Source organism: Lampetra fluviatilis, chromosome 29 (genome assembly GCF_964198595.1).
Source record: "Lampetra fluviatilis chromosome 29, kcLamFluv1.1, whole genome shotgun sequence".
Classification (NCBI taxonomy): Eukaryota; Metazoa; Chordata; class Hyperoartia; order Petromyzontiformes; family Petromyzontidae; genus Lampetra; species Lampetra fluviatilis.
This window is the reverse complement of record NC_136303.1, coordinates 12,911,899-12,982,255: the sequence shown is the minus strand read 5'-3', so window position 1 is coordinate 12,982,255 and position 70,357 is coordinate 12,911,899. Positions and strand designations below refer to the sequence as shown.

At 58.7% G+C, this 70,357-nt stretch overlaps 1 protein-coding gene across 1 annotated transcript; it reads left to right on the top strand.

The window, feature by feature from the left end:
• The first annotated feature begins 23,579 nt into the window (after positions 1-23,579).
• Positions 23,580-68,333, top strand: LOC144943077 (transmembrane protein 237-like). Its single transcript, XM_078870241.1, has 13 exons — positions 23,580-23,709; positions 24,812-24,843; positions 26,230-26,243; positions 26,779-26,841; positions 26,938-27,036; positions 27,758-27,851; positions 43,036-43,202; positions 63,425-63,557; positions 64,515-64,691; positions 65,081-65,154; positions 66,863-66,935; positions 67,655-67,764; positions 67,997-68,333. Exons 1-13 carry the CDS (start codon positions 23,590-23,592, stop codon positions 68,062-68,064), a joined length of 1,224 nt encoding a protein of 407 aa, XP_078726367.1. The 5' UTR covers positions 23,580-23,589; the 3' UTR covers positions 68,065-68,333.
• Positions 68,334-70,357: the final 2,024 nt, after the last annotated feature.

Below are 70,357 nucleotides of genomic sequence, written 5' to 3'. Positions count from 1 at the left end.
TGGTTTTAGAGACGAGGCTGTTGGTGGGGTCTCTTTTTATTTTTGTATAGCTGCCATCGTTGAGTAGTTCTTGAATTTTGTTGTTGTATTCTATTTTGTCCATGATGACAGTGGCATTGCCTTTGTCGGCTGAGAGGATGACAATGTCATCCCTCTTTTTTAATTGAGCTAATTCAAAACGCTCATCTTTGCTGATGTTGCTAGCTGGCATCTTAGCGTTTTTGAGGGTTGCAGAGATTTCAGATCTTGCTACGTCTACAGCGATGTGACTCAGGCCCTTGACCTGGATGACTAGAAATCCTGCCCCTGAAAGTGTGTTTGCAGGCAGTCCACTGCAGTTGCAGGCATAGCAAATGTGAGACTGGAAGATGTTCCTGTATGTCTGCAAGACTGTCTTGTATTGATTTATGTCGGTGCCAAAATTGTGCAAATGTTTCACAGGAAACAGAAGAAAGACCTACATGGGATGATAGCTCTGATAGTGACAGGGATGATACCGATGAGTAAATATGCGCTGTGTTATAATTTAAGGTGATTTTGAGCTGTAAAGAATCTGTTGTAGAATTGTAATTTTTTTTGGCAGCATTCAAAAATAAGGGGAAAGTGTAGCATTTCGAGTCATTTCAGCCAACTTGGGCCAAAGTGTGCTTATATCTGTATCTTTCTGTGATTACACAGTACCTACTGAAAATTTTAATGTATAAAACATCACAGTTTTGCTAAATTAAAAATGTTTATGTTTAATTGTGGTTAGTGCTAATCCGTGAAGTTGAAGCATATTTTCTACAAATGTGCCATATTTCATGGTCTACATTCACACTTAAGTATATAATGCACCAAAATCTGTCTCAAGTGTTTAGGTACATGTGTAGGGGTGTTAGAGAGAGAGCCGTTATGCATGGCAGCTTATGGGAAACAAACACAGTGGGCGGGGCTACGTGAGTGCACGGGGGGGGGGTGCTCTCAACGACGTCTGCACCAGGCAGCCCGGGGCCCCACCCCTCAGCGGGGGTGGAGTATAAAGGGGGATGTGTCAGAGGGCTCGGGGCAGAATGTTAAAGCTAAACCAGTGAAGACTGAAGATCGTCTAGCTAGAGCCCTGGACTCCCCTGGGACGCCGCCCTTGTCAGGGCCGCGCAGGACCGAGCCAGCGGCGTGGTCCCGAGAACCAGAGCTAGTGCTCTGGGACTCCGGGTACCGTAGCCCGACTTACCAGTGTCGGGCCAGACAGCCTCCCCTAGCCCGTTAGTGGAGGACTAGGAGGTAGGTCAGAGATAGCTAGCAGTGTATTCCCAGCTAGCCGGGTGAGGGGGCCGATACCCCCTCTAGTATTGTATGTCCACAGTTGTGACTACTTGTACGGAATAAATACGTGTGCCTCACCAACGGTGTCCAAGAGTCATCAACGGTACTTCATCTGGTGTCAGAACAACTATGAACATGGACACGCGCCGGACAGCTCGAGCCGGAGTACCGCAGGTGGAGGACACCGCTGAAATTGTCGAGCCCGAGACGGCTCAACAAGACATCGTGCAGCCGGGGCCGGACGCATTCTTACCGGGGCATCAGGATGAAGAGGAGCCGCCATCAGAAGGGCTGAGGCTGGCTCACGCAAGGCTGGCGGAGCTGCTTTACGCCGCTGCCGCCACACTCGAACACATCACGCGGCTGGGGGCTGGTGGACCACCACGGGGCGAGGAGAACCGACGTCCGATGCGCCTTCCCGCCATCTCAACGGATTCAAACTTTGAATCTTTCGCCATCGCCGCAGCAGCTGCTGAGGGCGTGGCCGGCCTGAACCTCGGGTCCAACATCGCTCTCGCTGGGGCTGCCGCGTCACCGCCAGCGGAGGGAGCGTCATCACGGCTGCGACAGGCGATATCTGCCGTTCGCGCCGAAGCGCAGCCGAGTTACGGGGACAGCAGCCTGCGAGCTTCCATGGCGACCGCTGCGCTGCACCAACGGCTGCCTCCGCTCAAAGAGTTTGTTGGCGCGGAGGGCGACTGGGGCGGCTTCCAGCGACGCTTCCTCGCCCACCAAGAAATGGCACGGTGGTCGGATGCTGAGGCTCTCTGCGCGCTGCCGGCGCTCCTCGACAGCGACGCACTCGCCGCCCTTACATCGGCGCCAAGGGAGAAGCGCTCCACGCTACAGATGGCGCTGCAGTTGCTGGCCGGGGTCTACGGACCTTCAGCGGAATGCAGGCAGCAGTTTTACGATCGCCAGCGGGGTGCAAAGGAGTCGCTCCTGGCGTACAGGACGAGTCTCCTGGCACTGACGAAGACGGCCTTCCCTCGAATGGACGACGACGGCGTGGACGCCATGGTCACAGAAAAAATCCTCCTGCTGGCAGACGACCTGGACATCACCGTCGTTGCACAGGAGGACACGGAGATGAGTTCCCTCCAGGCTGCGCGGCTCCTCCACGCCAACCTGCTGTCACAGCGTTGGAAAGCCAGCAGGGCAGCGGCCGGGCGTGCGGTGGCTGCAGCCACCCTCCCGGCGGAGGAGGTTTACGCCGTCGACCGTCGACGGCAGCAGGGGACGGGAGCACGGTCGGGGCGGGATGGTTCGAGCCGCTTCGACCGTCCGTCATCGCCGCTGGCGCTCCCGCGTTGCTTCAACTGCGGCGTCCGGGGCCATGTCGCCTCGGGGTGCCGCTCTCCTCGGCAGCGCGGGACGACGCCTCGACAGGACGCCGGCCCTCCTCCTCCCAAGCTCCATCAACATAATCCGGCGAGTCGCGGCACCCCTCATGTTTGGCCCAAGCACACACTCGTTACATACTCGCACACCGCAACGAACGGGGGGCCGACATTGCGCTGCGACGGGCCAACACACACCACTATGGGGACTCAAATCGAACCCAGGCAGTGGTCCATGTTGGCCCATCGCGTTGTGGCCGCGTCGTCGGGGTCGTCGGCCGTGGTGGGACACATTGACGGGGTGGAGGTACGCATCCTGGTCGATACGGGGGCATCGGCGACCATCATTTCCGAACTCATTTACAATATTCTACCTGTCCAGAGCCGTCCTTTACTGCCGGTTAACGTCCCATTCTATGCTGCTAACGGGAGCTCTCTTGGCATCATTGGACAGATTCGAGCGCAAATTTGTATCGGGGATATCAAATTGTCGGGCCCGATTTTTGTTTCCTCCTCGCTGGCGGTTCCGTGCCTGCTGGGGACGGACTTCTTGGGCAAAATGCCGATTCGTATTATAATAGACCAGGGATGCATTGAGCTCCCGTCGGGACGATGCATGGCGTTCCTGCCTTCCCCTACTGTGGCTCGGACGCCGTTCGTAACAGTACCAGCGTTCGTCGTTAAAACAGTTTGTGTGCCGCCGGGAGCTCAAATGTTGGTGCCTCTAAAACTTCGTCGGCCCTTCGCTGAGGGCATTGGGGACCAGGGAATTCTGCTGGGACCATCTAGGGCCGGGGTTAGTGGACCTCATTTGATTCCGGCCCAGACCGTCGTAAGAGGGGACGGGGACCCTTTCATCGCGGTCCTCAATGTGGGGTCGCAGACAGTGGTAGTTCCTCAAGGGACGGTGCTTGCTCACGCGACGCCGGTGCCCTGCGAGGAACCTGTTGCGAATCACGTCGGCACTGCTCCCCGGCCGCACCCACATTCGGACAGCGATGGAGGGTGGCTCGATGCGCTTTGTGCGGGATCGACGGACCTGTCAAATTCAGAGCGCCAACAGCTTAGAACGCTACTGCAGGAATTTTCCGACGTTTTCAGTCGGGACAAATACGATTTGGGTTGCACTCATCTGCTGCGTCACCATATTGACACGGGTGACAGCGCGCCAATACGCCAGAATCCGTTTCGGTTAAGTCCCGCCGAAAAGGACCATGTCAAATCGGCTATTGATGACATGTTAGCCGCCGACATCATTTCTCCTTCCACCAGCCCTTGGGGAGCGCCGATCGTCCTGGTTAAAAAGCAGGATGGCTCGTTGCGGTTTTGCGTTGATTTTCGGCGCCTTAACAAAATTTCGGTTGCCGACGCATACCCGCTCCCACGGATGGACGAATCGCTGGACGCCTTGGCGGGAGCGCGATTCTTCTCCACACTGGATTTACTTTCGGGATTCTGGCAGCTTCCTCTGGACGATGATTCAAAGCCTAAAACTGCTTTCCGTACACCGCACGGCCTGTTCCAATTCAACCGGTTGCCGATGGGCTTACACTCAGCGCCGGCAACTTTCCAGCGTTTGATGGAATTGGTTTTGGCTGGATTGCAATGGGAGTTGTGCCTGATTTATTTGGATGACGTTATCGTCTTTAGTAAAACTTTTGACGAACATCTCCAGAGGTTGCGGGCGGTTTTCCTAAAGATGCGGACTGCTAATTTGAAATTCAAACCCCAAAAATGTCATTTGTTACGCGATTCGGTGCGTTATTTGGGGCACATCGTGGGGCGCTCAAGTATTGCTACCGATCCCGCCAAAACGCAGTGTGTCAGCTCCTGGCCGACTCCCACCTCGGTGGGAGAGGTCAGGAGTTTCATTGGCTTCGCGTCGTATTACCGACGGTTCGTCGCTGATTTTGCGACGATTGCCAAACCCCTACACGCTTTAACATCAAAAGGGGTTCGGTTCCACTGGGGTCAGGAGGAGGAGGCTGCTTTCTGCACCCTTCGGGACGCCCTGGTAAAAGCTCCTCCCTTGATTTACCCCGATTTTTCGGAACCATTTTTGCTCGACACCGATGCGAGCAACACGGGTATTGGGGGCATGCTTTCCCAGGTGGTTGACGGCGTGGAACGGGTGGTTGCGTACGGCGGTCGGGTGTTGTCTCCAGCGGAGCAAAGATATTGTGTCACCCGTAGGGAACTGTTGGCAATTGTCTATTTCATCCAACAGTATCGCCCATATCTGTACGGTCGGCATTTCACCGTTCACACAGATCATGCGGCACTGCAGTACGCCCTGCGAGTTCAACAGCCATCGGGACAATTGTCCCGATGGTTGGAGATCCTCCAAGATTTTGATTTCGAAACCACCTACCGTAAGGGCGTTCGCCACACCAACGCGGACGCTCTGTCGCGCATGCCAACCACCTCCGAATGTGCATGCCTCCTGGGGTCGGGACGTTGCAAGCCAGCAGGGGACATGCCGGTTCCGGTCCTGGTGGCCGCCGCCGACGACGAAACATTGCTTCCAAATTCTATCGCACAACAGGGAAAAGATTCCCTGCTGGGTTTGCCTGTTAATGAATAGGGGCGCCTCCAGATGGAGGATACCTCCCTCCTCGCGTCGCGTCGTCGCGCCGGGGAGGCGGGGCGGGGGACGGGTGATGCCGACGCATGGGAAATGCACGCGGGGTTGCTGATGCATTGGGACGGGAAATCCCATTGACACCGGCTGGTGGTCCCTTCTGGGTTACGGGGTAGGGTGGTGTGGGCTGCTCATGAGCGCCTCCTCCACCTGGGTACCCAAAAGACCCTCGCCTTGCTCCAGCTTGATTTTTTTTGGCCAGGCATGACGAGGGATGTCGCAGATCTGTTGGCATCATGCCCTTGGTGTGCGCAGCGAAAACCACCAGCACGGGAGTCAAACCCGCCTTTGCAGTCTATCAGAGTCTCCAGAGTGAACGAACTTGTCGCGCTGGATATTCTGGGGCCATTTCCCGCCACCCCTAGGGGCAATAGATATTTGTTGACCGGGGTGGAATACTTTACGCGCTGGCCTATGGCCTGGCCCCTGGCCAACCAGTCGGCAGCAGCCATCGTGGAGGCCTTTGTCCAAGGTTACGTCATGGACAAAGGTGCTCCGGAGCGGCTGCTGACCGACCAGGGAAAACATTTTTCCGGCAAACTCCTCCAACAGGTCTGTGAGCTCCTGGGAACGAAAAAAATTCGTACCTCTCCCTATCACCCGCAAACTGACGGGATGGTCGAGCGTCTGCATCGAACCATCACGTCTATGTTGTCGCAGCAGGTTTCGGACTCACAGACCGATTGGGACTTGCAAATTCAAGGGGTCCTGGCAGCATACAGATTGGCCCCCCATGCTGCGACGGGATTTTCACCCTTCTTCCTCATGTATGGCCGCGAACCTGACCCACCTGTTCGGGCACAGCTGCAGATCCCCGCGCCACTGGGAAAAACTAAATTGGCCGACCATGTTAAATTTAACCTTGCGAAATTGACTGAGGCACGGGATGCTGCCATGCTAAATTCCGACAGGCGTCAGAAAGCGAATGAGCGCCTCAGACTGGGTCGCGCGCACGTGCTACAGTGGAAGCCGGGGGACAGGGCATGGCTGCACTGTCCCCAGGTACCACTCGCGACCTCCTCAAAACTGGTGCGGCCGTGGCGGGGCCCCATCGAGGTGGTCGAGGTTTTGCGGCCTCAGTGCGTTCGCATCAAATGGGGAAAGCGCCGGTGGTTTGTGCACCCCTCTAGGCTGAAACCCTTCGTTGCGGTGCGAGGCCCCACTCCACACACGCGTGGCCAAACATGTGGGGGGTCGGCCGACTCAAAGGGTCCGTCTCTGCTGCTCTCGCCTGACGTGTTGCCGGCTGTCCCGCCCCCAGGTGCACCAGGAATGACGGGCTCCCGCCCAACAACCCCTATGGGGGATGCCGAGGGAACGGGAGCGAGGTGGGTGGGAGCGGGAGCGAGGCGGGTGGGAGGGGGAATGAGGCGGGTGGGAGTGGGAGCGAGGCGGGTGGGAGGGGGAACGAGGCGGGTGGGTGGGGGAGCGAGGCGGGTGGGAGGGGGAGCGAGGCGGGTGGGAGCGGGAGCGAGGAGGGTGGGAGCGGGAGCGAGGCGGGTGGGAGGGGGAGCGAGGCGGGTGGGAGGGGGAGCGAGGCGGGTGGGAGGGGGCGCGAGGCGGGTGGGTGGGGGAGCAAGGCGGGTGGGAGGGGGAGCGAAGTGGGTGGGAGGGGGAGCGAGGCGGGTGGGTGGGAGGGGGAGCGAGGCGGGTGGGTGGGAGGGGGAGCGAGGCGGGTGGGTGGGAGGGGGAGCGAGGCGGGTGGGTGGGAGGGGGAGCGAGGCGGGTGGGTGGGGGAGCGAGGAAGGTGGGTGGGAGGGGGAGCGAGGCGGGTGGGTGGGAGGGGGAGCGAGGCGGGTGGGTGGGAGGGGGAGCGAGGCGGGTGGGTGGGAGGGGGAGCGAGGCGGGTGGGTGGGAGGGGGAGCGAGGCGGGTGGGTGGGAGGGGGAGCGAGGCGGGTGGGTGGGAGGGGGAGCGAGGCGGGTGGGTGGGAGGGGGAGCGAGGCGGGTGGGTGGGAGGGGGAGCGAGGCGGGTGGGTGGGAGGGGGAGCGAGGCGGGTGGGTGGGAGGGGGAGCGAGGCGGGTGGGAGGGGGAGCGAGGCGGGTGGGAGGGGGAGCGAGGCGGGTGGGAGGGGGAGCGAGGCGGGTGGGAGGGGGAGCGAGGCGGGTGGGAGGGGGAGCGAGGCGGTTGGGAGCGGGGGCGAGGCGGGTGGGAGCGGGGGCGAGGCGGGTGGGAGGGGGGGCGAGGCGGGTGGGAGGGGGGGGTGAGGCGGGTGGGAGAGGGGGCGAGGCGGGTGGGAGGGGGGGCGAGGCGGGTCGGAGGGGGGTCGAGGCGGGTGGGAGGGGGGGCGAGGCGGGTGGGATGGCGGGCGAGGCGGGTGGGATGGCGGGCGAGGCGGGTGGGATGGCGGGCGAGGCGGGTGGGAGGGAGGGAGGGAGGGGGAGCGAGGCGGGTGGGAGGGGGAGCGAGGCGGGTGGGAGGGAGGGGGTGCGAGGCGGTTGGGAGCGGGAGCGAGGCGGGTGGGAGGGGGAGCGAGGCAGGTGTGAGGGGGAGCGAGGCGGGTGGGAGGGGGAGCGAGGCGGGTGGGAGGGGGAGCGAGGCGGTTGGGAGCGGGGGCGAGGCGGGTGGGAGGGGGGGCGAGGCGGGTGGGAGGGGGGGCGAGGCGGGTGGGAGGGGGGGCGAGGCGGGTGGGAGGGGGGCGAGTCGGGTGGGAGGGGGGGCGAGGCGGGTGGGAGGGGGGGCGAGGCGGGTGGGAGGGGGAGCGAGGCGGGTGGGAGGGAGGGAGGGGGAGCGAGGCGGGTGGGAGGGGGAGCGAGGCGGGTGGGAGGGAGGGAGGGGGAGCGAGGCGGTTGGGAGCGGGAGCGAGGCGGTTGGGAGCGGGAGCGAGGCGGGTGGGAGGGGGAGCGAGGCGGGTGGGAGGGGGAGCGAGGCGGGTTGGAGCGGGAGCGAGGCGGGAGGGAGCGGGAGCGAGGCGGGTGGGCGGAGGAGCGAGGTGGGTGGGAGGGGAAGCGAGGCCGGTGGGAGGCGGAGCGAGGCGGGTGGGAGGGGGAGCGAGGCGGGTGGGAGGGGGAGCGAGGCGGGTGGGAGGGGGAGCGAGGCGGGTGGGAGGGGGAGCGAGGCGGGTGGGAGGGGGGGCGAGGCGGGTGGGAGGGGGGGCGAGGCGGGGGGGAGGGGGAGCGAGGCGGGTGGGAGGGGGCGCGAGGCGGGTGGGAGGGGGCGCGAGGCGGGTGGGAGGGGGAGCGAGGCGGGTGGGAGCGGGAGCGAGGAGGGTGGGAGCGGGAGCGAGGCGGGTGGGAAGGGGAGCGAGGCGGGTGGGAGGGGGAGCGAGGCGGGTGGGAGGGGGCGCGAGGCGGGTGGGTGGGGGAGCGAGGCGGGTGGGAGGGGGAGCGAGGCGGGTGGGAGGGGGAGCGAAGCGGGTGGGAGGGGGAGCGAGACGGGTGGGTGGGAGGGGGAGCGAGGCGGGTGGGTGGGAGGGGGAGCGAGGCGGGTGGGTGGGAGGGGGAGCGAGGCGGGTGGGTGGGAGGGGGAGCGAGGCGGGTGGGTGGGAGGGGGAGCGAGGCGGGTGGGTGGGAGGGGGAGCGAGGCGGGTGGGTGGGAGGGGGAGCGAGGCGGGTGGGTGGGAGGGGGAGCGAGGCGGGTGGGTGGGAGGGGGAGCGAGGCGGGTGGGTGGGAGGGGGAGCGAGGCGGGTGGGTGGGAGGGGGAGCGAGGCGGGTGGGTGGGAGGGGGAGCGAGGCGGGTGGGTGGGAGGGGGAGCGAGGCGGGTGGGTGGGAGGGGGAGCGAGGCGGGTGGGTGGGAGGGGGAGCGAGGCGGGTGGGTGGGAGGGGGAGCGAGGCGGGTGGGAGGGGGAGCGAGGCGGGTGGGAGGGGGAGCGAGGCGGGTGGGAGGGGGAGCGAGGCGGGTGGGAGCGGGGGCGAGGCGGGTGGGAGGGGGGGCGAGGCGGGTGGGAGGGGGGGCGAGGCGGGTGGGAGGGGGGGCGAGGCGGGTGGGAGGGGGGGCGAGGCGGGTCGGAGGGGGGTCGAGGCGGGTGGGAGGGGGGGCGAGGCGGGTGGGATGGCGGGCGAGGCGGGTGGGATGGCGGGCGAGGCGGGTGGGATGGCGGGCGAGGCGGGTGGGAGGGAGGGAGGGGGAGCGAGGCGGGTGGGAGGGGGAGCGAGGCGGGTGGGAGGGAGGGGGTGCGAGGCGGTTGGGAGCGGGAGCGAGGCGGGTGGGAGGGGGAGCGAGGCGGGTGGGAGGGGGGGCGAGGCGGGTCGGAGGGGGGTCGAGGCGGGTGGGAGGGGGGGCGAGGCGGGTGGGATGGCGGGCGAGGCGGGTGGGATGGCGGGCGAGGCGGGTGGGATGGCGGGCGAGGCGGGTGGGAGGGAGGGAGGGGGAGCGAGGCGGGTGAGAGGGGGAGCGAGGCGGGTGGGAGGGAGGGGGTGCGAGGCGGTTGGGAGCGGGAGCGAGGCGGGTGGGAGGGGGAGCGAAGCAGGTGGGAGGGGGAGCGAGGCGGGTGGGAGGGGGGAGCGAGGCGGTTGGGAGCGGGGGCGAGGCGGGTGGGAGGGGGGGCGAGGCGGGTGGGAGGGGGGGCGAGGCGGGTGGGAGGGGAGGCGAGGCGGGTGGGAGGGGGGGCGAGTCGGGTGGGAGGGGGGGCGAGGCGGGTGGGAGGGGGGGCGAGGCGGGTGGGAGGGGGGGCGAGGCGGGTGGGAGGGGGAGCGAGGCGGGTGGGAGGGAGGGAGGGGGAGCGAGGCGGGTGGGAGGGGGAGCGAGGCGGGTGGGAGGGAGGGAGGGGGAGCGAGGCGGTTGGGAGCGGGAGCGAGGCGGTTGGGAGCGGGAGCGAGGCGGGTGGGAGGGGGAGCGAGGCGGGTGGGAGGGGGAGCGAGGCGGGTTGGAGCGGGAGCGAGGCGGGTGGGAGCGGGAGCGAGGCGGGTGGGCGGAGGAGCGAGGCGGGTGGGAGGGGAAGCGAGGCGGGTGGGAGGCGGAGCGAGGCGGGTGGGAGGGGGAGCGAGGCGGGTGGGAGGGGGAGCGAGGCGGGTGGGAGGGGGAGCGAGGCGGGTGGGAGGGGGAGCGAGGCGGGTGGGAGGGGGGGCGAGGCGGGTGGGAGGGGGGGCGACGCGGGTGGGAGGGGGGGCGAGGCGGGTGGGAGGGGGGGCGAGGCGGGTCGGAGGGGGGTCGAGGCGGGTGGGAGGGGGGGCGAGGCGGGTGGGATGGCGGGCGAGGCGGGTGGGATGGCGGGCGAGGCGGGTGGGATGGCGGGCGAGGCGGGTGGGAGGGAGGGAGGGAGGGGGAGCGAGGCGGGTGGGAGGGGGAGCGAGGCGGGTGGGAGGGAGGGGGAGCGAGGCGGTTGGGAGCGGGAGCGAGGCGGGTGGGAGGGGGAGCGAGGCAGGTGTGAGGGGGAGCGAGGCGGGTGGGAGGGGGAGCGAGGCGGGTGGGAGGGGGAGCGAGACGGGTGGGAGGGGGAGCGAGGCGGTTGGGAGCGGGGGCGAGGCGGGTGGGAGGGGGGGCGAGGCGGGTGGGAGGGGGAGCGAGGCGGGTGGGAGGGAGGGGGAGCGAGGCGGTTGGGAGCGGGAGCGGGAGCGAGGCGGGTGGGAGGGGGAGCGAGGCGGGTGTGAGGGGGAGCGAGGCGGGTGGGAGGGGGAGCGAGGCGGGTGGGAGGGGGAGCGAGGCGGTTGGGAGTGGGGGCGAGGCGGGTGGGAGGGGGGGCGAGGCGGGTGGGAGGGGGGGCGAGGCGGGTGGGAGGGGGGGCGAGGCGGGTGGGAGGGGGGGCGAGGCGGGTCGGAGGGGGGTCGAGGCGGGTGGGAGGGGGGGCGAGGCGGGTGGGATGGCGGGCGAGGCGGGTGGGATGGCGGGCGAGGCGGGTGGGATGGCGGGCGAGGCGGGTGGGAGGGAGGGAGGGGGAGCGAGGCGGGTGGGAGGGGGAGCGAGGCGGGTGGGAGGGAGGGGGAGCGAGGCGGTTGGGAGCGGGAGCGAGGCGGGTGGGAGGGGGAGCGAGGCAGGTGTGAGGGGGAGCGAGGCGGGTGGGAGGGGGAGCGAGGCGGGTGGGAGGGGGAGCGAGGCGGGTGGGAGGGGGAGCGAGGCGGTTGGGAGCGGGGGCGAGGCGGGTGGGAGGGGGGGCGAGGCGGGTGGGAGGGGGGGCGAGGCGGGTGGGAGGGGGGGCGAGTCGGGTGGGAGGGGGGGCGAGGCGGGTGGGAGGGGGGGCGAGGCGGGTGGGAGGGGGAGCGAGGCGGGTGGGAGGGAGGAAGAGCGAGGCGGGTGGGAGGGGGAGCGAGGCGGGTGGGAGGGAGGGAGGGGGATCGAGGCGGTTGGGAGCGGGAGCGAGGCGGGTGGGAGGGGGAGCGAGGCGGGTGGGAGGGGGAGCGAGGCGGGTGGGAGCGGGAGCGAGGCGGGTGGGAGCGGGAGCGAGGCGGGTGGGCGGAGGAGCGAGGCGGGTGGGAGGGGAAGCGAGGCGGGTGGGAGGCGGAGCGAGGCGGGTGGGAGGGGGAGCGAGGCGGGTGGGAGGGGGGGCGAGGCGGGTGGGAGGGGGGGCGAGGCGGGTGGGAGGGGGGGCGAGGCGGGTGGGAGGGGGGGCGAGGCGGGTGGGACGGGGGGCGAGGCGGGTGGGAGGGGGGGCGAGGCGGGTGGGAGGGGGGGCGAGGCGGGTCGGAGGGGGGTCGAGGCGGGTGGGAGGGGGGGCGAGGCGGGTGGGATGGCGGGCGAGGCGGGTGGGATGGCGGGCGAGGCGGGTGGGATGGCGGGCGAAGCGGGTGGGAGGGAGGGAGGGAGGGAGGGGGAGCAAGGCGGGTGGGAGGGGGAGCGAGGCGGGTGGGAGGGAGGGGGAGCGAGGCGGTTGGGAGCGGGAGCGAGGCGGGTGGGAGGGGGAGCGAGGCAGGTGTGAGGGGGAGCGAGGCGGGTGGGAGGGGGAGCGAGGCGGTTGGGAGTGGGGGCGAGGCGGGTGGGAGGGGGGGCGAGGCGGGTGGGAGGGGGAGCGAGGCGGGTGGGAGGGAGGGGGAGCGAGGCGGTTGGGAGCGGGAGCGAGGCGGGTGGGAGGGGGAGCGAGGCGGGTGTGAGGGGGAGCGAGGCGGGTGGGAGGGGGAGCGAGGCGGGTGGGAGGGGGAGCGAGGCGGTTGGGAGCGGGGGCGAGGCGGGTGGGAGGGGGGGCGAGGCGGGTGGGAAGGGGGGCGAGGCGGGTGGGAGGGGGAGCGAGGCGGGTGTGAGGGGGAGCGAGGCGGGTGGGAGGGGGCGCGAGGCGGGTGGGAGGGGGAGCGAGGCGGGTGGGAGCGGGAGCGAGGAGGGTGGGAGCGGGAGCGAGGCGGGTGGGAGGGGGAGCGAGGCGGGTGGGAGGGAGAGCGAGGCGGGTGGGAGGGGGCGCGAGGCGGGTGGGTGGGGGAGCGAGGCGGGTGGGAGGGGGAGCGAGGCGGGTGGGAGGGGGAGCGAAGCGGGTGGGAGGGGGAGCGAGACGGGTGGGTGGGAGGGGGAGCGAGGCGGGTGGGTGGGAGGGGGAGCGAGGCGGGTGGGTGGGAGGGGGAGCGAGGCGGGTGGGTGGGAGGGGGAGCGAGGCGGGTGGGTGGGAAAGGGAGCGAGGCGGGTGGGTGGGAGGGGGAGCGAGGCGGGTGGGTGGGAGGGGGAGCGAGGCGGGTGGGTGGGAGGGGGAGCGAGGCGGGTGGGTGGGAGGGGGAGCGAGGCGGGTGGGTGGGAGGGGGAGCGAGGCGGGTGGGTGGGAGGGGGAGCGAGGCGGGTGGGAGGGGGAGCGAGGCGGGTGGGAGGGAGAGCGAGGCGGGTGGGAGGGGGAGCGAGGCGGGTGGGAGGGGGAGCGAGGCGGTTGGGAGCGGGGGCGAGGCGGGTGGGAGGGGGGGGCGAGGCGGGTGGGAGGGGGGGCGAGGCGGGTGGGAGGGGGGGCGAGGCGGGTTGGGGGGGGGGCGAGGCGGGTGGGAGGGGGGGCGAGGCGGGTCGGAGGGGGGTCGAGGCGGGTGGGAGGGGGGGCGAGGCGGGTGGGATGGCGGGCGAGGCGGGTGGGATGGCGGGCGAGGCGGGTGGGATGGCGGGCGAGGCGGGTGGGATGGCGGGCGAGGCGGGGTGGGAGAGAGGGAGGGAGGGGGAGCGAGGCGGGTGGGAGGGAGGGGGTGCGAGGCGGTTGGGAGCGGGAGCGAGGCGGGTGGGAGGGGGAGCGAGGCGGGTGTGAGGGGGAGCGAGGCGGGTGGGAGGGGGAGCGAGGCGGGTGGGAGGGGGAGCGAGGCGGTTGGGAGCTGGGGCGAGGCGGGTGGGAGGGGGGGCGAGGCGGGTGGGAGGGGGGGCGAGGCGGGTGGGAGGGGGGGCGAGTCGGGTGGGAGGGGGGGCGAGGCGGGTGGGAGGGGGGGCGAGGCGGGTGGGAGGGGGAGCGAGGCGGGTGGGAGGGAGGGAGGGGGAGCGAGGCGGGTGGGAGGGGGAGCGAGGCGGGTGGGAGGGAGGGAGGGGGAGCGAGGCGGTTGGGAGCGGGAGCGAGGCGGTTGGGAGCGGGAGCGAGGCGGGTGGGAGGGGGAGCGAGGCGGGTTGGAGCGGGAGCAAGGCGGGTTGGAGCGGGAGCGAGGCGGGTGGGAGCGGGAGCGAGGCGGGTGGGCGGAGGAGCGAGGCGGGTGGGAGGGGAAGCGAGGCGGGTGGGAGGCGGAGCGAGGCGGGTGGGAGAAGGAGCGAGGCGGGTGGGAGGGAGAGCGAGGCGGGTGGGAGGGGGAGCGAGGCGGGTGGGAGGGGGAGCGAGGCGGGTTGGAGCGGGAGCGAGGCGGGTGGGAGCGGGAGCGAGGCGGGTGGGCGGAGGAGCGAGGCGGGTGGGAGGGGAAGCGAGGCGGGTGGGAGGCGGAGCGAGGCGGGTGGGAGGGGGAGCGAGGCGGGTGGGAGGGGGAGCGAGGCGGGTGGGAGGGGGGGGCGAGGCGGGTGGGAGGGGGGGCGAGGCGGGTGGGAGGGGGGGCGAGGCGGGTGGGAGGGGGGACGAGGCGGGTGGGAGGGGGGGCGAGGCGGGTGGGAGGGGGGGCGAGGCGGGTCGGAGGGGGGTCGAGGCGGGTGGGAGGGGGGGCGAGGCGGGTGGGATGGCGGGCGAGGCGGGTGGGATGGCGGGCGAGGCGGGTGGGAGGGAGGGAGGGGGAGCGAGGCGGGTGGGAGGGGGAGCGAGGCGGGTGGGAGGGAGAGGGAGCGAGGCGGTTGGGAGCGGGAGCGAGGCGGGTGGGAGGGGGAGCGAGGCAGGTGTGAGGGGGAGCGAGGCGGGTGGGAGGGGGAGCGAGGCGGGTGGGAGGAGGAGCGAGGCAGGTGTGAGGGGGAGCGAGGCGGGTGGGAGGGGGAGCGAGGCGGGTGGGAGGGGAGGCGAGGCGGGTGGGAGGGGGAGCGAGGCGGGTGGGAGGGAGGGGGAGCGAGGCGGTTGGGAGCGGGAGCGAGGCGGGTGGGAGGGGGAGCGAGGCGGGTGTGAGGGGGAGCGAGGCGGGTGGGAGGGGGAGCGAGGCGGGTGGGAGAGGGAGCGAGGCGGTTGGGAGTGGGGGCGAGGCGGGTGGGAGGGGGGGCGAGGCGGGTGGGAGGGGGGGCGAGGCGGGTGGGAGGGGGGGCGAGGCGGGTCGGAGGGGGGTCGAGGCGGGTGGGAGGGGGGGCGAGGCGGGAGGGATGGCGGGCGAGGCGGGTGGGATGGCGGGCGAGGCGGGTGGGATGGCGGGCGAGGCGGGTGGGAGGGAGGGAGGGGGAGCGAGGCGGTTGGGAGCGGGAGCGAGGCGGGTGGGAGGGGGAGCGAGGCAGGTGTGAGGGGGAGCGAGGCGGGTGGGAGGGGGAGCGAGGCGGGTGGGAGGGGGAGCGAGGCGGTTGGGAGCGGGGGCGAGGCGGGTGGGAGGGGGGGCGAGGCGGGTGGGAGGGGGGGCGAGGCGGGTGGGAGGGGGGGCGAGTCGGGTGGGAGGGGGGGCGAGGCGGGTGGGAGGGGGGGCGAGGCGGGTGGGAGGGGGGAGCGAGGCGGGTGGGAGGGAGGGAGGGGGAGCGAGGCGGGTGGGAGGGGGAGCGAGGCGGGTGGGAGGGAGGGAGGGGGGAGCGAGGCGGGTGGGAACGGGAGCGAGGCGGGTGGGAGCGGGAGCGAGGTGGGTGGGAACAGGAGCGAGGCGGGTGGGAGGGGGAATGAGGCGGGTGGAAGGGGGAGCGAGGTGGGTGGGAGCGGGAGCGTGGTGGGTGGGAACGGGAGCGAGGCGGGTGGGAGGGGGAATGAGGCGGGTGGGAGGGGGAGCGAGGCGGGTGGGGAACGGGAGCGAGGCGGGTGGGAGCGGGAGCGAGGCGGGTGGGAGGGGGAATGAGGCGGGTGGGAGTGGGAGCGAGGCGAGTGGGAGGGGGAACGAGGCGGGTGGGTGGGGGAGCGAGGCGGGTGGGAGGGGGGGAGCGAGGCGGGTGGGAGCGGGGAGCGAGGAGGGTGGGAGCGGGAGCGAGGCGGGTGGGAGGGGGAGCGAGGCGGGTGGAGGGGGAGCGAGGCGGGTGGGAGGGGGGCGCGAGGCGGGTGGGTGGGGGAGCGAGGCGGGTGGGAGGGGGAGCGAGGCGGGTGGGAGGGGGAGCGAAGCGGTTGGGAGGGGGAGCGAGACGGGTGGGTGGGAGGGGGAGCGAGGCGGGTGGGTGGGAGGGGGGAGCGAGGCGGGTGGGTGGGAGGGGGAGCGAGGCGGGGTGGGTGGGAGGGGGAGCGAGGCGGGTGGGTGGGAGGGGGAGCGAGGCGGGTGGGTGGGAGGGGGAGCGAGGCGGGTGGGTGGGAGGGGGAGCGAGGCGGGTGGGTGGGAGGGGGAGCGAGGCGGGTGGGTGGGAGGGGGAGCGAGGCGGGTGGGTGGGAGGGGGAGCGAGGCGGGTGGGTGGGAGGGGGAGCGAGGCGGGTGGGTGGGAGGGGGAGCGAGGCGGGTGGGAGGGGGAGCGAGGCGGGTGGGAGGGGGAGCGAGGCGGGTGGGAGGGGGAGCGAGGCGGGTGGGAGGGGGAGCGAGGCGGGTGGGAGGGGGAGCGAGGCGGTTGGGAGCGGGGGCGAGGCGGGTGGGAGGGGGGGCGAGGCGGGTGGGAGTGGGGGCGAGGCGGGTGGGAGGGGGGGCGAGGCGGGTGGGAGGGGGGGCGAGGCGGGTGGGAGGGGGGGCGAGGCGGGTGGGAGGGGGGGCGAGGCGGGTCGGAGGGGGGTCGAGGCGGGTGGGAGAGGGGGCGAGGCGGGTGGGATGGCGGGCGAGGCGGGTGGGATGGCGGGCGAGGCGGGTGGGATGGCGGGCGAGGCGGGTGGGAGGGAGGGAGGGAGGGGGAGCGAGGCGGGTGGGAGGGGGAGCGAGGCGGGTGGGAGGGGGAGCGAGGCGGTTGGGAGCGGGAGCGAGGCGGGTGGGAGGGGGAGCGAGGCGGGTGTGAGGGGGAGCGAGGCGGGTGGGAGGGGGAGCGAGGCGGGTGGGAGGGGGAGCGAGGCGGGTGGGAGGGGGAGCGAGGCGTTTGGGAGCGGGGGCGAGGCGGGTGGGAGGGGGGGCGAGGCGGGTGGGAGGGGGGGCGAGGCGGGTGGGAGGGGGGGCGAGGCGGGTGGGAGGGGGGGCGAGGCGGTTGGGAGCGGGGGCGAGGCGGGTGGGAGGGGGGGCGAGGCGGGTGGGAGGGGGGGCGAGGCGGGTGGGAGTGGGGGCGAGGCGGGTGGGAGGGGGGGCGAGGCGGGTGGGAGGGGGGGCGAGGCGGGTGGGAGGGGGGGCGAGGCGGGTGGGAGGGGGGGCGAGGCGGGTCGGAGGGGGGTCGAGGCGGGTGGGAGGGGGGGCGAGGCGGGTGGGATGGCGGGCGAGGCGGGTGGGAGGGAGGGAGGGAGGGAGGGGGAGCGAGGCGGTTGGGAGCGGGGGCGAGGCGGGTGGGAGGGGGGGGCGAGTCGGGTGGGAGGGGGGGCGAGGCGGGTGGGAGGGGGGGCGAGGCGGGTGGGAGGGGAGGCGGGTGGGAGGGAGGGAGGGAGGGGGAGCGAGGCGGGTGGGAGGGGGAGCGAGGCGGGTGGGAGGGAGGGAGGGAGGGGGAGCGAGGCGGTTGGGAGCGGGAGCGAGGCGGGTGGGAGGGGGAGCGAGGCGGGTGGGAGGGGGAGCGAGGCGGGTGGGAGCGGGAGCGAGGCGGGTGGGAGCGGGAGCGAGGCGGGTGGGCGGAGGAGCGAGGCGGGTGGGAGGGGAAGCGAGGCGGGTGGGAGGCGGAGCGAGGCGGGTGGGAGGGGGAGCGAGGCGGGTGGGAGGGGGAGCGAGGCGGGTGGGAGGGGGGGGCGAGGCGGGTGGGAGGGGGGGCGAGGCGGGTGGGAGGGGGGGGCGAGGCGGGTGGGAGGGGGGCGAGGCGGGTCGGAGGGGGAATGAGGCGGGTGGGAGGGGGAGCGAGGCGGGTGGGAGGGGGAGCGAGGCGGGTGGGAGGGGGAGCGAGGCGGGTGCGAGGAAGAGCAAGGCGGGTGAGAGGGAGGGGGAGCGAGGCGGGTGGGAGGGGGGGCGAGGCGGGTCGGAGGGGGGTCGAGGCGGGTGGGAGGGGGGGCGAGGCGGGTGGGATGGCGGGCGAGGCGGGTGGGATGGCGGGCGAGGCGGGTGGGATGGCGGGCGAGGCGGGTGGGAGGGAGGGAGGGAGGGAGGGGGAGCGAGGCGGTTGGGAGCGGGGGCGAGGCGGGTGGGAGGGGGGGCGAGGCGGGTGGGAGGGGGGGCGAGGCGGGTGGGAGGGGGGGCGAGTCGGGTGGGAGGGGGGGCGAGGCGGGTGGGAGGGGGGGCGAGGCGGGTGGGAGGGGAGGCGGGTGGGAGGGAGGGAGGGAGGGGGAGCGAGGCGGGTGGGAGGGGGAGCGAGGCGGGTGGGAGGGAGGGAGGGGGAGCGAGGCGGTTGGGAGCAGGAGCGAGGCGGGTGGGAGGGGGGAGCGAGGCGGGTGGGAGGGGGAGCGAGGCGGGTGGGAGCGGGAGCGAGGCGGGTGGGAGCGGGAGCGAGGCGGGTGGGCGGAGGAGCGAGGCGGGTGGGAGGGGAAGCGAGGCGGGTGGGAGGCGGAGCGAGGCGGGTGGGAGGGGGGAGCGAGGCGGGTGGGAGGGGGAGCGAGGCGGGTGGGAGGGGGAGCGAGGCGGGTGGGAGGGGGGGCGAGGCGGGTGGGAGGGGGGGCGAGGCGGGTGGGAGGGGGGGCGAGGCGGGTCGGAGGGGGAATGAGGCGGGTGGGAGGGGGAGCGAGGCGGGTGGGAGGGGGAGCGAGGCGGGTGGGAGGGGGAGCGAGGCGGGTGCGAGGAAGAGCAAGGCGGGTGAGAGGGAGGGGGAGCGAGGCGGGTGGGAGGGGGAGCGAGGCGGGTGGGAGCGAGGCGGGTGGGAATGAGGCGGGTGGGAGGGGGAATGAGGCGGGTGGGAGGGGGAGCGAGGCGGGTCGGAACGGGAGCGAGGCGGGTGGGAGGGGGAATGGGGCGGGTGGAAGGGGGAGCGAGGTGGGTGGGAGCGAGGTGGGTGGGAATGGGAGCGAGGCGGGTGGGAGGGGGAATGAGGCGGGTGGGAGGGGGAGCGAGGCGGGTGGGAACGGGAGCGAGGCGGGTGGGAGCGGGAGCGAGGTGGGTGGGAACAGGAGCGAGGCGGGTGGGAGGGGGAATGAGGCGGGTGGAAGGGGGAGCGAGGTGGGTGGGAGCGGGAGCGAGGTGGGTGGGAACGGGAGCGAGGCGGGTGGGAGGGGGAATGAGGCGGGTGGGAGGGGGAGCGAGGCGGGTGGGAACGGGAGCGAGGTGGGTGGGAGCGGGAGCGAGGCGGGTGGGAGGGGGAGCGAGGCGGGTGGGAACGGGAGCGAGGTGGGTGGGAGCGGGAGCGAGGCGGGTGGGAGGGGGAATGAGGCGGGTGGGAGTGGGAGCGAGGCGGGTGGGAGGGGGAACGAGGCGGGTGGGTGGGGGAGCGAGGCGGGTGGGAGGGGGAGCGAGGCGGGTGGGAGCGGGAGCGAGGAGGGTGGGAGCGGGAGCGAGGCGGGTGGGAGGGGGAGCGAGGCGGGTGGGAGGGGGAGCGAGGCGGGTGGGAGGGGGCGCGAGGCGGGTGGGTGGGGGAGCGAGGCGGGTGGGAGGGGGAGCGAGGCGGGTGGGAGGGGGAGCGAAGCGGGTGGGAGGGGGAGCGAGACGGGTGGGTGGGAGGGGGAGCGAGGCGGGTGGGTGGGAGGGGGAGCGAGGCGGGTGGGTGGGAGGGGGAGCGAGGCGGGTGGGTGGGAGGGGGAGCGAGGCGGGTGGGTGGGAGGGGGAGCGAGGCGGGTGGGTGGGAGGGGGAGCGAGGCGGGTGGGTGGGAGGGGGAGCGAGGCGGGTGGGTGGGAGGGGGAGCGAGGTGGGTGGGAGCGAGGCCGGTGGGAATGAGGCGGGTGGGAGGGGGAATGAGGCGGGTGGGAGGGGGAATGAGGCGGGTGGGAGGGGGAGCGAGGCGGGTGGGAACGGGAGCGAGGCGGGTGGGAGGGGGAATGGGGCGGGTGGAAGGGGGAGCGAGGTGGGTGGGAGCGGGAGCGAGGTGGGTGGGAACGGGAGCGAGGCGGGTGGGAGGGGGAATGAGGCGGGTGGGAGGGGGAGCGAGGCGGGTGGGAGGGAGAGCGAGGCGGGTGGGAGCGGGAGCGAGGAGGGTGGGAGCGGGAGCGAGGCGGGTGGGAGGGGGAGCGAGGCGGGTGGGAGGGGGAGCGAGGCGGGTGGGAGGGGGCGCGAGGCGGGTGGGTGGGAGGGGGAGCGAGGCGGGTGGGTGGGAGGGGGAGCGAGGCGGGTGGGTGGGAGGGGGAGCGAGGCGGGTGGGTGGGAGGGGGAGCGAGGCGGGTGGGTGGGAGGGGGAGCGAGGCGGGTGGGTGGGAGGGGGAGCGAGGCGGGTGGGTGGGAGGGGGAGCGAGGCGGGTGGGTGGGAGGGGGAGCGAGGCGGGTGGGTGGGAGGGGGAGCGAGGCGGGTGGGTGGGAGGGGGAGCGAGGCGGGTGGGAGCGAGGCGGGTGGGAATGAGGCGGGTGAAAGGGGGAATGAGGCGGGTGGGAGGGGGAGCGAGGCGGGTGGGAACGGGAGCGAGGCGGGGGTGAGGGGGAATGGGGCGGGTGGAAGGGGGAGCGAGGTGGGTGGGAGCGGGAGCGAGGTGGGTGGGAACGGGAGCGAGGCGGGTGGGAGGGGGAATGAGGCGGGTGGGAGGGGGAGCGAGGCGGGTGGGAGCGGGAGCGAGGTGGGTGGGAACAGGAGCGAGGCGGGTGGGAGGGGGAATGAGGCGGGTGGAAGGGGGAGCGAGGTGGGTGGGAGCGGGAGCGAGGTGGGTGGGAACGGGAGCGAGGCGGGTGGGAGGGGGAATGAGGCGGGTGGGAGGGGGAGCGAGGCGGGTGGGAACGGGAGCGAGGTGGGTGGGAGCGGGAGCGAGGCGGGTGGGAGGGGGAATGAGGCGGGTGGGAGTGGGAGCGAGGCGGGTGGGAGGGGGAACGAGGCGGGTGGGTGGGGGAGCGAGGCGGGTGGGAGGGGGAGCGAGGCGGGTGGGAGCGGGAGCGAGGAGGGTGGGAGCGGGAGCGAGGCGGGTGGGAGGGGGAGCGAGGCGGGTGGGAGGGGGAGCGAGGCGGGTGGGAGGGGGCGCGAGGCGGGTGGGTGGGGGAGCGAGGCGGGTGGGAGGGGGAGCGAGGCGGGTGGGAGGGGGAGCGAAGCGGGTGGGAGGGGGAGCGAGACGGGTGGGTGGGAGGGGGAGCGAGGCGGGTGGGTGGGAGGGGGAGCGAGGCGGGTGGGTGGGAGGGGGAGCGAGGCGGGTGGGTGGGAGGGGGAGCGAGGCGGGTGGGTGGGAGGGGGAGCGAGGCGGGTGGGTGGGGGAGCGAGGCGGGTGGGTGGGAGGGGGAGCGAGGCGGGTGGGTGGGTGGGAGGGGGAGCGAGGCGGGTGGGTGGGAGGGGGAGCGAGGCGGGTGGGTGGGAGGGGGAGCGAGGCGGGTGGGAGGGGGAGCGAGGCGGGTGGGTGGGAGGGGGAGCGAGGCGGGTGGGAGGGGGAGCGAGGCGGGTGGGAGGGGGAGCGAGGCGGTTGGGAGCGGGGGCGAGGCGGGTGGGAGGGGGGTCGAGGCGGGTGGGAGTGGGGGCGAGGCGGGTGGGAGGGGGGGCGAGGCGGGTGGGAGGGGGGGCGAGGCGGGTGGGAGGGGGGGCGAGGCGGGTGGGAGGGGGGGCGAGGCGGGTCGGAGGGGGGTCGAGGCGGGTGGGAGAGGGGGCGAGGCGGGTGGGATGGCGGGCGAGGCGGGTGGGATGGCGGGCGAGGCGGGTGGGATGGCGGGCGAGGCGGGTGGGAGGGAGGGAGGGAGGGAGGGGGAGCGAGGCGGGTGGGAGGGGGAGCGAGGCGGGTGGGAGGGAGGGGGAGCGAGGCGGTTGGGAGCGGGAGCGAGGCGGGTGGGAGGGGGAGCGAGGCGGGTGTGAGGGGGAGCGAGGCGGGTGGGAGGGGGAGCGAGGCGGGTGGGAGGGGGAGCGAGGCGTTTGGGAGCGGGGGCGAGGCGGGTGGGAGGGGGGGCGAGGCGGGTGGGAGGGGGGGCGAGGCGGGTGGGAGGGGGGGCGAGGCGGGTGGGAGGGGGAGCGAGGCGGTTGGGAGCGGGGGCGAGGCGGGTGGGAGGGGGGGCGAGGCGGGTGGGAGGGGGGGCGAGGCGGGTGGGAGGGGGGGCGAGGCGGGTCGGAGGGGGGTCGAGGCGGGTGGGAGGGGGGGCGAGGCGGTTGGGAGCGGGGGCGAGGCGGGTGGGAGGGGGGGCGAGGCGGGTGGGAGGGGGGGCGAGGCGGGTGGGAGGGGGGGCGAGGCGGGTGGGAGGGGGGGCGAGGCGGGTGGGAGGGAGGGAGGGGGAGCGAGGCGGGTGGGAGGGGGAGCGAGGCGGGTGGGAGGGAGGGAGGGGGAGCGAGGCGGTTGGGAGCGGGAGCGAGGCGGGTGGGAGGGGGAGCGAGGCGGGTGGGAGTGGGAGCGAGGCGGGTGGGAGGGGGAATGAGGTGGGTGGGAGGGGGAGCGAGGCGGGTGGGAGGGGGAGCGAGGCGGGTGGGAGGGGGAGCGAGGCGGGTGGGAGCGGGAGCGAGGCGGGTGGGAGCGGGAGCGAGGCGGGTGGGCGGAGGAGCGAGGCGGGTGGGAGGGGAAGCGAGGCGGGTGGGAGGCGGAGCGAGGCGGGTGGGAGGGGGAGCGAGGCGGGTGGGAGGGGGAGCGAGGCGGGTGGGAGGGGGGGCGAGGCGGGTGGGAGGGGGGGCGAGGCGGGTGGGAGGGGGGGCGAGGCGGGTCGGAGGGGGGTCGAGGCGGGTGGGAGGGGGGGCGAGGCGGGTGGGATGGCGGGCGAGGCGGGTGGGATGGCGGGCGAGGCGGGTGGGATGGCGGGCGAGGCGGGTGGGATGGCGGGCGAGGCGGGTGGGAGGGAGGGAGGGGGAGCGAGGCGGGTGGGAGGGGGAGCGAGGCGGGTGGGAGGGGGAGCGAGGCGGTTGGGAGCGGGAGCGAGGCGGGTGGGAGGGGGAGCGAGGCGGGTGTGAGGGGGAGCGAGGCGGGTGGTAGGGGGAGCGAGAGGCGGGTGGGAGGGGGAGCGAGGCGGGTGGGAGGGGGAGCGAGGCGGGTGGGAGGGGGAGCGAGGCGGTTGGGAGCGGGGGCGAGGCGGGTGGGAGGGAGGGCGAGGCGGGTGGGAGGGGGGGCGAGGCGGGTGGGAGGGGGGGCGAGGCGGGTGGGAGGGGGGGCGAGGCGGGTGGGAGGGGGGGCGAGGCGGGTGGGAGGGGGGAGGCGAGGCGGGTGGGAGGGGGGGGGCGAGGCGGGTGGAAGGGGGGGCGAGGCGGGTGGGAGAAGGGGCGAGGCGGGTGGGAGGGGGGCGAGGCGGGTGGGAGGGGGGGCGAGGCGGGTGGGAGGGGGGGGCGAGGCGGGTGGGAGGGGGGGCGAGGCGGTTGGGAGCGGGGGCGAGGCGGGTGGGAGGGCGGGCGAGGCGGGTGGGAGGGGGGGCGAGGAGGGTGGGAGGGGGGGCGAGGCGGGTGGGAGGGGGAGCGAGGCGGGTGTGAGGGGGAGCGAGGCGGGAGGGAGCGGGAGCGAGGCGGCTGGGAGCGGGAGCGAGGCGGGTGGGAGGGGGAGCGAGGCGGTTGGGAGCGGGAGCGAGGCGGGTGGGAGGGGGAGCGCGGCGGGTGGGAGCGCGGCGGGTGGGAGCGAGGCGGGTGGGAGCGAGGCGGGTGGGAGCGAGGCGGGTGGGAGCGAGGCGGGTGGGAGCGAGGCGGGTGGGAGCGAGGCGGGTGGGAGCGAGGCGGGTGGGAGCGGGAGCGAGGTGGGTGGGTGGGTGGATGTGGGAGCAAGGTGGGTGGGTGGGAGGGGGAGCGAGGCGGGTGGGAGCGGGAGCGAGGCGGGTGGGAGGGGGAGCGAGGTGGGTGGGTGGGAGTGGGAGCGAGGTGGGTGGGTGGGAGGGGGAGCGAGGCGGGTGGGAGCGGGAGCGAGGCGGGGTGGGGAGGGGGAGCGAGGTGGGTGGGTGGGAGTGGGAGCGAGGTGGGTGGGTGGGAGGGGGAGCGAGGCGGGGGGGAGTGGGAATGAGGCGTCCCGTCGCTTCTCGTCACGTGACGCAAGCGCCGCTGCCGCGCCCTTTGATGACGTCACCCGAGTTACCCCGAGCGACCAGCCGCCCAAGACGCGCGGTGATGAGCAACGGCGTAAGGATACACAATAACACTACAAATACTACTAATACTACAAATACTACTACTAGTAGTCAATACTACTAACACAGACACCACAAACAACAACACTAGTGACTACTAGTCACCACTACTACTAACACAGACCTCACAAACAACAACACTCGTCACTACTAGTCACTATTATTACTAACACGACAAACACAAATACTCACTAACACTACTACTACTACACACTACAAATACTACTCAATACGACTACTACTACCACAGAGACACTACAAACAATAATACTCTTACTAGTCACTACTACTACTAACACTGCTACTACTAGAGACACTACAAACAATATTACTCACACTACTACTACTAACACTACTACTCACTGCCACAGACACGATTACAGAAACTTACTGCAGTAGAGACGCATTCACTGTGACTACTCACACACCACACTACTCACAAATAACCCTACACGCAGCACTCGACAGCACGATAACAACACATCTCATAATTTACCTCCCAAAAACGCAACTCACCACGATCGACAACAATACACGTGTATTTTAAAGACGCGTTTACAGTATTTTTTGCTGCTATACATTTCCACACGATAATAAACTTCATTGAGATTTCAATTGTGACCAGGTCGCTTCTGAAAAACGTGATACATAGCTCAGTGGGCCTTACCTGGTAAAATAAAACATTGTTTAATACTAACACAACTGCAAAATTGCTGAATTAATCGTTCCGTCCCTTCGGTTCCGTTTCTTGGCTGCTGTTCCGTGATTACTCTTCACTGAGTGCCATCATTCCCGTGTAGCCGTGACGCCTCCTGCCCAAGCCCCCTCACTCTCCGTGGCAGTCAAAGATGATGCCCGCAGTATCCCGCGTGCGTTCTCTCTCACCCGTGTGCCCCCCTCTCAGTGGAATCCATGCATCTCTCCATGCTTGTTTGCACACTTTACATTTTCTGCGTTAGCGACCACATTTCTGAGCCATGTCAGAGCAGTTCATGCTCATTCATTAAAAGAGTTAATACTTCCACAGACAACCGTTTGTTGGTAAGCATTACAAAATCCATGCGTATGTATGATTTTGCTATTTTCTTTTGCAGAATATTCCTCGGGCTTTGCCACCTCTCCCCGTGTAAGATGAATTGTTACTTCAATTTAGTTAAATAGCTGCAGTGCTAAGCCACGTCACCTACAACTAGCAACATGCAACTTATAACTCAAACGTGTAATTTTAACCATAAGAAGCCGATGCTGCTTTTGTGTTGTTACATCAAAAATCCGCTTGTAAAAATTGATCAGCAAAAACATGAACCTTGGAGCGAGGCAAGGCCTCATTGAAAATAACCGTGAGACAAGCCAACACACACACACAAATGATCCTGGGAGACACTGGGAATGCGTATAAGTCAGTTGGTTAAATTAGACTTTAACCAGGTAAAACACAACGGCATTATCACTTACAGAAAGCCACATTTTTGGGACATTTTACTATCCTTAAAAGAGCACCGTGTTATTAATGATCGTTTGCATTGTCCTTTACTACTCGCCTTTTTGCGGCCTTTGATCTCGCAATGGTGAGATATCTCCATAAATGAGGCTGTCTCGTGCAGGCCATTCAGTTTCACGAACAGTGCATACTTTATATTCTTGGTTCTTTCGGTAAAGTCACGTAGAAGGGAAACAACAACATAAGAAAAATATAAAACAATACAATTCTCACGACGCTTTGACTTCAACACAAGCAATCATCATCAGGTGTGAAAAACAGCAAGAAATTTAGAAAAAAGTGGCGTTTTTTTCTTAACGTCAGCACCACGGACAGCGATTTTGGCAGTTCAGATGGACGAGTCCATCTATGTTCGGAAAAGAGGAGGGGGGATAGGAAGAGAATGGAATGCGGTCTGAAAGTCACCATAAACGTGAACACAATCAATTAAGACCCAAAATGGTTGATCAAATTCTTCCAATGACTGCTAAGCCAGAATCCATCTTCTCGGTTGAAATTGTTTCTGTGTTTGTATATGTGGATAGCCTCATGAACGAATCTCTCATGGTAGCCAGATGGCTTGCAGAGAACCTCTGTCTTGGAGAAGTCAATGTCAAGTGAGCCCACTGAATTATAAATCGCTGTCCGTGGTGCTAACGTTAAGAAAAAAACGCCACTTTTTTCAAATTTTTTTGCCATGTTTTTCACACCTGATGATGATTGCTTTGTGTTGCAGTCGAAATGTCGTAAGAATTTTATTGTTTAATATTTTTATTATTTTATTATTTCCCTTCTACGTGACTTTACCGAAAGAACCAATAATATGAATCCCCGCAGTCACGAAAGCTTTTAATCTAAATTTAGTGCATACTTTATCAAAGCATATTAGCGTTTTTTTTATATTACAGGTATGGGCTATGCCTTGTAATTGGTGTTTGGTGTTTGAACGTCTTAACACTTGTATTTATGCCAAAAAAAATAAAGGCGTTGCATCACTCAATGTATTTTATGTGTTTGTATTTTTCTTTACAGAAAAGAGGGTGAAGGTAAGTGAATGTTCTCTAAAACTTTATGAGGTGGTTGTTTTGGCTTAATGCATTAATGCCTGTGGCAGGGTACTGGTCCAGTAATGGTAAGAATCTAACGTTATTTTAAAAAAGAGTCGGACATGTGTGCTGGAATCACACTCCAAACTTCAACATTTGGGGAAAATAACCCACCAATGACAACTTGGTAGAACCACATTGCAACATCGGCAGACTAGGTCCATCTGTGAAATAGCACCTTCAAAGATAGCAACAACCCCTGGTGCACTCGTTTGCATGTAAGGCCCATGAGCACTATTGGATAAGAGTTATTGCTTCATAATACATTTTTAAAAGTTACAATTATATATAGAGTTATTCATATTTTAAAAATGAATGTGTTTATTGTTACAGGATAATTAAAATGCTGGATTGTATTTCGCTGCAGAGTACTGATTCATCTCGCATATCTACCGGTGTCATATAGAACCATACACACGTGGTTTCTCTGGATGGGACCCCATCCTAGTGATGGTGTTGTGTTTTTCCTGATTAGGTGATGATATTCCACTGACATCTGTAAGAAAGAAGAAAAAGAAAAATGTCAACACAAAGTCAGGTCTGTAAATGCTTCATGTCCACTACTTTTTATATAATTGGCTGTGTTATGTTCTCTGAACAGTGCCTTATCAAGAAACATTTTCACTGTTCACAGAAATATTTACTGAAAAGACAGGATCCAACAGTGAAAAGGAATCGGAAATCCCAGCTTCAGTGGTCCAGAAGAAAAAGAAAAAGCAAGCACATGTCACAGGTAATGCTGCTGGGTCATGTGCAATAATGCACTGCACATTATTGTCGGTCTTTACACACCCATTCAAAGATAGTCCACAGTCATCACTTGCAAAACTTTTCATGTGTAATGGAATACACATTTTTTAAGGTCGGAAACAGCCATGAATCAAAATCAACGAACAAAAAATTAAAAGTGTGCAAAGAAGCATGGAGAGAAGCATACTTGCAATTACTGTGAGAGACAGGAAAATAAACACGTGCATTAGAAAGTGCATGCAGGTTAATGACATCATCCGAACTGTTAAGCAAAGTCTGCTTGGCTTGGAAGCTTCATGATCAGAAGGTACGATGGACCGTGGTTGAGAATAATAACTAAGGAATGGAACATGTCCGAGAGAAAGAACACCGAGGAGGAGAATAAGTGATTAAACCGTGTGCTCGGTGCTGGATTGATTGTTGCAATGCAACTTTTTTGGATTGATCATGGCTGTTGATACCTTGGGACAGAGGCTTTTCCTCTTTCCAAGCTGAGGTCATTACAAGCCAGACATGAACAGAGACTTCCTTGTGGAATGCCACAGTTGCACAGTGGTGGTGTGAGAGGTATTTTTGTATAAGCAGCATTCAAAGGCACAAAAGTATCTTAATATGATAACACAAAGCTGCAAACACATGTTGTGCAAGAAAGTCAGTTATGAATTTCAGTGTGATATTTTTTCTATTTCTGATGTCTTCTCTAGGCAATGGTGAGACATTCTCTTATTCTATGGAACAAAATACCCCAGGTCTGCCCGAAGATGAGAAGGTTACTCGAAAACCCAAAAAGAGAACCAAGTAAGACAATTCCATCAGTCTTTTGCTTATGATCAGAATATGGATATGTAGTATGCACATGTACATCCAACAGGGGTGGTAACGTGGCCCAGTGGTACCACATTCACCGCTTATTGCAGAGGCTTGCGGTTTGAACCCAGCAAGCCACTCTGGTAAAGACTGCGGGTCGATAACCATAAAAGACACGCCGACATCACGGTCCAAATTAAAATGACTCTCAATTTCCTTAAGTAGAAAACACTTGGCAATTGTCACATTGTGATTTTTGATGACTTCTGTGGTATTTTTTTATTTTAAATATTTTTTTGTATATTTATTTAATACTAGCGGGAAGAACCCGGCGTTGCCCGGGGGGAAAATATATTTCAAAACTTGTCTTCTCTTAAAAACATAACATATACATATGTAGTGGGCACAAACGGATACTCAGACGCGCAGGCTGGAGGCAACACATTTATTAGTCGACCGCGCTAACACAAAGGGGTAACTGCCCCTTTACCAGATGCTAACCTAAGGTGGTGGTCTACCGGGCTAACTACACTAGCTACACGGGGAGTAGCTACTACGGACAGGACCCCAGCTTGGGTCCTCGTCCCGGGTGGGTCTTTGTCTTCAGGCGGAGGCAGCACGTAGAGTCTTCAGGATGATAACAGCCCCGTCCCACTGGGGACCTGGCTTTTTATCCCGTGTGGCGGGGCTCGCTCAGCCCCTAGCCACGACCCCCTTCTCGAACTCTAGAGGAGGTTACCCCAGCCCCCCTTTTGGGGGCCCCCGGGTAGACATCTCTGGTCACGTGTCCTCCGGGGTCAACCAGAGTGCCGTGGAACCCCGTTCCCGAAGACGGCACCCCCCTGTGCGCTCTATCCATTAGGGCTGGCAGTCCATGCTCCCTCAGCACCACGAGGCCCGGTACTGCATCCCCATTCATTTGTGTCGGTGATATCAATACATTGCATGGCGTGCCCCACACAGTAACAACCATCACCGCCCCCCCCCCCCCTTCGTAACATTCAGCCGTCCCGGCTGACAACTCCCCCTTAGCAACTAACTATCAATCGACCTAACTATTTAACAAGAACAAAGTGCGCCTCAACAAACCAAGAACAATAACAACAATTAACAATTAAATACCCAAACCCACCTATACAATATTTACACTATCAACAAATGTACAACCCAATGGGGAAAAAGGTAAGCCCCGACAACAACACAACTAAAAAAAAAAATTTGACACGCGACGCCGGAATCCCCTCCATCGCCCACATCTCCCACCCTCACCGTGCAACAACGCCCACGAGCACAACACAGGCTAGGTTCAGCCAATAGCTGGCATGACACAACGAGCGCGACAACCAACCGATAGTGTGGGAGCGTGTGAGCATGGGGATCACGAAGACCGAGTTTTCGAGCGAGTCCGTGTGGCAGGGCCCCCAGGGTAGTTGGGCGCGCCCTCCACCCGGCTCCTCACGGAGAACGGTTGGCCGGGCCGACATGCTCCCGTCCTCTGAAGCCAATGGAGCCGGTGCAGATGGAGAATGGGCCTCGTCAGTCGCGCGGCACCTGAGTAAGGAGTCACAATGCCGCGAGGGTCGATCACAGCGGGCACATCCCCCAGCTCGTCTGACACATCAGATACTCAGCCCCCGCGTTTTGGAGATGGGATGAATACACGAGGAGCGATGAAGGGTTTTAGAAGCGACGGATGAACAAACCATGTCTGCCGACTGAACCGAATCTGAACACACTGTGGTCGGACCACCCGAAGCACATCGACTGGTCCCCTCCAGGGTTTAAGCAGTTTGGACGACGTCCCCATCGGCACCTGAGGACAGTGCAGCCAAGCTCTCTCGCCAGCAGCCCAGGCATGGGCGGAAGTATGGAAACCCCTCAGCCGCTCGGTTAGCCAATTAGCGTGATGCAGAGTTTCCCTGGAAGCCTCGCATGTTTCGGAAAGCTGAAGGGTAAGGCGAATGGCATCCGAGATGGTGGACTTATTTTTGTCAGGCGCAACACGTAATTGGACATCAATTGAGGGGTCATGGTCTCTGCCGTACATGAGAAAGAACGGCGAGTAGCCGGTGGACATGTGTGGAGCCATCCTATAGGCGGCCAATATGCAAAGCATATTGTAGCGCAGCATGGTCCGAGCGCACTGTAAATCGTCTGCCGTACAGGTAGGGGCGGTATTGTTGCGCAATAAAAACGATCGCCAGTAATTCCCGGCGCGTGACACAGTAGTGCTGTTCGGCTAGCGACAACACCCTGCTGCCGTATGCAATGACGCACTCCACCCCGTTGACAACCTGGGACAGAACTGCGCCGATGCCGGTGTTGCTCGTGTCTGTGTCAAAGATGAACGGCGCAGCAAAGTCGGGGTAGCGGAGGGGAGGGGCGTTCACCAGGGCCTCGTGGAGCGCAACAAATGCGGCCTCATCCTCCCCCCAATGAAACTTCTGACCTTTAGCCGTCAAGGCGTGGAGGGGTTTCACGATGGTGGCGAACCCGGCGACAAAACGGCGATAATAGGACATGTGATCTGATCCCATCTGTAAAGGATGTCATCCCTGACATTCAATACCCCGGCGTCTACAAACTAAGCTGTGTCTGCGGCAGTAGTTACATTGGGGAAACTAAGCGACATGTCTCGGACCGTGTTCGTGAACACAAGGCAGATTTGAAACACGGTAGGACCAATACCTCAGCTGTGGCTGATCATTGTTTTAATGTGGTGGGCTCACACGATATTGATTTCTCTAAAACGAAGGTACTTTGCAAACCCACTGGCTATCAACAAAGATTCATTCATGAAGCCATCCATATATACAGACACAGACACAATTTCAATCCAGAAGATGGGCACAAACTTAGCAATCATTGTAAGGATGTTATTAACCAGTTACAGTCATAACTGGCTGTGATGTTCCCATCCTGCTACCTTCCGATGTTAGTTGTTATTTTCAGCTCTCCGATTTTACATTAACAGGTTCAATTTCTCACACCAACACAGCCACCTTCGCGCGCCGTACCTTGACATGGCGGTGGCTCTGCAATCTTCCATTAACATGCTAATCTCTCACATTAACATAGCCACCTCAGCGCGCTTGCCGTGGAGGCCGCTCACCGATCTTACATTAACATGCTAATTTTTACCTGGCAGCCCTTTAATTGGTGGAAACCCACTGCCAATCGCGGTCGCTGCCCATCACTCAGATCACACGAATTCTGTGGCAAGGTTATGTAAATAATTTCCGAAATGATGGTAGCAGATGTTCTTGTATCAATGAGCACCCACACCTCAACACCCTGCACGATCCTAATGACTGCCGATGATCCTGCCGCCGCATCGATGATACGATGCCCCAACACCGACCACTGACCCGGACGCCGCGGCCATCCGCCACCCGCCACAACCCGATTCTCACGCTCAGTAACACGGCGAGGAGTAACAATACATGAATCCGACCCGGCACGCGAACAAGATGCATGAGGTGACTGTGACGGCCGGGTGTGTGATGCATCGTGACTCGCCCATGGACTCGGAGGTGCAGAGGTCGGTAGAGTGGAAGATGACGCCGTCGTGGATAATTTCCCCTGGTCGGTGCGGCATCCCCTGAGATATGACCCGGCAGACCGCACTTAAAACAGACGATGAGAGCACTCCTTGGACGAAGAAGAGTCCCACCCCATTGGTCTCGCTCCCCTCAACGATCTGCATCGCCTTTCCCGCGAGAATCAACGTTGACCGATGCACAGACTTGGGGGGACTCTGTGCCTTCAGGCGCCTCCGTATTCCCTGAAAGTCCTGCGCAAGCAGCCACCCCAACTCGCCGCCGCAAGTTAAAGTGTGCTTGATTGCATCGCGCAACCTTGAGTGAAGATAAGTCGTCCTCTTCCATGGCGGGCAGGAAAATATCCAATTCTTGGGCCAGCATCAAAATGAGCTCCAGCACCAAAGAGTCCAATCCAATTTGGCTTGAGTCGTTCCTACGCCCAGCCAGCAAAATGGCAGCTGCCCGCACGGGCTGGAGCTCCCCCATTTCCCGCCAACAGCAGCGGGGCTGTCCAGACGCGGCTCTTGCACTCCAGCGTCTTCCTCCGGCTCCTCTATGTCTAACTACACCACCAACGCTGCTGCTGCGGACAACAAGTCCGCGAGGCGGGCGCTGCGCATCCAGCGTGCTTGTCCCGACGACGGTAGCGCGGAGACGTCAGTTTCCTCCTGCTGTTCCGCCAGGAGAGCCACCTCAGGAAATTCTCCGGGGTCGCAGTCCCCGGGGCTGTCTGGGGAATCACTTCCCTGCTGTCTTCCTCGTCCGAAGACACCATGGCAAGAAGTTTCTTTCTCGTGAGCATCGTACACCACTAGAAGTTTCCGCTAATTATTTTAAGCACTTCTGACACCAGATGTGGTGGGTTCACTGAGAAACACTAACTCGGGAGGCAACATGTTTATTTTATGGACCACAACGGGATAACTACATAAACCGGGTCAGGACAGTCGGCACACTGCCTGACCCACTGTGCTGAGCATGAAGAACGAGACCCAGGGGAAGATGTAGCACGGAGGACTCCATTCCAGCAGACAGCACCGACCCAGCCTCGGGACCTCCCTTTTATGCCCCCCAGCGTGGCCTGGCTCCGCCCTCGGCCACGCCCCCTTTTGGAACCTACCAGAAGGTTCTGGGCCATACCCCACGTGTCCCTTCTGTCACCTTTGCCAGCCAACCGGGCTGCTATGTCCTCAGATGCCCCCCCAGCCACCAGAACTACGCCCCCTAGGGACCCGTTGCATGACATTGCATGCCCTACTGGCGGAGAGGACTACTACAATCCCAGCTCCTCTATCAGTAACTGGTGCTAAGCACCATAGTAACCAATTCTATGTCACTACATCAGTATCTATTGAATATTTAGTCGTATATATTAACTCTATTGTAGTATATACTGGCTACAGTAGCAACTACGAACTCTATAGTAGTGTAGTGGATTCAACTGAGTTGCAGACGTACTCTTTGGACACATTTATTAACACCAACACAAAGGTGTAACTGCCCCTTTACCAGATAACAAACCTATGGTGGTGGAACACCAGGCTAACTACACTAATCACACTGGGAGTAGCTACAAAGGACAGGACCCCGGCCTGGGTCCAGGTCCACCTTCTCGAATCCTCACCCGACACGTGACCACCCCTAGCCCCCCACTTGGGGCCCCTGTGTAGATCTTACCCGTCACTTGCCTTCCAGGGTCAACCAGAGTGCCATGGCCTACATTAACCCCATTAATGGCCGGCACCCTCACACCCCCTCCTATAGGGGACAGCACTGCATTCCGAGCGTGGTGCCACTCAGCGCTCTATCAGCGCTCACTGAGCCCCTCTAGGGCTGTAAGTACAGAACAACAACACGAGAAAAAAATGCAGTAAACCGCGCATGCTCAGAATCCCCTCCATCGCCAACATCTCCCACCATCACCGTGTAACAACACCCGCAATAAAGGCTAGGTTCAGCCAATAGCCGATACGGCCTACCAAGTGTGACAACCAACTGACAGTGTGGGAGTGTGTGTGTGTCTGGGGATCACGAAAACCGAAGAGTTTTTGATCGAGTCCTTGTGGCCGCGCCTCCAAGGGAGGTGGGCTCGCTCTCCCTGGGGGTCCCGGGGGGAATATGCATATGTACCGTCGAAACAGGCTCCTCACGAAGAGCAGTAGGCCGGGTCGATGGGTTCTCCTCTCCCGAATCCAGTAGAGACGGCGCAGGCGGCTCGGGGAACGTCAGACGCGCGGCACCTGAGGACGGGATCACACGACTCCGCTGAGGAGCAACCTCAGCGGGCACACAGCTCAGCTCGCCAAACACATCTGACACTCGGTCCCTGTGGTGTGGAGATGGAATGAACTCGCAGTGAAAGGTTTGAGGCTTGAGGGATGTACAAACCAACTCCGCCGCCCCAAGCGGATCTGGACACACTGTGGTCAAACGACCCGAATCACATCAACTGGCCCTCTCCAGGGTTTTAACAATTTGTGCGACGTTACCCACCGGTACCTGTGGACAGTGCAACCAGGCTCTGTCCCCAGGCACCCACTCATGTGCAGAAGTACGGAAACCCCTCAGCCGCTCATGGGCCAATTGGTGCGAATCGGAATTTACCCTGGAAGCTTCCCGCGCTTCGGAAAGCTTTTGAAGGGTCAAGCGCACGGAGTCAGAAACTTTAGATTTAGCCTTGTTGGGTTGGCTTGTAACTGAACATCAACCAGGGGGTCATGTTCTCTTCCATACATAAAAAAAAAAATGGTGAGTAGCCAGTGGATGCGCGAGGGGCCATCCTATATGCAGATCGGACTCTGGGAATATGTAAATCCCAGTCGAGTTGGTGGTGGACCACCAGACTAACTACACTAATAACACTGGAAGTAGCTACAATGGACAGGACCCCGGCTTGGGTCCAGGTCCACGTGTTGATGACTCTTCTCGGACGTAGAACGTCGAACGTAGATCTTCAGGATAACAACAGCAACGCTCCCCCCCGGTCCCTCTGGGGACTCGGTTTATATTCTCACTGGTCGTGGCTGGCCCCGCCCTTGGCCATGACCACCTTCTCGAATCCTCTAGCAGGATCTGGCCCGACACCCCTAGCCCCCCACTTGGGGGCCCTGTGTAGATCTTACCCATCACGTGCCTTCCGGGTCAACCAAAGTGCCATGGCCTACATTAACTCCATTCATGGCCGGCACTCTCACACCCCCTCCTATAGGGGACAGCACTGCACGCCGAGCGTGGTGCCACTCGGCGCTCTCTATCAGCGCTCACCGAGCCCCTCTAGGGCTGGTACTACACCCACATGTACGGGGTGTCCCCGATGGCAATGCATCTCACGCCATGCCTCGCTCGAGCCGGCACCACTCAGGGACATCCGCGATGTCACTACAGTAGTATCTGTAGACTCTATAGCAGTATATGCTGACTCTATAGCAGTATCTACTAACTCTATAGTCGTATCTACCGATTCTACAGCAGCATATACTAACTATAGTGGTCCCTACTGACTCTAGTATTATCTACTGACTCGGTAAAGTCACGTAGGTAGAAAAAAATATGCTGAGAGCGAGTGAACCCTGAATTATCAGATATCTGAGATTGCAAAATGGGCCGGGTGTCTGATGTGTACCGACTCGCCTGTTGGGATTGAGGTTGAGCCGTCGGAGGGGCAGCGGGCGCCGGAGCAGCAGTCGGTGTCGGAAGGCGATTCTGGCATCCCCTTGCGAAGTTTCCCGGCTGGCCGCAGTGGAAACAGGCAAAAGGCGGCCCCTGCGCCACCCAGTCCTCACGTTGACGTTGTCTCCAGCGCCATCGATGGCGCGCAGCGTCCCCCTGTCTACGATTCCATGGCGGAACCACAGCAGCGACGTCCCCCTCCGAAGACACATCGCCGTTCGGAACCCCAACCACTTTGTTCAGCAACCATCCTTTCGGTTCCCCGTCACGGCTGGGGTCCCCCGTCCACTCCACCATCTGAGACTAACACTGTAGATTTTTCTGGGCCTGAAGACACCTGGCGTCCCACCGGGACGTTTGGATGTCTTTGTCACACACAGGTAAGACCACCCCCATGTCTCTAGACAATCCCAACATCCGTTCCATGACGAGTGAGTCGAGGGCCTCCGGATTTACGCCAGGGTAAACAGCACCCGCTAACGCCAACAGCGCGCTGCGAGAGGCGTCTTGGCTTCCCCTCGCCTACGTTGAAGAAATTTGCGTCGCGTGTCGGAAGGCGGCTCATACACGCCCGCCATCTCGGCATAAGCACCTTGAAGTGTGGACTTTTTCTCGGCAGGAATAGCTCTGAAGACCGCAAGAGCGTCGTCATCCAAAACAGTCAGCAGAGCGATCAGCGCCTCCTCCTCCATCCAATGTACTCAATGGAAAGCCGCCTCGAATCGCTAAGTGAAGGCACTTCATGAGGCTATCCACATATACAAACACAGAGACAATTTCAACCGAGAAGATGGATTCTTGCTCAGCAATCATTGGAAGGACGTGATAAACCATTTGGGGTCTGATTGTGTTCACGTTTACGGTGACTTTCAGACCGCAGTCCATTCGCTGGCATTGACTATATATCTTGTGTATTCTCCTCACGGATCTTTGCTCCGCTGCAAGTCTCCTGCTACCACTCTCCCATTACATATTTTGTTGCTTCCTCTTAGTACCTTTCACGTGACGGTCAATGGTATGGTGTATAGCGGATTGTATAATAATAAATAGTATAACAGTGTAATGTTTAATATATGGTAGTCATTATATAGTGTAGTGTATACCCAGTTACTTAATGTTAATAGCTCAGCTTATTGGAGAGTATATTGAGCACATTGATTAAATTGATGTAGTTTATATATATTCTTTTCACATCGGTTTATTGTATGGTAGTTGGGTAGTTGCAGTTATTTAGCGTCAATATGCTAAATTCCTCTGTTGATATGTAAATTTAGCTTATTGGAGAGTATATTGAGTATTGATGATATTGATGTGGTTTATATTTTAGTTTTTTATCGGTTCACTATATGGTAGTCATTATATAGTGTAGTGTATACCCAGTTACTTAATGTTAATAGCTCAGCTTATTGGAGAGTATATTGAGTACAGATGTAGAGGAGTAGAAGAGGGTAGTGGCGTCATGTGCGCTGTCCGGTGTGATGGCGTCACGGGACGTGGGGTCATGCGCTCTGGACGGCGCAATGATGACACAGCTCCTCGAGTATAAAGGGGGGACCCTGTGACGTAAGCGGGGTTGTAGCTGGAGTCAAGGGTCGAGAGAGGGTGAAACGGGCAGCCAGGGGCAAGAGGGTAGGGATAAGGGATATAGCACAGCGCCAGGGCTGGACGTGGCTGTGCTCCTCGGTCGGCCGTGTTGGCTGATCTCACGGCCGGTGCAGAGGAGACAGCACAGGGCAGCTGGCTGTGTTGGGACCCAGTGGAACCGAGCTCGGGACCCCTAACCCCTGGGAAGTTGTTACACACTGGTGTATTCCCATAACTTTAATAAACCCTTGGCGGAAGCCCTTAAACTTACCTCCGTCTCTGAGTGCGTCCCGGGAACTTCTCAACACATTTATTATATTGATGTATTTTATATTTATATTTACAATGAAATCGTAGTCTTGGTGGACTTCGAGCCACCGAGAGAGCTGGCCGGATGGTTGATCAACACGCAGAGCGTATTGCAACGCCGAATGATTTGGAGCGTTCGGTAAAAACGCTGACCGTACAGGTATGGCCTATATTGCTGAATGAAATAAACAATGGCCAGCAGCTCACGTCGGGTTACGCAATAGCGTTGTTCAGCAGGAGACAGAACCCTGCTCCCGTAGGCCACGATCTTCTCAATGCCATTGATATTCTGGGACAGCACCCCACCGATCCCAGTGTTGCTGGCATCGGTGTCCAGAATAAACGGTTTTGCAAAATCGGGGTAAGCCAAGGGCGGTGCCGCCACGAGTCAAACGCGGCCTGTTCAGTGTCCCCCCAATGAAATTTCACCCCTTTTGACGTAAGGGCATGCAGTGGCTTGGCAATCATCGCGAAGCCAGCAACAAAACGTCGGTAATACGACGCAAAACCAATTAAACTGCGAACATCCCCAGCAGAGGTGGGGGTAAGCCATTGGCTAACGCATTTGGTCTTTTTGGGGTCAGTGGAAATTCCCGAGCGGCTGACTATGTGGCCCAAATAGCGCACAGACTCACGCAGAAGATGACATTTCTGCGGCTTGAATGTCAAGTTAGCAGCACGCATCTTCAAGAAAACAGCGCGGAACCGTTCAATGTGTTTATTGAACGTGCGGCCAAAGACGATGGCGTCGTCAAGGTAAATGAGACATGAGTCCCACTGGAGCTCAGCGAGGACGAGCTCCATGAGCCTCTGAAAAGTCGCTGGGGCCGAGTGGAGACCCATGGGAAACCTATTAAACTCGAAAAGGCCCTGTGGTGTCCGAAAAGCAGTCTTCGGTTTAGACGCCTCGTCGAGGGGAAGTTGGCAAAACCCCGACAGCAGGTCTAGAGTGGAAAAATAACACTCCCCTGCCAGAGCATCCAATGACTCATCTATACGTGGGAGAGGATAGGCGTCAGCCACCGAAATTTTATTTAGGCGCCGAAAATCAACACAAAAACGAAGACTGCTATTGTGCTTTTTTACCAGCACTATCGGAACACCCCAGGGACTGGTTGAAGGAGAAATTATATCAGCCGCCAGCATGTCATCAACTGCCAATTTAACATGCTGTTTCTCCGCCGGGCTGAGCTGAAATAGGTTTTGACGGATAGGGGCAGCATCACCAGTATCAATGTGGTGACGCAGCAGCTTGGTGCAGCCAATATCGAATTTTTATTTACTGAACACATCCGAGAATTCTCGCAAAAGAGCCCGCAATTTCATCTGCTGTGACCTGGATAAATCGCCAGCATCCGCGCAAAGTGCATCTAACCATCCCTTGTCTGATTTGGGAGGAGGTTGAGGCTGCGGGTCATCAAATACATATCCCACGACCTCGGTCCCCAGGGGCGCCACTGTCATGTGAGCGAGCACAGTCCCCTGTGGAACGACGGGTTCGGACAGGCCAACATTCAAAACTTGCAAAAATGGCTCCCTGTCGGCCGCTACAAGGGTCTGTGCAGCCACCAATGCTAGGCCCTTAACCGCCATGTTTGAGGGCCCTAAAAGAACACCATGTACCGAGGCATTAGGAGCGAGCGGTGTCTTTAATCACAGGGGTACGAGCATTTGTGCTCCAGGCGGAATGCGTACTGTGCAAGCCGCGAATGCCTGCACAGAGGCATTGGCCGTGCGTGGATGCGTGGTCGCGGGTAAAACCGCCATTCGATGGCCCGACGGAAGTTCAATACACCCCTGATCCACAAGGATTTGAATGGGCATTTTGGCGAGAAAATCGGTTTCCAGGAGGCACGGCACTGCGAGGGAGGGAGAAAGAGACTAAAACAGGGCAAACCAATTTGATATCACAAATCGTAATTTGCGACCGAATTTGTCCAATAATACCCAGCGAACTTCCATTAGCTGCAAAACACGGAACATAGACCTTCTGCAAGGGTCGACATTGCACCGGCAATATGTTATAAATTAAGTCCGAGATGATAGTGGCCGATGCACCGGTGTCGACTAGAACGCGAACCTCGACACCTTCAATTGAACCCACAACCACCGAGGAGCCTGTCGTCGCTGCGACCACTCTATGGGCTAGCTCCGACCACTGCCCAGGTCGGAGCGGCCATGAAGAATCACCAGACCACCACACATCATACGCCGAATCACGAGTGTTGTCAATGGTGCGTTGCAGTGTATAAGGTGTGAGTGAGGGCCGAGCGTGAGGGGTGCCGCGACTCGCCTGTTTATGCCGCGGTGCGTTGGGTGCCCTGCGGTCCTGGCCACGGGATCCGGAGGAGCGTTGACGAGGTGCACGGCAGTAGGTGGAAATGTGGCCTCGGCGACCAGAGTGGAAGCACGTGCCAGCAGCTTCCATGCGCCAGCAGCTTCTGGAGGACGAGAGCGTCTATGGCCTCATCGTTCATGCGGGGGTAAGCCGCTCTTGCCATGGCGAGTAGTGTGGTATGGTACGCCAATGGCGATTTTTTTAGGTTTGCATTGTCTCTCATAGAACCGGTGGCGGGCGGCGGAAGGAGGTCCGTAGACATCGGACATTCTCCGACGTGCCGATTGTAGAGTTCTTTGTTGGTTGGGAATGGTGATGAGCGTGGCGAGAGCGTCGTCCAAGGTGGCCGGCAGTGCCCGTAGCGCCTGTGCGTCCGACCAGCCCACCATCTCTTGGTGGCTGAGGAAGCGACGCTGGAACACCGTCCAGTCGCCCCCTGTGGACGTGAACTCGCGGAAGATGGGCAGACGTTGTTGGAGAGCAGCCGTCTTTTCTTCCTCCGCTTGCTCAGACTCAATCCCGAACGCAGCGATCGCCTGGCCTACAACGTCCATTGTACAGCGTCGCTGCTGTGATGACGTGGCGTTGTCCGAGCAACTTGCGGAGGCAGCGTCGCATGCCGATGACGCGCGTGCCATGATTGGCTCTCAACGTTCCCAGCGTGCACTTGATTTGCGCTTCCGGCGGAAGCACGTGATCCTCCTGTGGGAAATTTGAATCATTCCGGGTTCTCAATGGCAGAAACGTCCGCCGGCGGTTGGTCCGCCCCGCCCGCAGCCCCCAAGTTGATTTCTTCAAGGATGGAAGCTGCAGCATGCAGCAGTTGGGCGAGATGGCCGTGCGCAGCCCGGATCTCGTCGCCCGCGGCAATCGGCGGTCGGGCTGCCAGTTGGGCGGCCGGCTGCATTTCTCGCATCTTCAGCGGCGCTCTCCGCTCCTGCAGGTGAGTCGGAGTTTTCTTCATCCGGGCCTTGCACATGGACTGTGCGTCTTGTTTCCATGTTCGTTTTCAACCACTTCTGACTCCAGTTGTAGTGTTGTAAATAACAGATGAATAAACTCCTTAAAGGCACACACTGGTTTATTGTCTTTCTTTCGATACAGTCCCTACACACATGGAGGGATATACGGTTCCCTCACCCATAGCTTAAGGAGGTACAGCCTCCGTACCTGGCGGGACCTATACACGGGTCTGGCTGCTAGCCTAGGGAGGTACAGCCTCCGAACTGGCGGGAGCTATTCTCAGTCTACCCGCTAACCTAGCGTCCTCCGGCTGGGACCTAGGGGAGGCTAGCTTGACCCACCACTGGCTCGGTGGGTCCCCTGATCACTGGTCGTGCAGAGCCTTAGCTCTTAGAAGAGCTGGAAGGCTGGGGAGCCAGGGTCCTGCCTGCCAGGACCTATTGTCCCCTTGACCACTGGAACACTGAGCCTTAGCTCTTAGAAGAGCTGGAGGGCTTGGTCCAGGGTCCTAGCTTCTTCAGCCTGGGCTTCGGTCTTCGTGTGAGGAGAACTGGCGCGCGCTCCCTGCGCTCGCCCTTTTATACCCGTTTGTAACTGTCTTTATCCAATCCCACGCTCCCTCGTGGAACCCTCTGATTGGTTCATTACAGTCCGTGGTTTCGATCCTCTTTTACCTCATCTGACCCCTGGCCGTTGGTCTGGCGAGAATCTGTGTTTACGATCCGCTCTCACCTCTCCCTGGCCCCGGCCGTTGGTCCCAGAGCGGTAACGCTGCATTGCCCCTCTGATACATAGTGGCCCCGCAGGTTTCCGAATAGAGTGTCTAGCACCTCTACGCCTGCATAGGACCCTGACATCTAAGTTGTGTCAGCAAGTTAACGAGGCGCAGTCCTACTGGGATTTGCACGTTCAGGGGGTTCTCATGGCCTATAGAATGGCTCCTCACGCTTCTACTGGGTTCTCACCTTTTTCCCTTATGTACGTGAGAGAACGGGACCCCCCCATAGAAGTACAATTGAATATGGAGCCGGATAAGAAGAAGGTTGCTATACCGGGCTTTATGCATCTTACCCTTAAGCAGTTGTCGGAATGATAATTGGTTTTTTACCCTTTTATCTGGCAACATTGACCACAATACTTGCAGTCGGAATGCAAACAAAAAACACAACTCTGATAATGTATGCACTGTCCTTGAAATTGATTGGTCCACACCCGAGACAGCTTTTCTTAGAGCCTAGTCTCACATGGTGTTGGACCAGATGATGCCAAAAGTGCACCTTTTGGCTGTCTCACGACAGTTGTCGGAAGCGCGGGAGGCATCCCAAGGGAATTCGGCCATGCTGCAAGCAGCTAATGAAAAGTTGGTGGAGCTCCGGGAATCTAGAACCAAATGGAAACCGGGGGATAAGGCTTGGCTGCACTGCCCTCAAGTGCCAGTGGGCACGTCCCCAAAATTGTATATACCATGGCAGGGCCCGGTTGAAGTGATTGAGGTTAGGAGACCCCAGAGTTTTCGGATCCAGTTTGGTCGTAGGCGTTGGCATGTACACCCATCGCAGCTGAAACCGTATTTCCCGCCTTACCTCAGCGTCGTTTTTTTGTGTTTTTTTTGTGTTTTTAACATGAATGATAATTTCCCCCGTCCCCACCGAGCGTTCTTGTGCATGCGCAGATGCGTACTTTGGCGCCGCCCACAGCGTTTAAAATGAATGAATTGTTAATTTAAGTACTTTAAATTTGACAGATGGTAAAAACGAATAGCGCGTTTTCGTCCCAGGACTTATTGCATGGTATCTGGGTACTTTTTTGATACGTAACCCCCACAGTTTGTCAGTTAAAAGCGTCACAAGGTACCCGCGCAGACAGACAGAAACACAGACAAAAATGTACATTTATAGGTAAGATAAATAGCAATATTAATAAAAACACCATAGGCTGTAAATGAGCTAAATTTGCTCTGAATGTAGACAAATAGATTTTATTCAGAAAACGGGAAGACACCTCACCCCTGAATTAGCACCGGTATTTCAAGGAGAGACTATATAATGGCAGAATATTAAGCCAATTAAATGTTTTGGTTGCAAATTGAGTTTTGGATTTTGTGCATCACACATAACTGGGAAACTACTATTCAGAAAAAGAAATGGTAAGCCATTGACAAGAGCACTGAAAAAATTACATGCATAGATCTTGAATCATTACAGTTACTCACATTGAGAAACGGACATAGTGTCACGCGTGGCTACTGAAGCAGGGCGGAGTGTTGAGTGAGACGGCGACTCATCAGCTCGGATGTGCAGCAAGCAGCAGCAGCAGCAAGCTAAAATTTACTTTTTATTTTACCAGGTAAGGCCTATTGAGCTATATAGCTTTTTTCAGAAACCACCTGGCCACAAATGATAGCTCAAAGAAGTGGCTTATAACGTGGAAATCTATTACAGCCAAATACTCTAAATGCATGTTCATTCTAAATGTGGATGAAAAAACTGGAGGACCTGGAGAAAAATTCACGCAACCATGAGGAGAGCGACATGCAAACTCCAAATATACAGCAGGCATCAGGGTTGGTATCGAACCCACAACCTCCTGTATACCAGGCGAGGTAGTTAACATCTCGCCACTGAGGTGCCCCAAGCAGCAGCAGCCGCCTGGTCCAGGCGCATGAACTGGCGGTGGCAATGGGGCGCCAGGTTGCCGTGTGCAGCAGACCTCGGGCGACAAGTCAAACTCTAAATGAGTGTTTTACTCTTCTCGGGTAATTTGATTGCAGGAAAAATCAGCAGAGAGATCAGGTGCATTACGAAAGTGATCTGCCAGTGGAAGAGGAGGATGTGGTGACTCGTGATGCCGTGGTGTTGGGACCAAGCGAGGCTCCCCTCTTCGTGTTGCCCACGAGCACCAGCCAGCCATTCAGCAAGGTCTTTGTTGAGAGGAAAAGTGAGTGTGACCTTTCACGTCGACGCGGATACAAACTAACTGCTACATCAACCTCTACGAGAGTCGTGAACATTTTGTATTTAAGAACGATCGAAAATAAAGCATTTTTAAGTTTAAACTAACTGATGCGAAGAGCAGTGCCACATAGTAATCCAGCGCTTGGTGAAATGCATAAATATCATCACATGCAGGAAACTCCAAATTGTTGGACTGAGCTGACCAGGAGATGGAAGTAATGCAAATAGATTATATCAAATGTATTTGTTTTGTAATATCTCTTCGCATGCCTGGGTTATTTATTGGTGCCTTATACAATATAATTTGGGTTTATTGAAATATATCACCTAGAACATCCCTTGAGATGGAACAACTTCATTCGCAAGTGTGTCCAAGGTTGTCAATTGTTGCCCACTTAACAAACACAATGACACTGTTTGTAAGCGTGTACGTCTCACTGTATGTGTGTGTGTCATGTGTAAGCATTTATGTCTGTTGAGTGTACTGTATAATGCGTTTTAATGAATCCACATCTCAAAAATCACCTCTTATGTGAGAGATCCTGTCTCTTATACACACACAGCTGCATGCATGTGTGGAATTGTGATTGTTACAAAGACAAAGATCCCCCATATATCCTTTTAACAGGTTGTTAGCGAAAACCTATGAAGGCCGGCACAGCATGTGTGGGGGTGGTGGCCAACACTTTTATCTCCAGAGTGCTGATGTTTACACACCATATGCGGCACTCATTTAAGGCTCAGTCGGCCTAGGGGAGGCCCAGGACTAATTCAGATTCTAGATTTGAAGTATTCGTGACTGCAAGGATTCATACTCTTCGGTTTTTTCGGTCAAGTCACGTAGGTAATTTTTTTTTTTATAAATTACATTTATTTTCATTTTTTACCTACGTGACTTTACTGAAAAAAACAAAGAGTACTAATTCAAATTATCGATACTGGTGTAGGGTCTTGTAAAATCACTTAGACTGACACGTTGTAACAGGTCACCTGCTTACACTTTACTCTTTGGTTCTTTTGGTAAAGTCACGTAGGTATAAAATAAAATAAATCACGACGTTTCGATTGCAACACAAGCAATCATCATCAGGTGGGAAAACCACAGCAATATATTTTTTTTGCTGAAGTGGGAGAGAAATGCCGTGGTAAGATGTTATATAGGTAAGAAAAGGGGCAAGAGGAGGGGGAGAGAGGGGGGCGGGTTGTGGGGTAGGGGGAGGGGAGCGCTGCATAGACGCTAGGAGAGGGACGTGAAGCTGGACGGGGGGAAGTGGGCGGGGCTGGAAGTGGGAGGCTGAGAGAGCTGGGGATGCGGGGGGGGAAGTTAATTCGGAAAAATAGACTAGTACCCGGCAGATATGATAGACAACAACCATAAAGCAGTAAGGGTTTATAACTTCAGCTGAGAAGATGGATACAAATTGAGCAATCATTGGAAGGATGTTATTAATCAGGTAAAACCCTAACTGCTTTATGGTAGTTGTCTATCATATCTGCCGGGCACTAGTCTATTTTTCCGAGTTAACTTCCCCCCGCATCCCCAGATCTCTTGGCCTCCCACTTCCAGCCCTTCCCCCCGTTCAGCTTCACGTCCCTCTCCTAGCGTCCACGCAGCGCTCCCCTCCGCATCTCCAGCTCTCTCGGCCTCTCACTTCTTGCTGTGGTTTTCCCACCTGATGATGATTGCTTGTGTTGCAATCGAAATGTCGTGATTTATTTTATACCTACGTGACTTTACCGAAAGAACCAAAGAGTATGGATTCCTGCAGTCACGAAAGCTTCAAATCTAGATTGCTTACACTTTATTAGCCTATTCTTGCACCAGTTGTAGGCACTCCTATCACTGTCTCTACAGTCACTTCTGTTAACCAATTCTCACTTATCTACGTTCCACCTCGCTAACCTGCTCACAGCAGCTCTCGTTTTCAGCAGCTCTGCACTCAAGGCTCCGCACACTGCAGCTCTCACCCAGAGGCTTGCACACAGCAGCGCTCACACAGAGGCTTGCACAGAGCAGCGCTCACACAGAGGCTTGCACACAGCAGCGCTCACACATCTTCTCACACAGGCTTGCATTCAGCAGCTCTCACACAGCTTCTCACACAGAGGCTTGCACTCAGCAGCTCTCACACAGCTTCTCCCACCTCTGCCCTCGCCTACGCTCCCTCAGACCCACTCACTCATCCGCCCCGGGCGGGGGTATTAACTATCACCCGCCCGGCGACTCGTGAGGGTTGAGGTGCGTTCCCGGCTTGAGCGGCAGCGGTAAGACGTCTTCTCTCGAGTCCCCAGCAACATGAACTCCAGCTCCGCACTCACGCGCGTCCTTATATTTCCCTCCCAATTGTCCAGCTCCTCCCTTGTGTCTCTTTAGGGCCAGACAGGCTGGCCTGTCAGGCCATCAATCACCCCTTATCGCACGTCTCTCTGGCAACAGCTTCTCTCCCAAATTAGGTGGCGGTTTGCCCGTGCAACCTCATGTTGTACACGCACACGTGTTTGTCCTCGGTTGCCCTTGGCCAACACTGTGCGCCATGTATTTCACCACACTACACTGGTAATGGCTCTGAGTGGGAATCGGATTTAGGTCCCCCATTTTATATCGCAGCACGCTAACTGCTGTGCTACTGCTTCCCATGTGTGTGTAACAGACAAAGATCCCCCGTATAGCCTTAATAGACTAGGAGCAAGTGCCGTTAGCGAGCACCTATGAAGGCCGGAACGGTACATGAAGGGGGTGGGGTGGCGAGCACCACGCCTGACCACCTTTGTCTCCCCAGTGGCAATGTTTACACATCGCACCAGGTCCTCATTTGAGGCTGAGTCGACCTAGGGGAGGCCCAGGACCAGTTCAGATAATCGTCACTGGTGTTGGCCGTGAGCGGGAATCGAACCCGGGTCGTCGGGTTCATAGCACAGCGCGCTAACCGCTACACTATCGCTCCCCTGTAACAGACAGGACCTCACACACATACATGTGTAGAGAAGTTCCGACGGACGTACTCGGAGACGGAGGTAAGTTAGGGGCTTCCGCCAGGGTTTATTAACACTTATCAATACTACACAGGGTACACAACTCCCAGGGGCTAGGGGTCCTACTCTGAGTCCGGGTCCCTGCCGGCTAGCTCCGGTCTCTCTCTCTCGTGTCGGATCGTGGAGTCTACCGACTCCACCGACCGGAGAGAGAAGCACCTCTACGGCTACCACCGGCTTCTCTCCAGACTCCCTATTCGATCCCTCTCACTATCCCTGGTTCCCTCTTCACCCTGTTTACTATCCCCGTTCCTATAGTGACCCCGCTTACGTCACGGGGTATCCCTTAAATACCCTAGGAGGCGTGACGTCACGTGCACTGCCCAGCACGTGCGACCCCACGTCCCGTGATGTCATCGCACCGGACAGCGCACACGATGCCACCACTCTCCTTTACTCCTCTACACATGTGTAATAAAGGACTCCTTCACACGTTGTCGCTCTCCGTTGGTCCTTTATTGGGTTCTTTTCCTTTCACCTGCTCTTCCTCCACCGACCCTCGCCGTGCGCCCCGCGCACGCTCCGTGTGGCTCTCTCTCCGTCGCCGTACGCCCCACGCACGCTCCGTGTAGCTCTCGCCACGCCGTCACCTCCGGCCCCTCCGTGTGCTCTTCCTCACCTGCTCGGGCCACACCGCTCTTCGGGTCCCCCACACCCGCTCTGGCTCTCTCTCTCCCGTGCGCACCCGCTCACTCCGCTGCCCGCGCACACTTCACCCCAGTCCGCCTATCGGGCCCAACCACGTGGCAATGGCGCCACTTCTCCCCTCACCGCCAGCGTGGCTCCCCTCTGTCATTCACTCTCTTCTCCTCCCAGCTCCTCCTCCGTCTCTCCCTTATATCCCCTCTCTCACGTGACCCAAACTCCACCTTCTCATCCTGCCCCTGTCTTTGCCCCACTCACCCCGACGACCAGGCTCCGCCTCTCCAATACACCGGCCCGTGTGAGTGGTGCGGAGGCAGCGCCCACCCTGTCCTTGCTCGCATTACACTACCTTCCCCCCTGATGAAAAAGCCAGCCGACCTCGGCTGCAACAGAACAACAATAATGCGAGCAACACATGACACACCGGCATAAGAAGACAACGGAGAGAAGAACAATAACAATTAACGAAAGGGAAGGGATTTCGAACGCATGCGAGTCGCCGGGCCGTCCTGCACGGGGGTGCCCCCCCGTGCGGACCGTGGCCGTGACGGGGTTTTAGGAGCGGCGGGACTGTAACCGCCCGCCGCTGTTGGAGGCCCGTCACTCCCAGCGTCCCGTTCCCTAAAGAGGCCCATCATCGAGCCCTCCCGCAACTGCGCCCGAGGTGGGGTTGTAGGGGCAGTGGGGTCAAGTGTCCCCGTCGCCGTGGTAGGCCCACCCGGAGCAGGAATCAGCATGTCTGGCAGGCTCACCGCCAGTCCGTCTACAGGAGGCACGACAGGCGCGCTTGCAGGTTGAACAGGCAAGGTCAGTGGCGCGTTGGTCGCGACAGACACCGGCAAGGCAACATTAGGAGATGACGCATCCGTCCGCCGGGCCACATAGGATTTCAATCGGGACGTATGCACGTACCAATGCCGCGATCCGAACCGAACACGCGTGGACTGCGAACTAGGAACCTCAATAAGCACCACCGGCCCCTGCCACGGCCTATGCAACTTAGGGGAGGTCCCCACCGGTACCTGCGGGCAGTGCAGCCAGGCCATGTCCCCCACCCGCCAGGGGGACTCACCATGCGAGCGTCGTGCACAACGTTCGTTCCGGGCCTGGGTTTTGGCAGTAGCCAATCGGGCCCCCTCCCGCGCCTCCGCCACGCGAGGAACGGTGTCCCGAATATAATCGGGGAGAGGCCTAACAGGGCCCTTCACCCCTGAGCCCAGCTGCACGTCCACCGGCAGCACGTTCTCGCGGCCGTACATCAAAAAGAAAGGCGAGTACCCCGTCGACGCATGTGGCGTCATCCGGTACGCGGAGAATACTCCAGGGATATGCAAATCCCAATCAGCCTGCTTTTCGCTAACCGTATGACAGAGCATCGCCGATAGGGTCCTATTAAGACGTTCAACCATCCCATCCGTCTGCGGATGGTAGGGAGACGTCCGTACCTTCTTGGTCCCCAGTGCAGCGCACACCTCAGCCAATAATTTAGAAGAAAAATTTCGCCCCTGGTCCGTAAGCAACCTTTCCGGTGCCCCTTTGTCCATTACATACCCGAACAGGAATGCCTCTGTGATAGACGCCGCTGACTGATCGGCTAAGGGCCAGGCCATCGGCCAGCGGGAAAGATATTCCACTCCAACCAACAAAAATTTGTTACCCCGAGCGGATGGCGGAAAGGGCCCCAAAATATCCAACGCCACTAATTCATTAATCCGTGACACCTGTATGGACTGCACTGGCGGAACATATGGGTGTTTAGGTGGTTTCTGTCGGGCACAGTCGGAGCACGCCCAAATGTGCCCGACGACATCAGTCGTTATGCCGTGCCAAAAATAATTCCGCTGTAACGTCAACAAGGTTTTCTGCACTCCGAGATGTAACAACTTCTCGGAATGCAGAATCCGAATCAATTCATATCGCAGCGACACCGGCACAACAAGCCGCCAGCGATCATGCAAGCCTTCCCTCCACATCAGCAAGCCATCCCGGAGAGCAGCTCCCGGCGTCCCATCAGACAGCGGGCCACCCCTTACCTTCGCAGCCCGACCCCGCAAGGCCCCCAGCGAGTCATCAAGCAATTGTTCGCGAACCCATACCGAACGTGGCAAATTCAAAACCCCATCAGCCGGCTCTGGACACGTGGGAGCCTCAGGCACCTCCACAGCGGACATAACCCTCCGAGGTGGCAGCGGAACTCGCGTGCACCTATTTGTGCCCGAAGTACAAGCGCAATCTAGAAAGTGCGTCCGCGTTCGCGTGATGCGATCCCTTCCGGTACTGAATTTCAAATGAAAACTCCTGCAGGGTTTCCAACCATCGTGCCAATTGGCGGTTGATCAACCCTCAGGGCATATTGCAGAGCAGCATGATCCGTGCGCACAATAAACGTACGGCCGTATAGATACGGCCGGTATTGGCGAAGAAAATGTACTATGGCCAAGAGTTCCCGACGAGTAATGCAGTAGCGGGTCTCCGCCGGAGACAGCACGCGACTTCCATAAGCTACTACGCGTTCGACGCCGTCCCTAAATTAGGACAGGACGGCCCCAATCCCCGTGTCACTCGCGTCGGTATCCAGGATAAATGGCCGAGTAAAATCCAGATAGTCCAGCGTCGGTGCCGATGCCAACCGATTGCGTAGGCTCTGAAATGCCGCCTCCTCCGCCGGTCCCCAACTGAACCTCCGGCCCTTCGCCGTAAGGAGGTGTAAAGGCCTCGCGATCGTGGCAAAGTCAGGCACGAACCTGCGGTAATAAGAAGCGAACCCGACGAACCGACGCACGTCCCCCACCTAGGCCGGAGTCGGCCAGTTCCGGACGCACGCCGTCTTCTCTGGGTAAGTGGCCACCCCGTCCGAGCTGACTATGTGGCCCAAATAGCGCACGGATCGCTGCAACAGGTAACACTTTTTAGGCTTAAACTTCAATTTAGCGGAGCGCATCCTCGCAAACACCGTGTCCAATCTCCGCAGATGTTCCTCAAACGTGCGGCTGAAGACGATAACATCGTCCAAATATATCAGACACGTGTCCCACTGCAGACCGGTCAACACAAGTTCCATCAATCGCTGGAACGTCGCCGGGGTGGCGTTCAAGCCCATGGGGAGACAATTAAATTGAAACAAGCCCTGCGGCGTACGGAAAGCCGTCTTTTCCCTCGAGGACTCGTCCAGTGGAAGTTGCCAAAATCCCGATGAAAGATCGAGAGTAGAAAATTTTTTTGCCCCAGACAAGGCATCGAGGGAGTCATCCATACGCAGCAGGGGGTACGCGTCTGCAACCGACACTTTATTTAACCTGCGAAAATCGACACAAAACTGCAATTTCCCATCCTTTTTCTTCACAAGTACCACTGGCGCACCCCATGGACTGTTGGACGGGGAAATAATGTCGGCGGCCAGCATATCCTCCACCGCGCCCCGTATATGATCCCGCTCCGACGGACTCAACCAATGCGGGTTCATCCGAATCGGAGCGGCATCTCCCATATCAATATGGTGGGAGAGCAGAGAAGTGTGTCCCAAATCGAAATGGTCCGAACTAAAAACGTCGGAATACTTTCCCAACAGCGTGCGAAGCGCGGACCGTTGGTTGCCAGTTAAGGACACATTCTCCCGGCACAATTCTGCAATCCAGTGATCGTCCTGTGCCGTGGACGTCGAGACCCCCCCTACGAGGCCCCGGGGGCCCCCATCGCCATGGGCCATGAAAACAGTCGTAGCATGAGCTAAAACCGTTCCGGCCGTCACACTAACATTATCCGCAGTCCCATTCAACACTTGTAAAAACGGGGGTTGACCCGGCCGAACAATCGTCTGCGCCCCGACCAGCGTTAAACCCCCCGCTATAGCTTTGGACGGCGACAACAGCACACCTTCCGCCCCCTCGATTCCCGGCACCGGTTTCCGATAATGCAGCGGAATAAACATTTGCGACCCAGGTGGAACATCAACCGATACGTCGGAGAGCGCCTGCACCTGGCGGTCAGGAACGGACTGGCACCAGGGTGATGGCAAGAAGGCAATTTGGCGGCCCCCCGGTAATTGGATACAATTCTGATCCACCCTAATCTGAATGGGCATTTTCGCCGAGAAATCCGTTCCCAACAAGCAGGGCACAGCGAGGGACCTAGAGATCAACACCGTCCCAGAAACTGAAACCCCCCCAACCGCAATGCTGGTGTCCACCTGACCCACAATGCCCATACTTCCCCTATTCGCCGCTATGCACGAGTCGTAAACCGGTCGCACTCGCTCTGGAGGAATGGACAGGAGGTGAAATATAACATCCGAGATAATGGTCGCGGACACACCCGAGTCCACCAAAATACGCATGTCCACCCCTTGGATGGAACCCGGCACAGTGGACGACCCGGTAGCGGCCGCAACCACCCTCTGTGCCAATTTACGCCACTGCGTCAGCGAGCGACGCGGCCCTTCCAGCGTTTCCCCGCCAGTAACATTATCCGGACCCCGCGGCGAAAGTGATGCATGAGGTGACAGGCCTTGCCGGGTGTCTGATGCGTACCGACTGGCCTGTCGTGGTTGTTCTTGACGCGTCGCCTCCTTGGCAGGAGCCTCCTGCTGGAGCGGCGGGCGAGGACGAGCCCAACATTCCCTGGCGAAATGGCCCCGACGGCCACAGCGGAAGCACAACAGGTCGGGCCGCCGTCCGGCGCCCCCCCTGTCCTGGCGATCTCGTAACGGTGGCCCCGGCCCCAACTCCGCACCCCCGCGAGTACGCGGCTGGGTCGCGGCTGCCGTCAACTCCGCAGGCCCCCTCTCGTCTGGCACGTACACAGCCTTGGACGGGTCCCATCCCGCGGCACCTCCCTCGATCTTTGGGCTCCCCGTCCAGGCTGTTACCTGCTTCTAACGGCGCAGGTTGAATTGCTCGTCCAGGCACTTAGCCGCTATCCGGGAGGTCAGTTGTTCGTGGCCGCACACAGGCATGGGTATGCACAAATCCCTGGACAGCTCCAACATTTTTCCTAAAATCAAAGGCTCTAGCAAGTCAGGCTCCGTGTCCGGGTATGCGGCCATAGCCAATTCCAAGACGGCACCCCGGTAAGCGACGGGAGATTCCTCCGGAGCCCGTTGCCGTTGAATAAACCTGCGATGGGCATCGTCGGGGGGCTCATAAGCTTCTGCCATCTCTTCAAATACAGCCTTCAGCGTAGTCTTTCTCGCAGCTTTAATAGAACGTAAAAACCTGACCGATTCGTCATCCAGAAGCGTCGGCAGGACTTCTAGAGCCTCCGCATCCGTCCATTTCGCCGAGCGGACTGCCGCCTCAAAGCGGCAGTCAAACGCACTCCAGTCGCCGCCAATGGAGAATTCCTTGAGCGTTGTCAGCCGATGGCTGCGGGACCCTGAGTCGCCGTACTCCGCCGACGGTGTTTGACGCGGTGGCGACACGACAGCGTCCTCCCACATAGCCAAGATGGCGGCCTCCCGCGGTGACAAGATGGCGGCTTCCCGCGGTGACAAGATGGCGGCTTCCCGCGCTTCGCCCGCGGCCCCGCCAAAGATGGCGGCGTCTTGCCGCGTGGCGGAGAGGGCGGGAAGTATCGCGTGGGCCCCAATGGCGGACGTCTCTCCACTCAGGCGATCCGGCCTCTCCGCCATCGTCACCAGGGCGCACAGTTGTGTCAGCGTGGCCCGCAGCAACTCAAGTTGAGCCGTCACGTGCCGCCAGCCTTCCTCGGCGCCCGTCGAAGCAGACGGCCCCGCCGCACCGACGATTTCTTGCACCCCCGGCGTGTCGCCCGTCCGCACTCCGCCCACTCCTTCCACCGTCGGGAACGCCGCTTCAATTGGAAGCTCGTCTTCGTCGTCCGAGGATGGTGCAGGTACGTTCTTCTTCTTAAGATGCTTAGACATCTTGGTTCACTTCTGACACCAGTGTAATAAAGGACTCCTTCACACGTTGTCACTCTCCGTTGGTCCTTTATTGGGTTCTTTTCCTTTCACCCGCTCTTCCTCTACCGACCCTCGCCGTGCGCCCCGCGCACGCTCCGTGTGGCTCTCTCTCTCCGTCGCCGTACGGCCCGCGCACGCTCCGTGTAGCTCTCGCCACGCCGTCACCTCCGGCCCCTCCGTGTGCTCTTCCTCACCCGCTCGGGCCACACCGCCCTTCGGGTCCCCCACACCCGCTCTGGCTCTCTCTCTCCCGTGCGCATCCGCTCGCTCCGCTGCCCGTGCACACTTCACCCCAGTCCGTCTATCGGGCCCAACCACGTGGCAATGGCGCCACTTCTCCCCTCACCGCCAGCGTAGCTCCCCTCTGTCATTCACTCTCTTCTCCTCCCAGCTCCTCCTCCGTCTCTCCCTTATATCCCCTCTCTCACGTGACCCAAACTCCACCTTCTCATCCTGCCCCTGTCTCCGCCCCCACTCACCCCAACGACCAGGCTCCGCCTCTCCAATACACCGGCCCATGTGAGTGGTGCGGAGGCAGTGCCCACCCTGTCCTTGCTCGCATTACACATGTGTAGTGCAGTGACTTCGGAGACGATAATTGTGGAGGCACCTTATTAATCTCACACGATCTCGACTACACACACTCGTCACTCGCTAGCATCGACAGCACTAACTCTAAGATAGCTGACAGGCTATCTAGCAGTGTGACGTCCAGCGATGACAGAGACGGCATGAACTTTTATCCACAGAGCATGGTCTCGCTCCACCCTGGCCACGCCCCCATTCTTGAACCCACTAGCAATTTCCAGGGGCTTCCCGATGGACGCCTCCATGACCCTTGCCCCAGTTCTTCCATTCTGCCGACACACCCGTGTATACTGTTGCTCACTGGCGTGTGTACTGTTTATACACAGCAGTTGCTATTTTTGGTCACCAGCCGGCGCTACTACACTACATCACTCCCCCCCTCTTCAAAAAAAAACCAGCCGTCCCGGCTGATTTACAGCAATCTAACAAAGTGCCTAGGGCAGAGCAACCACAGCAGAATGGACGATGTGATAACCAACACTCCGCGAGGGTGAGGGAATCCAAAATAAACCGCAAAAAATAAAATCCCATCGACTGACGAGCACAGTAGCGACGCCCCCATGAACAGACGGGCAGCAGCAAGTCCCACCGAGCACAACTCGGCGCACGGTGCGGCAAACCTGTCTCGGCGCATATTATCCCCACAATCAATTTTGACTTAAAATGCACAGCACCGGGGAAAGCCCGGTCACCGGAACGTAGCACACTTGAACCGGGTCCTCGACGCCGGTCCCCTGCCTTTGACAGGGTCTTGTATTTCTTGGGGCTCCGGAGACTTGCACAAATGGCCTAAAGGGCACGGCCCCTTCCTTGACTCAACGGAAGAGTTCGACCCGGCTCCAGCCTTCGGTCCTGCACACGAGGCGGCTTCGGGAGACTGTCCGGGCTTTAGAGGCTCGGATCCTGTGGGCGGCACGACGCAATTTTTCTGAAGCACAGCTTCCGGGACTGGCTGCCCCGGCTCATCAGACACATCAGACACCGGCCGTACGGGACTTGAAGATGAGCTGTCTATCTGAGGATGAACATAGGGTTTCAGATGCGACGGGTGTACAAATCAACGGCAACATCCCGCCTGTATCCGCACACACTGTGGCCTTTGGATTTCCACCACTTCAACGGGACCTCGCCATGGCTGATGTCATTTGGGAGATATACCCAGTGATACCTGTGGGCAGTGCAACCAAGCTCTGTCCCCGATTTTCCATGGAAGCACGTACTCACGCTGCCCCACACTCTTCTCTTTCGCAGCCTGCTTTTTATCAGAATTTATCCTCGCTGCTTCACACACTTTGGACAATCGTGAAAGCGTCACCTGCATGGGCGCCAGCATGGCGGCCTTCTTTTTCCCCGAAGCCATGCCCAATTGTGCTTCCATTGGGGGTTCGTTCTCTCGCCCGTACATGAAATAGAACGGGCAAAATTCCGTTGAGGCGTGTGGGGTCATCCTGTATGCATCTAGGACCCCTGGGACGTGCAAATCCCAGTCCGTTTGCATCTCATTAACCACCTGACAGAGCATCGATGTTAAGGTCCTGTGCAGGCGTTCTACCAAGCCATCCGTTTGGGGATGGTATGGCGACGTTCTGATCTTTTTGGTGCCCAAATCAACGCATACCACCCCTAGCAGTTTTGACAAGAGATTCTGCCCCTGATCCATGAGAAGCTGCTCAGGCGCTCCCCTTTCCATCACGTAGCCATGCAAAAATGCATCCGCAATGGATGTGGCTGATTGGTCTGTTAGTGGCCAAGCCGTTGGCCACCGGGAAAAATGTTCCACACCGACTAAGAGGAATTTATTTCTCTTTTGGTTAGCCGAAAACGGCCCCATAATGTTAAGTACAACCAGCTCATTAACTTGGGACACTGTGATGGACTGCAATAGAGGCTGAGACCTTGTCAACGGTGGTTTGCGGCCCGAGCAATCAGTGCAGCCCTTAACCAGGTGGTACACATCGTCCGACATACCCGGCCAATAAAAAAATCTCTCTGCAGCGTCAAGAGCGTTTTCCGGGCTCTGAGGTGCATTCACTTATTTTCGTGCACCACCCACGTCACCCAACCCCGCGGGGCAGTGGGAAAAACCATACAATACCGCTGCAGTTCCTCATCCCACCTCATCAAAAGTCCTTCACGAAGGACTATGTGGGACACCCCCACCGTGTATTTCCGCTTTTCACCTCAGCACGGTGCCACAATTTTAACAGTGACATGTCCTCTACCTGCAGCCATCCCCACTCGGCGTGTGTGAGACCCAATGTGCTGTCCCTAGGTGTGATCACCTCGGCTGGCACTGTTTCCCTGGACGTCGCCACAACTTGAGGCGACCCAGCCGCAGGTGGTTTTCACCTGGCAGCGCCCTTTGAACACGCACATCGCACATTCAGCGGCAGGCGGTACACCGCATCTGCGTTGCAGTGCCTCAGTCCCTTTCGGTAGATTACCCTAAACAAGTATTCCTGCAGTATTTCCAGCCAGACAACTGGTCAACTCGCAAGGAGTATTGAAGAGCCGCATGGTACGTGCACACAACGAAGTCCCTGCCATAGAGATACGGCCAATACTGCATGAAAAATACCATGGCCAAAAGTTCCCTGTGTGTCAAACAGTAACGTTTTTCCGTGACAGGCACTCTCTCCACACCATTTTTAACCTGAGACAAAACAGCTCCTATGCCCATATTGCTGGCATCCGTATCTAATACGAATGGCAGGGAGAAATCTGGATAGCCGAGGGGAGGCGCATTAGCAAGATGATCGCGCAGCACTATAAATGCGGCCACCTCCTCCCCCCACTGAAACTTCTGGTGTTTAGCGGTCAAAGCGTGGAGCGGCTTGGCAATCATCGTGAAATGCGGAACGAATCATCGGCAATAAGACACGAAGCTGCGTACTTCACCCACCGATGTGGGTTTGGCCAATCATGCACGCACGCCGTCTTATCCGGGTCCGTGGCTATTCTGGAAGTGCGGACAATATGGCCCAGATACCACACAGAGGTTTGTAATAGATGGCATTTCTCTGGTTTCAATTTGAGATTGGCCGCCCGCACCCTGACGAACACTGAATGCAATTGCTGAAAATGCTCCTCGAACGTGTGGCCAAACACAATGATGCCGTCGAGGTAAATAAGACATGAGTCCCATTGCAGGCCCGCCAAGACCAATTCCATCAGCCGCTGGAATTTGGCCGGTGCCGAATGCACTCCCATAGGCAGACAGTTCAATTGGAACAATCCTTGGGGAGTTCAGAACGCGGTCTTGGGTTTGGAGTCCTCGTCAAGGGGCAGCTGCCAAAACCCCGAGAGTAAATTAAGAGTGGAAAAGAACCGAGCACCCGACAACTTGTCCAGAAAATCATCCAGCCGAGGGAGCGGGTATGCGTCTCCCACTAACACCTTATTCAACTTTTGAAAATCAAAGCAAAATCGCAGGCTCCCATCCTGTTTTTTAACTAGCACACTGGGGGCGCCCCACGGGGTGGTAGAGGGGCAAATCATGTCCGCGGCGAATATTTCCTCAACCACCTGCTGTACATGTTCCTTCTCTCTCGGGTAAGCCTCGGCAAGGTAAAAGGTAAAAATAACGAGCGTACCTTTACCCTACCTTTTACCTTAGAACAATACAAAAATGGACTGGATGAAGAGCGTCGACGATAGCGACTGGCGAACGCATGTGAACTCCCGCCCAGCTCCGCTATTTGCGTGTTCGCAGGGAGTTGACTTCGCCGGCGGTCCCAAGTAGTCGCAGGCCATCTTGTAGTGGGCAGGGAGCAGCTCTTTGCGGAGAGACCACCACTGCATTACGTCAATGAAGGCGCTGGCGGTCGTGATGCCCATGCTCAGAAAACGATCAACTTCATCACCGTCGTCAATGGAGCTGCCGACGTTGCTGAACAGCGGTCCCTCCTCCATATGGGCAGCGACTGCGAGCACGTCCGAGTAGCGATGCTGCAGGACAGAGCAGATCATGGCCTTCAGTGTAGCCAGCTCATCTTGGTCTGACGTTTTCGGCAGCTGTGGATTCATGTAGGATGCCACAGTTGCGGGTTCCTGAACCAGGAAGTTGCGGTACCGCACCAGCTCAGCCTTCATCCCCATTGCGGTCAAGGACTCATCGATCGCTCTAAGAGCAGCTTCACCGCGATCGCAATGACGGATCAGGTGCTCCATCGTCACCGGCACGAGGTCCAATGTCGACTTGTGGTCCGCCGTCAACGAGGTCATGACTTGGCGCGGAATTCGCAGGAATGCTGTCACGCCCTCGATGTTTGTCCACTGCAGTTCAGAGAAAGCACCGACGCCGATCACATCCTGGAAGCGTGCCATGATAATGTCCAATGGGACACGCTTTTTGATGGCGTTGTCGCCCATGTCAAACGTCGAATTCCACCTGGTCGGCTAGTCCTGGTGCGTCGGCTCCTTGCTGGCGAGCTTGGCGATCTCAGCCTCGCGGCGGTACGACTGCCGGACGACCTTGCTGCACCTGATATTGATGAGCGCCTTGTGCAGTTCGCCGTTAGTCGACTTGATCAGTTTGAGAACTTGGACGAAGCCGATCTGGACCGAATGATCTGCGCAGCGAATATGGTGGCAAGCCTGCAACATATCCGGCGTCCGCATTGACCAGGGCGAACAACGTCTTGACAGCACTGATCACATCGTAGCCATTGTCGCTGGTGACAGCGAGCAGCTTGGTCGAGACATTGTGCCCGAGGGTTTGGAGGTGCTCAATCGGAGTGGTGCCAATGCGCTTGCCGACACCCCTTCCGGACTGCACATCGAGGATCGTCAGCAGCATGGATTTCGACGCACCAGATTTGGTGTCGATCCAGTGCACCGTGACCATCCAAAATCCCTTCAGGTTGCGGTTCGACCAACCATCGATGGTGAGCGAGATGGTGACGTCCAGGTTGGAGAAGAATGCCCCGACGATGGGCAGCATGATGGCGTGATGCTCGACAATCCTGCGAATGATGGTGTGGGTCGACGGGCCCTCGTATCCCTGCGTCAATGTGTGGACCAAGGTCTTGAACTTGTCGCTGCCGGCAGCTCGCAAAGAGATTGCACCTTGGATAACAAAATCAACCACTGCGTTTTCAAACTTTACCAGGAGACGATCAGGGATTGCTGGCCGGTTCAGCGTTTGCTGCATGAGGTGGCTCGCCGACGCCGACGTCCCGATCTGTGGGAGGAAAACCACTTGCAGCAGTGCACACACTGCCGCTTTCCTTGCTGCACATGGAGATCACCCTCCATCCAATCATGCGTGTGCTCCCACGGGAACGCATGCTGCTGCCTCTTTCAATTGCTGTTCGCAGTGACCCCAAAAATGCCGTTGCTGGCATCCTCAACCTCATCCTCTACCTCAAGAATGTGGTCCATCTCCATCTGGTCTGACATCAATGATCGCAATAAAAAATGGAGGCCACGGACTGCGCCACGGATATTTTAGCGGTAAACAAGGTATTTACCGGGTAATACTTCGAGCTACCTTTACCCAACCCTTTACCTTACCCCTTGGCATGGTCGACACCTTTACCCTTTTACCCGGTAAAAAGGGTAAATTACTTTACCTTGCCGAGGCCTATTCTCAGGCTCAGCCTGTATGAGTTTTGTCTAATGGGGGCTGCATCACCCGTAATAATGCGGTGTTGCAGCAATGAGGTGTGGCCAATATAAAATTTACCCTGGCTGAAAACATCAGCAAATTCCCGCAACCGAGCACGCAACTTGTCCCGTTGTTCTCGAGACAAGTCTGGATTCTCGGCGCACAGCTCATCAACCCTTGTCCTGTCTGACTCGCCTCGCTGTTCCACTCCGCCTATGACCTCTGCTGCAGCCATGTCGACATCCTCGCAACACGCAGCCTTCGCATGAGCCAAGACCTTACCAGCCTGGAAAATGGCCGTTGCCAACCCGATATTCAACACCTGCAAAAATGGCTCCTGATCGGTCCTAACGATCATCTGAGCACCCACCAGCATGACGCCCTGAGTCACCGTATTGGATGGGGTTAAGAGGAGCCCCGCTTCAGAATTTTCTAACTGCAGCCATTTTCGGTAGCGCAGCGGAACTAACATTTGTGCGCCTGGCGGAATCGCAACCGAATCCATTGCCAAGGAACGGATCGTGGCGTTAGCAGCAGTCAGCCTAATCGGGGAGTGCAAAAAGGGGCAATCGTTGTCCCGATGGCATTCCAACACAACCCTGATCAATTCAAATTTTCCAAAGTATCCTGCCCTAAAAGTCGGTGCCCAGGAGGCAAGGTACAGCCAATGTCTTGGATCCTAACACATGCCTCAATTTTCCCAATGATCCCCATGCTCCTGCCATTGGCAGTGATACAAGCCCTCGCAACCGGGGTAAGACAACGGGTCCATGACCGCAAAAAATGGTAAACAAAATCAGAAATGATGGTAGCCGAAGCCCCTGTATCGACCAGGACCCGTATCTCTACTCCCTGAACAAAACCTGCCACTACAGATGGGCCCACCGCAGCCGCTATCACCCGGTGCGCAAATTTCCTCCACTGCGTACTGGAATTCAGCCACCCGTCCTCCGCCCGAGTCCATCGTTTGCGCGCCACAACAAGATGACGAGTGTTGATAGAACCAGACGCACGCGACAACGTAGATGCATGAAATGGCGGTTGGGGCCGGGTATTGGATGTGTCACGACTTTCGATTTAAAGCTTTCGTGACTGCAGGGATTCATCTTCTTGGTTCTTTCGGCAAGTCACGTAGAAGAGAAATAATAAAATAATAAAAATAAAACATAATAAAATACAATTCTCACGACGTTTCGGCTACAACGCAAGCAGCCGTCCTCAGGTGAAGAACAGGTCTGTCAGAAAGACAGCATCTGAATGAACACCACCAAGCTTGGCAGCGTATATTTAAGTTGGGTTAGAGGAGGAAGAAGGGCGCCTTTACAAAGGAATTTGCATATCAACAGATTAATTTAGCATGTTTATGGAAAAGTAGGGTGGGTAGAATAATACATTAATAATAATACATAGTGTAATATTACAATGTATAGTCTAAGGTATAGGGTGGTGTATAGTAATGCAGTATATAATTTAATGTTGGGTTTGTCTATGGCAGTATATAGTACAAGGTAGATCCGTGTGATGTAAGGAAAAAATTTAGCTAGAGGTATATTATATTTTTTGCGATATAGAATTGTAATGTATGACTTACTGTTAGTAGCTCAGCTTATTGGAGAGTATATTTAGTATATTGATGATATTGATGTAGTTTATATTTTTGTTTTTTACGTGGTGGTTTGGCTGCTGCAGCTCTTTACTATTAAAATTCCTTCCCTTTATTACGGCTAACCCTACTTCCTCCCTTTGTTGCTGCTAATCCTACATAATGCACGGGCATAATATGACTTTGAGACCCCCCCCCCTCCACATCCTACGCATTCCACAAGTAGTGACTAATCCCATATCTGCATTTTCCATAAATATGCTAAATTCATCTGTTGATATGCAAATGCCTTTGTCAAGGCACCCTTCCTCCTCTAACCCAGCTTAAATATACGCTGTCAAGCTTGGTGGTGTTCATTCAGACGCTGTCTTTCTGACAGACCTGTTCTTCACCTGAGGACGGCTGCTTGCGTTGTCGCCGAATTGTATTTTATTATGTTTTATTTTTATTATTTTATTATTTCCCTTTTACATGATTTTACCGAAAGAACCAAGAAGGTGTCACCATTTGCCTGTGGGGTTTGAGGAGCGGTCGTCGGCGGGATGGAGGGCGTCGGAGGTGTCGCCGACATCCTGATGGCACTCTGGCATTCTCGTGCGATGTGGCCAGCCCGGCCGCATCTGAAGCAGGTCCCGGTCGGTCTCCACGACGGAGGGGACTTCTCCACTCCCTGACTCCAACCCAGAGGCTGCCCCCTCGCGTCCTTCCCATGCGGGCCCCCGTCACACATCGCCAAGGCCAGCTCCATCTCCCGCACCGTGGGCCCCTCCGCCCCGTCGGTGTCCCCCGACAAAGCCGCTACCCTGGGCCACTGCAGCAATTTCTTGTGCGCTTGAATGCACCGAGCCACCCTCAACGACGTCAGTGCCTCTTCCTCCACGATGGTCAGCACGACACCCAACTCCTGCACCAACGCCATCAGTCTCTCCACCGCCAAGGAGTCGAGTGCCGCCTGGTCCATATGAGTATTCGCCGTTTGCCCCAACGCCAGCAGTGCGCTGCGGAAAGTGAGAGGCGTCTCGGCCTCCCCTCGCCTCCACTGCAAGAACTTCTTGCTGGCGATGGACGGTGGTTCCAAGACAGCAGCCATCTGGGCATATGCCCGAGAGAGGGTAGCCCGATCAATCTCGGGATGGCCCAGAATGCCGCCAATGCATCATCGTCGAGGGCCATTGGTTGGGCCCACAGAGCCTCCTCTTTTGTTCAACCGACGGACAAATAGGCTGCCTCGAAGCGGCGTCGAAACGTGGTCTATTCACCCCCCGCTGCTACAAATTCACGGACGGGAGGCAGTCGCCGGGGTCAGCACGCAGCTCCTTCGTACACTGTCGGAGGCGGCACACCTTTTTCGTCGTCCCGCAGCGCACACAAAATGGTGGCCGTCGGCCGCGCCACAGCCTCAACAGATGAAATGGCGGCCGACGACCGCCCGGTCCCTGTGATAGGAACCGCTGCCACAGGCGGCTGCTCCAGTGGACCCCGCGGCTCCCGTGCCGGCTCTCCTTCGGCAGGCATGGCCACGGAGAGCTGTGCGACCAGCTGAACGATGGTCAGGAGGAGCAGGTCGAGGCAGCTGGCCACCTTCTGCCACGCATCCTCGGCATGTGGCCCCTCTCCCAAAGCTCCGCCGTCATTGCTCCCGCACCTGTGGGACTTTGAGCCGGGGTCCCGGGGCTGTTGGGGGAACGATCTTCTCGTCATCTTCCGACGACACTACGGGTGGGTTCCTTTTCTTTGTCGACTCCGACATGACGTTTTAACACTTCTAACACCAGTTGTAGTGCAGTGACTTCGGAGACGATAATTGTGGAGGCACCTTTTATTAACACACATGATCTCGACTATACACACTCGTCACTCACTAGCCTTTACACAACACTAGCCGTCTAGCATTGACGGCGCTAACTCTTAGATAGCTGCATGATGTCGAGCGATGACAAAGATGGCAGCGACGGCAGCGACGACGGCGACGAGACCGATGACAGCGATGGCAGCGACGATGATGAGATGATCCGATTCCTACGAACAGAGGAGAGCTACAGTTCTCAGCTCTTTTTATCTACACTGCGTGGCCTTGCTCCGCCCTGGCCACGCCCCCCTTCTCGAACCCACTAGCAGATTTCAGGGGCTTCCCGATGGACCCCTCCATGACCCTTGCCCCAGTTCCTCTATTCTGCCGACACAGCCGTGTATACTGTTGCTCACTGGCGTGTGTACTGTTTGTACATCGTAGTTGCTGTTTCTGGTCGCCAGCTGGCGCTACTACACTACACACGTCGGTGTGGGGGTGTGTAACCGCGAGCAGTAGTACAGTGGTTAGCACACTGCACTACAAACCCGGCGACCCGAGTTGAATTCCCGCTCATGGCCACCACCAGTGAAAATTATCTGAACTGGTCCTGGGTCTCCTCTAGGTCGACTCAGCCTAAAATTAGTACCTGGTGGGGTGTGTAAACATTGGCACTTGGGAGACAAAGGTGGCCGGGCGACGTGCTTAGCCACCGACCCACTCGTGTACCATGCTGGCCTTCATAGGTGCTCTCTAACAACATTTGTCCCTACGGTATGTTAAGGCTATACAGGGTATATTTTTTATTTGTTACACACACCTATGCGGGCGCATCAACAGTGGTTGTCCTATGGATAGACTCACCTACACCTTAAAGCTGGAGATGAGCCCCAACTTTATGCTAATTTGAGCAGGAAATCACTTTGATTTCAATAATTTCACATGTATTATAGTTTTAATTACGTCTTTGATGAGCGGAGTAAAGGGATGCATGGCGTTTATTGTGGCTCTGAGTACAGGCGGGTTTCAGGCTGCGGAACGACAGCAGCTGGGAGTCCGGCAGGCTGCATTGAGTCCCACGAATGAATTCCTCGCTCCGAAGCCTCTACCTTCCCCCCGGGACGTCGCTCTGCGGGTGCAGAAGGGATTCAGGTGTGTGACGGAGCTGCAACGTCCATTGCACAGCCAGTCGCGAACAAGCGAGCCAACAACTCACTTCAATTAGAGCTTTCAGACCTAGGTCTATGGGAGTTTGTGTACACTTTTAGAGGGGTTCCAAATCATTCCAGATTTGAGAGTGAGGCTCAGGTGTTTGCAGCATCTTGGGTTGGATGTGTTTTGAATGTCTGTTGAACACTGCAGAATGTCACTCAAGCGTTTTGGCTTAAATACAACGTTGGAGCTGTGTTCTGGCTCGGCCTCTGAGGTGGCTCAGCTCAGACTTGAGCCGTTCAGTCGCTTCCAAAGATGTATGAGCAGCTCAGTCATGGTTCGGTTCAGGCTCGGCTCATGGGAATTCCTGAGCAAGGCTGAGACCATGCGCAGGATTTGGGCTCACTTGATCCAGAGCGAAACCACAACAAAGAAAACCGGCCTGAGTCTGTACGCAGCATGTCAGCAACATTTCAGTCGCAGTTCAAACTGCTATCTAGGCTTTTTCAATTACGCCACGGTGGCGAGATGTTAACTATCTCGTCTGATATATAGGAGGTCGTGGGTTCAATCCCGACCCTGACACCTGTATATATTTGGAGTTTGCATTTTCTCCCCGTGGTCGTGTGGATTTTTATCTAGGTACTCCGGTTTTTCCCTCCACATTTAGAAACATTCGCTTAGAGTAACTGGCTGCTATAAATGTTCACGTAATAAGCTGCTTCGTTGAGCTTCTGAAAATGAGTTATATAGCTCAGTGGGCCTTGCCTGGTCAAATACAATTTAAAAAAATATGGCTTGTATCATTGTAGACAGCCTAAAGATTACCATGCCTTTTTATGAAATGCCTCTAATAAATTAAGCCATCGTGTTTAGTTATTGTTCATAGAAATTCGAAACAAAATAATGGAATACTGTTTTTAATGTTTCAATGTCTGTCTGACTGTTTTTGTCAAGGGTGGTGTCATTGTTTGCCCACGGAGTGCTGGCGGGGTTTGCTCTGTGGAACACGGTGCTGGTCTATGTCCTGTGGCAGAAAAACTCACTGCCAGGGCAGTATGAGCCACTGGCCATTCCTGCCCAGGAGCTCGCGTATCTCCTACTCGTTCTAAGCACCATCTCCGCATTTGATAGGTCTGTATTGAGTCAATCTGTGGACGAACAAGCAGGCAAAATCATTTTCTTGCTCACGTATTTTAATGTCGAAACACTTGGGATTCCCTCTCATCTCTTATCCCAAGCTCTTACTATAATCTTGCTCAATTCAGGGACTTTGTGAAATTTCTGGGTTCCTCCTGATCAGACATGACTCTCCTTCCTCAGACTCTACACTTGCAATTGTGCCCACACTGCCCCTAACCCCTTTTGTTCTTAACCAAGACCCCCACTGCCCTCATATTCTCTAGCACTCACTCACCCTCTTTCATTACATTATCTACCTTATGTTCCAGCATATCCAGCACTGTTGATGATACGCGAATGCAGGTTGTGCTATAACACGCTTATTGTTTTATCTTTGACAGAGTTGACCTTGCAAGACCCCAAGTTTTTCTTCGAGGCTTGATAACGCTGGACTCAGCGGCATGGGCTTCTGTTGGTACGTCCTTCAGTTATTATTTGGTTCTTTCGGTTAAGTCACGTCTAAAGATAAAATAATAAATGAAATTAAATAATAGAATACGACGTTTCTATTGCAACACAAGCAATCATCATCAGGTATAATGAAATAGCGACATAATATCTAACCAGAAAACTATAGACAGACATATTAGCAGACAGATATCACCAAGATAAATACATAGCGAGAGCAACACAGGTAACAGAGAGGGGTGATCGTCTCTGTGGGGTGGCCTTAAATAGACAGAGGGGGGGGCGGAGGCAGAGAGAGGGAGGGGGGTTAGAGAAAAAATTAGCATATCAATGAGTGGTCCACAAAACGTGGTGCTGCAAGTACGATGGCACGGTAAGCAAGCCTGAAAATCATGAGAAAGACACACTAAAATTAAATAACCTAGTAAAATATCGAAATGTAATGTAATACAACACAGAGGGTCGGTCAACACACAATTAACGCATAGCCTGGTTGATTACGTATTTCAAAGATTGCTAAGTTAGAATTTAAGTGTGAACATTCTAAAGAGGACACAGGCAGAGAAAACAAGTCGCCAGAGAGAGAGAAAAAAGATAAGCTTAAAACTTCCCCGTAGAAGTGGTTCAATCTTAATTTTAGAACTTTCGTGACTGCAGGAATTATTATTTGGTTCTTTCGGTTAAGTCACGTCTAAAGATAAAATAGACGTGACTTAACCGAAAGAACCAAATAATAATTCCTGCAGTCACGAAAGTTCTAAAATTAAGATTGAACCACTTCTACGGGAAGTTTTAAGCTTATCTTTTTTCTCTCTCTCTGGCGACTTGTTTTCTCTGCCTGTGTCCTCTTTAGAATGTTCACACTTAAATTCTAACTTAGCAATCTTTGAAATACGTAATCAACCAGGCTATGCGTTAATTGTGTGTTGACCGACCCTCTGTGTTGTATTACATTACATTTCGATATTTTACTAGGTTATTTAATTTTAGTGTGTCTTTCTCCTGATTTTCAGGCTTGCTTACCGTGCCATCGTACTTGCAGCACCACGTTTTGTGGACCACTCATTGATATGCTAATTTTTTCTCTAACCCCCCTCCCTCTCTCTGCCTCCGCCCCCCCCCCCCCTCTGTCTATTTAAGGCCACCGCACAGAGACGATCACCCCTCTCTGTTACCTGTGTTGCTCTCGCTATGTATTTATCTTGGTGATATCTGTCTGCTAATATGTCTGTCTATAGTTTTCTGGTTAGATATTATGTCGCTATTTCATTATACCTGATGATGATTGCTTGTGTTGCAATCGAAACGTCGTATTCTATTATTTAATTTAATTTATTATTTTATCTTTAGACGTGACTTAACCGAAAGAACCAAATAATAATTCCTGCAGTCACGAAAGTTCTAAAATTAAGATACGTCCTTCAGTGTTTTTTTGCGGCGATCATGATGATGATTATAATGTGCAATCAAGTTTGTTACACAGGAAGGTTGGGACAGCACTTTTGGCATGACCCTCATAGAGACTGTGAATCGGCACATTGCCAAGTTTGATGAAGCCACTAAAGCTACTGTCTTCAAAACAAACTTCTAATATGTATAAATGGCAATGCTCTCTATTTAATCTCCTACAATTTAGGCTACCATATTTCATGCCAGTGAAAATTGTATGGGTGTTTTGTTACGTGCATCACAGTAAACGATATACGTGTTCACAGTGTATTTCAGTGCGCTGGTGTTGTCTCTGAGCATGACTAAGTCCAGTCACAAGCTTGCGTCTCAATCCGATTGGTAAAAACAAACCCACTGCCCACACCAGCATCCACATGTAGCTTCACTTGCTGAGGTTCCTTTATCCATGTTGATGTCACTGCCCGTAATTCTGAACAGCTGACATTGTTATTTAAATATCTGTGGATATTGGAGTTTGTGCATGTTTAACGTGATATTTGTGTTACGGGACGAGGTAAATGTAATTAACACGGGCAATTAATAATCCTCTGCTTGCCTGCGGCCTTCCCACATCATCGTTATCCCATTGTCTCACAGTTCCACAATCCATCACTCCTGCACATGAGCTAATTTCACAACTTCATGGTGGACCAGTTTCGACATCCATTGTTTCATCAGGAGAGTCAGGCTTACTTGAACCAATGCTGGTGAACTGCCAGATGTTTAGAGGCAAGGAAAGTCATGACCGCTCCAGAGTTTTCTTGGATTGTACCAATGTTGCTTATAACATGCAGTCCCAGAAGGCAGTGTGGCTGATGGGTCGTGTAAAAATAATTCTTATTTTGTAAGCGACAGGTATGGGAAGGAGGCCTTAGTGTACTAAGAGTGCTTTTTGATTGTCGAGGAAAGGCTCTGGGTGTCATGACACTTTGTTTTAAGAGGGTCCTGCATTTAGATGTTTGGCAAGTTCCAGTAATGAGTGGGTTTTTTAGGAAACGAGAGAACATGGAGGAAATAAAGTGTGTGATTGTTGTGATTGTTGATGATTTTTTCCACAGGAGCTTTCAGGATGAGTCTCCGTGGATCATTTTGAACATGATCGTTAGCGTAATGGTTGTCTTTGGATGGCTAATCCTATCCCTCTCTCCAACAAGCGATCACAGCACAGGTATACAATTAGCGTGACACTTTCCATTTTTAATAAGCTTATACATTTTTACTTCAACCATGTAACCTACTTATTCCTCACCACACAATTGCATATACGGGCTTCCCACCCCTCAACCACACTTTTACCTTACAGATATTTGCATTCTTTAGTGCTACATACTGAATGTTGAACTTTATATATACATACTTTATCTATGTCATGCACCTGCATACGATCTGCGTGCTCACAGAGAACATGTTTGGAATGGAACTGGGTTTGGAAGACTTTACCCATCGGCATCCCACAGGGGAGGCGTGAGCAGACCTGGAGGAGCGCGGCAGATTTTAAGGAATTTGCGTAATTGAAAAATCACATTAAGTGAAACGTTTAAGATATAACATTGGTTGATAAATGTTTTTCTTGTAAGGCAGTAAATCTTCTCCTGCCTTGTGCCAATACAGTACATTTATAAAGAGTCTGTGTAATATTTTAACGATTTTAAAATATCCTTGTTTCTTTTTCATTGTGTGATGAAAGCAATCGCAACCATCCATGTGATCCAGTAAACTTTGTTGTTGCTTTTATATTCTCCAAACATATGTGGTGCCTCATTCCTTATGGTCATAGTTGAGATTTGTAAAAGCCTATTGAAAAATACAGCATTCAGCATGCAATGATACATCACTTCATCTTTTACCGTATTTCATGAAGTTTTGTACACTTCCCCCTTGTATTTTAAAGCAACAGGAGGTTGTGCATACTGCAGTGTGACCAGCTTGTGGGCACCAGTTGTGGAGTGCCTCTGACATAGTTTCTTAAAATCCGAATAATGTAAAAACAAAATTCTCCCAACCCTGTCCCAATTTTTCCCAAACTATATTCCGATGATAGTGCACGATGTGCATCATTTGTAAACACACAAGAAACACACATGAAGCTCACACACGCACACATTCCGCACGAAAAAATGCAAATAGTTTAAAGTGGTTATCTGCTCAAGTGGGCATTGAGGCAATGCTCATCTCTTGTTCACAGCTGCCACAGGACAGCCACTATTCTTGGGTCTTACCGAAAAACCCAAATATAGGACAGCCACTGTTGACTTCCCCACCAAGCGGTACTCAGATGGGCCAAACCAACCGCCACCAGAATGTGAACTGGCAACCTGCCGATTGCAAACTGCTCGCTTTCTACTGCTGAGCCACCTCACCTGAAACATACTACATGTGTAATGTTCTTGTAGGGAGACGGAGTCGTCGTAGAGGCAACACGGTTTATTATACTATAAACAGATTACACTTAAGCCTTAACACAAAGGGGTAATGGCCCCTTCCACCCACAACCTGGGGAGGTACAGCCTCCGGGCAATCATACCTAGCACTCTGACTCCTCTAGCCCTCCGGCTGGCTAGACCTAGGGGAGGCTGACCCACCGCTAGCCCGGTGGATCCCTGACCACTGGCTCGTCCGGACCTGGCCCTTCGAAGGACATCAGGCCGAGGGAACCTCAGGGTCCTAACCTCTCGACCACTGGCACCGCACTGAGCCCCGGCCCTTAGAAGGACTGCGGTGGCTTGGGGTCCAGGGTCTTCTTCTCCAGGCGTCTTCTGGCTTCGGCTTGAGGCGAACTGCCTCGTGCTCTCAGGGACCCGCTTTATATACTCTTTCTCCCTGAGGGGCAGGGTTCTGGGGGATCGTAGTTTCCCCCAGCCCCCTCCCCTCAGAGACCAGTCCGGACCGGTTTGTACCGCTCCCCACCGAGGGGCGGGGGATTCTGTGGGATCGTAGACACTGGCCACAGCCTCCTCCCCCCGGCGGGTCCCGGCCAGGAGTACACAACCATCATATACCGGTGTAATGCGAGCGTAAATGGGGTTGCTGCTGGACTCTGGCCCAATCACACGACCCGGGGTATTGGGGGCGGAGCCCGGTATGGGGGGCATGTGAGCGGGGCCGCCGTTCACCTCGGCTCCAATGGAAAACGAGGTGAATGGAGGTGGAGCCAGCAGGGCAGTATGGGAAGCCGGATCTGACGATCCGGAAGGGAGGAGTCAGGGTCACGTGGGAGAGATGATATAGAGGGGAGCCCGGAAGAGATCGAGGCCAGTTGATGGAGTGAAAAAGCGGGACCACGTTGGGTGGCCGCCGCGCCATCAGCCACATGGCTGATGGGGCTTCGGCACACCGTCGGCCAGCGGTGTGCGGAGCGGGAGAAGGAGCTGACAGAGGAGCGTGCGGGGCACGCGAGAGGAGCGTGCGTGGCACGCGAGAGGAGCGTGCGGGGCACGCGAGAGGAGCGTGCGTGGCACGCGAGAGGAGCGTGCGGGGCACGCGAGAGGAGCGTGCGTGGCACGCGAGAGGAGCGTGCGGGGCACGCGAGAGGAACGTGCGGGGCACGCGAGAGGAGGGTGCGTAGCACGCGAGAGGAGACGCTGGTCCCTTGTCAGGACCAGTGGGGTGTGAGGACGAGTGGAGAAGCTGAGGAGGAAGCGCGTGTGCGGGGCGCGCGCGAGACGACGCTGGTCCGTGGAGGAGACCAGTGGGGTGCGGAGAAGAACTTGAATAAAAGACAAGCGGAGACCAGCAGTGCCTGACGGAGTCTTTTATTACAC

Coding starts and splice junctions, on each gene's coding strand:
- LOC144943077 (XM_078870241.1), top strand. CDS start 23,590: ATGAGGCGTCCCGTCGCTTCTCGTCACGTGACGCAAGCGCCGCTGCCG. Junction 27,037..27,757: donor AAAGCAAGCACATGTCACAG/GTAATGCTGCTG, acceptor TGTCTTCTCTAG/GCAATGGTGAGACATTCTCT. Junction 67,765..67,996: donor AACAAGCGATCACAGCACAG/GTATACAATTAG, acceptor GCGTGCTCACAG/AGAACATGTTTGGAATGGAA.